General features: G+C 34.2%; 1 protein-coding gene across 1 annotated transcript; it reads left to right on the top strand.

The window, feature by feature from the left end:
* The first annotated feature begins 19,276 nt into the window (after positions 1-19,276).
* LOC136990483 (GTP-binding protein RAD-like) lies at positions 19,277-60,077 on the top strand. The gene is made up of 4 exons (XM_067288869.1): positions 19,277-20,086; positions 46,542-46,645; positions 58,303-58,492; positions 58,706-60,077. Exons 1-4 carry the CDS (start codon positions 19,297-19,299, stop codon positions 58,975-58,977), a joined length of 1,356 nt encoding a protein of 451 aa, XP_067144970.1. The 5' UTR covers positions 19,277-19,296; the 3' UTR covers positions 58,978-60,077.
* The last annotated feature ends 12,012 nt before the right edge of the window (positions 60,078-72,089 follow it).

Below are 72,089 nucleotides of genomic sequence, written 5' to 3'. Positions count from 1 at the left end.
AATTTTCATAATCCCAATCGTAGATGCCAGACCAGAAGTTAACGGCTTACGCTGCTTTTCGTAAGACACAGCTTCGAATCTCAATGTTATGAACTAAAACATTTCGTTAACAAATAACATTCTGTCGTGATTCTAAATAGATTTCTACTTTCACAGTTTCTACTTTCCGTTAAATTAGGTAGAAAAAATTCAAGCATTTTACAGAAATAAATAAGTTACGAATTAGAATAAAACATCTCGATAGGAACAAGATTATAATATTTAAGAAAAAGAGAAATGCTCCTCTCACTAGAAATCACTAAATTATCCAACACCTTCCTGCAGTTCATACTTCATACTTTACCCTTCCGATTATAAATTCCAACAAAGTAACTTAAAAGCTGAAAATATAAATTGTTTAATTACGAGCAATTATAAAAATAATGATACCAATATACAGTAATTTACCTTCTATGAGTATTTGTAAAGTTGATCCGGTAACTGGATGAAATTCCTAACACATCCGTCATCTTTTTTATTGAATATTTATAAATCTTCGGAGTTGTATTGAAATTACACGTTTGGACCGTTCTATTGATTCGCTGAATATTTAACGTTGGCATTAAACCATGACATTTACCCTAGATTACAATGTATTCCATTATCGATAATTACTGTAAACATTTATTTAAAATAACAAATTCACACGTAAAGATTTAATTAAGTTCTGTCTTTGAATCTTTTTGTTTTAAGTAATTTAACTACACCTAACAGACCGTGACTACCAATTTTGATCCGTTAACAAATGGGATTGAATAGTTATAGTCTTAAAGAGAGAATTTTCCACCCCAATTATCAAACTACACAATGATAAGTTACGGATTATTCATTTTCCGATCGTCCCTGCGCCGTATTTTTTTTAATATTAAAAAATGTCGATGACAATACGTTGGAAAAAATCTATCTCACTTCCTTTATAAATGACAGTTCCATTGATAAATTTAAAAAAACCTCATCAATTTGTGTTAATTGGAATCATTTATGCATTTAAATAATTGGAAATAGACGAGTATTTTCTTCTGTGATTTATTAAATTTTTTAAAATCGAATGCACTTCTTTAGTTTAACACTTCATTTAAAGATAACTGAAAAAGTAGGCAAAATTATTTTGTTTTCGTTAATGAGAAAGTAAACATTTACTTTTTACTGTTTTAGTTTCTACAAACAGGTACCACCTTTTTTTCAAATTGCTTTATTTGAAAAGGACCGAGCTTTCAATCTAGATGTATTTGTCTTTCCGTACGAACCAAAAGTCGTCTTTCAATTCGATATTTAAACAGATAAAATCCACTAAAGTATGTTTTGTAGGTCCGAAAAAGTTTCCAAGCTTTAAACTGGTATTAACGACTAAAATGAGGAGAAACGGTTAATTCTATACAAATCCCTCCTGTTTTGGAAATTATTTTCGAATAATTGTCGTTTCTATGGAGATGTTATATAATAAATTCATATCACGAACGTAATTCTGTTCGTTTGATTTTAACAAACAATTATTTAGAATCAAATGAACTCCTTTGTATACGGCTACGTGACCGAAAACGATATAACACTAATACAAATGCGGTTCGAATGTTTGTTCTGGTTTAAATGTTATTAACATTAAAACAATAAAACATAATTGATGTTCAGATGTTATTGCGGAAATGTTATTCGACAAATTTGTCTTTTAATTCCGACGACTCCAAAATTTAATGTAATTTTGCCAAAAATACATCCCGTGAAAAGCGTTAGTTATCGACGGATTATGTTAATTCCTATAATCGCAAAAATAAATAGAAATAGTTATTAAAATTAATCGAAAAGCATTAATTAATGAAGTAAAATATCCTAGTCGCGGACGGCGGTTATTACTACCTCGTTTCTTAAAGAGATCAATTGTCACGCACGTTCGTTAAGTGCAATTTTGGATTATTAATCTTCTATAACATTAGAGTTATTAGACAGAATATTTACGAATCGATGTCCGGTTTTACTCTGATTCTCTTAAATTTCTAAAACGAGTTAGAAGGTTTCCTCTTTTATCTGTTTACTTTCTTGTAAAACAGAACAACTTATTGTTTGTGACATAATTAAGTAATTAAATCAAAACTTTTCCAATCTATTCAATAGTGTTAAATTTAAATATCAATATAAGTTATACGATGGAACAATCACGGTCGCCCTATTGCACGAAATAATACGTTTTCTTTACGCGAAAGCATCGACTTTTCACTGTAAACCAGTGGCTCTCGAACCTTTTTCCTTAAACGTGTAAAATTTCTCTCCAGCACTTCGCATACAAAATAAAAAATATCTTATTGTTTAAGTGAAGGGCCGTAGAAAATATCCAAAACTTGACAAGAAATAGTTCACTTTAAAACATTTTTAAAGAAATTTCTTAAATACCATACAAATTGCAAAATTATTAGAAAGATTTCAAAAATTTTCGGAAGTCATTTCGGGGAAAAAATAGAATCGAGCACGTATTTCGTTAATAGAGGAAATAGTGCGTTATTTACGAAACGGATTTCAAGATTTGCGGTGGTGGCAAATGTTAGAAATTTATGGAAAATTAACGAACTGACGGCAATTTATGGATTACTTATCCGAAGTATAAGACCCGTCAAGACCTCGGCCGCACTTTATCTATAGATTTCACAGTCGTCCGGACACTCACACCTATTTACTGGGCACACGCCAACCTCCCTCCTCGTCAGCACGTGGAGGCTTTAGAACGTTTTGTATATCGTTCGAACCGCTTCGCATAATTGTAAAGCGGTGTACATCGGAGAAAAGGCCAACAGACTAAAGTCTCCATATAAACTGGAATAAAAAAGAAGAAAAACTGACGGCAAAATACAAATCGATGGGTGTTTTTGAGATATTTCGTATATTTTATCTTAAAATGTCATATCGTTCTACAATAGGTATTACCTAAAATACATTTTAGTTAATTCGTAAAGAACATAATCAAGTAATTGGATCGACGTACTGTACAAGTTCGATTAAATTCATTTAGGTCTAAGTAAAATATCAAAAATCTGTTATTACGTGTCTCTGCCTAACTGTGATCTTCAAAAATACAATTATGATAAGAATGCATTTGCGCAATAAAAAATTGTAAACGATAGTAACAAACAACCAGCTTCTAGACGACAATTGTCGGACGGGAAAATGGTAGACGGGCGTAACTTCACCGTTCACCATCTCTCGCGTAACGCTAAAGACCCCGTAGATGAAAACGGAACAGCAATTATTTACCAAATACCCCTCGATCCAGGCCACGAGAATGGTGTGAGCAAAACGACTTTGTTTATTGATTTAACGTGGATATATTTTCTTATACAACTAATGCGTTCATTTATGGTATTTTTTTTGTATTTTTATTTTCTTATTTTTATTTTAATTTATTCTATTTTATTTTATTTTAAACGCTTTCTTCAATAGACGATATGTTTTTGTTCTATGTACAGTACAGTTTCGTGTATTCATTTAAACTGAAATATAGTTGAACCCGTCTATCTCAAAGATGTTTATCTCGCTATTTATTTTTCCTCCTGCATTCTCGGTCTAAATTCAATACACTTTCCATGTTTATCTCAAATAATTTTCTCCCAAAATCTCTAAAAGCACATCTCTGAACTCAAGTGTCAATTAGAAATTCAAAGCTAGGCGACTTCATTTTCATAGCATAAATTGCAGTTGAGAAACATTTCTCGCAATACAGTATATATTGTAGTTGCAACTAACGCTGCTTTTCTCCGATAGACGAGTTTGGCTTGCATCTTATTGTTCGAAGAAAGTCGGGCATCGGAAACTATATGTCAAAAATGTTTTATTTATACCTAATGCAAGTATGTACTGTACTAGCTATTGTATTAATAAAATACCGTACTTCCAATCAAACATATTAGATTTACTGTTTACTATGTAGTTGGTATAGTACTATTCGAGTAGACAGGTTCGACTGTATAAGTACAGTATTTCATTTTATGTTTTATAGAATGTGTCCACAAGATTATTGTTTAATTCTATAGAATGTATCCACAATTATTGATTAATTATGCAAAGTTCTCATAATTCAACAAGTGAAGTTGTCATATTTCTTGCAACAACGGATTACTTTTTTTGATGCTTCCGGTAATAGCGCGATCCTTCCGAAAATTTTTGAAATTTGTCAAATAATTTTGCAATTTGCCTGATATCTTTTAAAGAATTTTTTTTTTTAAATTTTGAAAAGTGTGAACCATTTCTTGCAAACTTTTTACAAAGTACTGTAATATATATTAAATTAGGCCTACGTGCACAATAATAACTGTTATCTCGGTCTCAACTCTAGCCGTTAATTGATCGGGGATGTAGTAAATTATTATATAAATGGGTTTCTTCTCAAGTTTAATATGTGCTTTTATCGTATTCGTGGCACGCCTAACATTTCTTGCGGCGTACTAAGAGAATCACTGCTCAAAACATTACAGCACATCAATTTAAAAACGAAAGCAATTCCACTCTAAAAAATAAGCATGTTTGCTTCACGTAATCGTTATTTTGATTAATACAAAAAAATAGAGGAAAAATGAAATTAAGCAACATGATCTTACTTTCATTTTCTCTTGTGTTTTTGTATTAATCTCTCTTGAAATAAGATATATTAATTTTCTTGATATAGAAATGAAGCAACACGATCTTAAATTTGCGCTTCGTATACGTGTCAGTTTAGTATTTTAAACAAAAAAATATGTTTTAAATATCCCAATTACTTTTTATTTTATAATTTATTTACTCCGTTGGAGCCTTTGGCCAAAAGACTTCACGAAAGAAAATCTGAATTTCAAAAATGAGAAGACCTTTGCAATTATTCCACAAAGATGTCATCATAAAAGATCACGAATTCCCCAACAACGCGCAATAATAGGAGAAAAGTGTTGGCGATTTAATGAAAACCTTTGACAAAACACGTGATATTCCGAAGAATAGAGGCGACGAATTTCACGAATTAAAGAAAACTTTTGGTTAATGTTACCTATGGTTCCAAAATGGCGGCTCGTCTCTGATTCCAGCAAATGGAAAAAAGGAAACAGTGGAGACGCACGTTCTAACCTAACCTAACCTATTCTAATAAATTACCATAATTATTACCAACAAAATTATCAGAGAACATTAACCAAAATTTTCAATAAATCTAAGACAAGGTATTATCGCGGTTTGAACAATATTATTTCTAATTTTAACTCGATTATTTCGTTTCCCGTGACATCGCAAATTTCCTTTGATCGGATAAATGAGGATTAGATGGTGGAAAAAGTTCTGGAAGTCGTGATTATAAAAATAAATTTTATTTAAAAAATAAGAAAACACCAGTTTGTTAGATTTTTTAAACAAAATTTATTTTTTATTTAAAAACACAGTAAACAGTAAAATAATAATGATTTCCAAAAAACAGATTCGAAAAACCGAAACATAATTTCCTACTAATTCACCATCTCATCCTCAGAGGTGGTGGGTTATTTGATTAAAAGTACAGGGTGTTTTTTTAAACTGACGGTATTCAGAGACATTTGTAGAGCAATCTAACGGCCAGACTGTCGCCAAATTTGGGAGAGTGACTAAGGACGACATGGGAAAGAGATTTCGCGAAGAAAAAAATGTAGTACCCAAATTCGCCGGTAGAGGTGGATTTGGCGCTGTTGTAGCGAAACAGCTAAGAATTTGTTGAAGGTTCACAGACTGCACTTGTTGAAGGTTCACAAGGGACCGTTGCTGGTAGTAGCAGCGCCTGGAGAGTAGCACGGCAATTGGAAATGACGCTTTCGACGGTATGACAAGTTCTGCGAAAAGTTCTCAAGTTCTATCCATACAAGATAAGCCACCTGCAAGAATTAAAACCAAACGACCACACTACACGATTGACATTTGCTCTGACATTTTACCTAATTTCAGGTAAAAATGGCTCTCATCTTCCCAGAGAATTATCCACGGCCAAGCATCGTCCACCTCTATCCCGGCAAGAAATGTCAGAGCAAATGTCAACCGTGTAGCATGGTCGTTTGGTTTTAATTCTTGCAGGTGGCTTATCTTTTATGGATGGAACTTGAGAACTTTTCGCAGAACTTGCCATACCGTCGAAGGCATCATTTCCAATTGTCGTGCCACTCTCCAGGCGCTGCTACTACCAGCAACGGTCCCCTGTGAACCTTCAACAAGTGGAGTCTGTGAACCGTCAACAAATTCTTAGCTGTTTCGCTACAACAGCGCCAAATCCACCCTACCGGCGAATTTGGGTACTAAATTTTTTTCTTCGCGGAATCTCTTTCCCATGTCGTCCTTAGTCACTCTCCCAAATTTGGCGATAGTCCGGCTGTTAGATTGCTCTACAGGTGTCTCTGAGTACTGTCAGTTAAAAAAAAACACCCTGTATATTGATGAGCTCTCTACCAGAGGCTACTCTGTTATTCTTGACCGATTACAAGTTAGATTCATTATACGAGCTTCTATAGTATTATTACAAGAAAAGTTATCTGCTAATCTTAAGATTTTTCAGGCTATGGTAAAAATAAGCGTGGGTAAAACGTTCTGCAAGTCAGAAACAGAAACATTTGATTTTTTTCACTTATTTTTAGCTTTCGATTAACATGATGTATTAATACGAGGCTCTATTTTTTAGTTTATACAGTAATTACAACGCGTTCACTATTTAACCAGCATTTACCCTATACATTTTAACACTACGATGTATAAAATATACAATACGAATGCTAAAGTAATATACCGTAATAAACGATATTGCATGTACTGTACGGTTTCACGCAGTACAGAAAACGTTTCGTCTCTTTAATTAAAAAAAAAAAATTCTTCTGTGATGTTATCCAGACTAGTTTCACTGTCTTCGAATTTGCATACGTATTTAAACAGTGCTCTCGCTAACTCCTATTTTGGGAAGAGATATCCTTGAGAGAATTTTTATTTTGATACATTACAAAGAGAATTAATTTCGTCAAATGTTATTACTTTTCGTCTGTATGTAGCGGTTTCCGCATAATCTTCAGGCAATGTACACAGAACACACTAAGATTATGCAACGTCAAACAAAATATGAAACGAAAACGAGACAACGGAACTAAATTTACAAATGATATTGAAACCGCGATAATACTTTGTCTTAAATTTATTGAAAATTTTTTCAATCCGTGACATCAGTTTCCTCTATTATTCAAAATGCCGCGTGTTTCGCGAAAGGTTTCGACTAAATCGCCAACACTTTTGTTCTATTGCACTCGTTGGCGAATTCGTGAACTTTCAAAATCGTCGATGGTGAAATCTTTGCGACAATAATTGCGAAGATTTTATTTCTGAAATGCCAATTTTCTTTCGTGAAATCTTTTAGCCAAAGGCAGCAACGGAGAGTAATATCGTTTCTTTTTTATATTTTGACAACCATATAAGCCCGCGTTGCTCGGGCAAAAAATATCAGCAAATATTAAGATTATTACATTATTTCGTACTTCTAATCCTTCTATTACATTACATTATAGTATTTGATTAATATAACTACAAAGGTTATCATTTGTAAGAGTTTATCACACCGAGTGTGCAATCTAACACATTTAAAACATTTTTTAAATTGTATACAATAGAAGAATGAATAATTTTAAAAATGGTTAGATTGGGCACTCGGTGTGATAAACCCTAACCTTTGTTGTTATATAAATCAAATACTATAATATAATAAATATTAAAACGAAAACCATATAGTTTGGTTTTTTAGCTTACCGTTGTCACGTTTAGCACGATACTCGAACGGTGCGAAATGGTACAATTTCATTGGTTAAGTAAAAACGTGGTATCTTAAATTTTTTAAGATATAATTTTTTCTAATGTTACCTCTAAGAAACTGTGCCATTCACAGCCGAATATCAAACGGTAATCTGCCAACCAATGAAATTTCGCAAAAATCAGACCAAATATTTAAACTCGGCAGTCTGGAAAACCGCTTAAATCATATTTTGTGGTCACCGGCAACCTCGTATTACGTAATTTTCCTATTCGAATGTCACCATCCGCCAGTCAGATAGAAAGAACCGTTGCGGAAGGGAATCGAAGTACAGTAGAGCGTCGATAAGTGGAACCAATTGGGGACTGGGGTCCTTCCAATTAATGATTTGTTCCAGTTTCCGACTTTGTACGAAAAAATACATTAACCTGTCCGTTGTTCAAATTTTTCTCCGTTGCGTATCGCTTCCTGTTGAATTTTTCTCCGTTGCGTGTCGCTTCGTGTTGAATTTTCGTCGATTTTAAGCCTAACGAAAATTTTTATAATAATCATCGAGGCTATCGTATCGTTAAAAATTATTTTTGCATTTTGTACAAACAAAATAAATATATTAAAGAATATAAAAAACATAAAAATTATACTTTAGAAGTAAATTTAGTATCAAAAACATTCGATTCAGCACGACAGAGTCCGACTGAAAATCGTTCCACTTTCCGGCCATTCCATTTATCGACGCTCTACTGTAATTCGACCAAAAATAGTAGTTGATCTCCTCCTGCAAGATCACTACTAATTGATTCTGGTCTACTATTAACATTTGAAAAGTGATCCGTGTTAAATAGGTGATCAAAGTTAACCTTAACGTCCGAAAGATTTCATATAAAACTTGTTTAAATAAAAAATCTTGTAAAAATGCTAGAACAATAGCTTTTATGTAGTAATAAAGTGTTTATATTTTTGCAACAGATTCTCGTAAATATCGCGTTTATAGAAAAATTGTTCGGTTCCAATTTGAAATAAACTGTAGACCTATAAATTTACACTGTTCTCCCTCTTATTGTCTGTCCTTCCTTAATCACGAGAAATGAGTTAGATAGATGAAAATCGAAACCAAATATGGAAGAGTTAGGATAGGAAGTCCAGATTAACTATACAGTGGTGCCTCATATAACGTACTTAATCCGTTCCAGGTGCACGTCCGTTAAGTGAAACGTCCGTTATACGAAACGCATTTTCCCTGTAGAAATACATGTTAAAACATCTAATTCGTTCCGCAGCATAAAAAAATGAACATGGGGTGCGTTCTTTTATTCCTCCGCGTAACTCTGCGCGAGCGACATCCGTTTAAAAATTCCTGCCGAACGCGTTCCTAAATTCCGGTGGGAGTGCGCGCCGTCGAACGGCAAAAACGGCCGCTTGTAGCAGTAGTTTACGGTGGAAAGCAACATGGCGTCCTCCATGGCTCTGATAGTTTCGTTTCCGGGCCCATTATGTGGTTTTATGAATGAGAATTTAGAAATTGTGAAAGCGCGAGTTAGCGCACGCGGTGATGTAAGTGTCTTTACGAATTTTTTTTCGAGGCTATTTTGAATGCTCTTTCAACAAATAATCCATCCTATGGTTAAATTTTACAATTGAAACTCTTCTTTTGCCTTTTAAAGCTCATATTTTAGAATTATAGATTCCTCCATCACGATACTATCGATAGTGCGGACGCCGCCATCTTTCTTTCTTTCACCGTCGTTCCTAAATGCCTACAAATAGCAGCGCACTCCCGTAGTAGCGGAGACGCAGAGCGACCGCTATTAAAGAACGCACCCATGGAGCAGTCACCAATTATGCCGGAAAGTCCGTTGTTCGCAGCCAGTCCGTTGCTCGAGTCACGTAACGGCCAAACAGAAAGTCCGTTGTTCGCAGCGTCCGTTATTCGAGGCGTACGTTATACGAGGCACCACTGTATATGAACTTCCGGTTTAGACCGGAAGTCAGGTTACTTCGATTCAAATGTTTCCCCCGAACAGAGTTAGACAGATGACCGACACGACTCTATTGCTAACAGGAAAAGTATGATTTGTTTACTTGTGGTCTTGGCCCTGTACATCATAGTACAGGGACAAGACCACAAGTAAACGAATAGAGAACATCGTGATGAAAGTTGCCGCCCGGCATTGTGACGATGTCACAATAAATGTCGCTGGTTAGAATTAGTTTGGTTTTTGTTACGGCAACGCGACACGTGGGCGATCTATGGCAAGGAATGCATCTCGAGAAGACTTTTGTGGGTAGCTGAACCTATTTAAGTGTTACTAACGTGAAGAAAACCCGGAAACTGCACGTGGCCAGCCCGTTGGCCATGCCGAAATCCGCGACAAACTAACTACTGGTGTTCTGTGGTTTTATCTATTCGGCTACTGGAGGGCACTTATTAAGAAAATATCGTTCAGAAATGAAAAAATCCGAGTGGCAAGTGCTATAAGCTACCTGTCGCAGTAATTAAGTGAATGTAATATATACTTTTAAAAAATTATAACCTTTTTTGTAAGAATTATATTTAGTTTATGATTTTGTTAAATTTTTGCCAATAGATGGCGCTACATGTGAATCAGCAAATCGAATGTAGATAGAAATCAATTGATCTACAGAAATTCGATAGTTATTTTGGTGTGAAATGTGCGAGATTATCTAAGTGAGAAAAATTTGAACGTAACTGCCGAGTTTCGTAGCAATTGGTCGGACGGCCTAGGAGTGTATAGCGAACAAACAAACATCCTCGTTTAATATATATACACATATACACAGTATATAAATATATAAATTTACTTAAATTTATATTCTACACGAAATACGACATCGCTAAAAATCTGACGCGTTAGAAGCTATCCGTTGATGTCTACAATAACAAAATTTATTCTGCAAGAATAAAAATCTTTTTTAAAGTAGGAATTTTTCATTCTAAGAAGTTGTTACTCTCGAATACTCTGTCGAATTGGGAACCGAGGAATAATGTTTATTTGTCTTTCATCCATAAGCGCTTGGTAATAATAATTAATATACTAAATTATAATGCACACGGATTTCTAAGTCTTGTTTGAAACTATTCCCTTTTTGATGTTTTCGAAGGACTTCGAACCGTGCGAAGTATTTTACAATACCGTAATAAACAATTTGTTATACTGTATTTTAAAAAGCGGAAAGTTTTTTAAACTTCGTTAAGACAAAAAAAGCAAAAGTATTGACACCAATCGCAAATTTCTACATTATAAAGTATTCCATTAAAATGCTAATTCTTTATGCGAAATTTTGAATTTTGCTGTAAAGTCTCGCGGTACATTTACATTCCAAGAAAATTACCGTAACTTACTTTAGAAAGTTACTAAGTTTAGAATCGAAGGAAGTAAAATATCAGCCCGTTGATATGGCGGAAATTAAACTAGTTCGTTATTGTAAACTAACGGTGCTCCAGAGACGAACTAAATCTTTATATTTTTGAGCGATCGGACATTTAGTATTCGAACGAAATTGTTTTCGCGATGGGTATTGGCGATAATTAACATATATTATTAGTGGGGACAGGAAATTACGTCCAGTTTTGAATTAAATAACCGAAGAGGATGCCGAGAGATCGGCACCGGCCATTCGACTCCGATAGTCGTAAATGTAAATGGTATTAGAAACCGAACTAATATGTCGAGAATACTCTGTAAACAAACAAAAGATAAGAGGGTTTTATAATAAAACAGTATTAAAATATATTAAATACGCCGTCAAATCTTAAAAATAATAAATAGAGACGGTCGTCTTTCCCCATTCTAAACAAAATAAAAATCTACCATTGCCAATCGGTTTAAATGGTTTATACAAGTATAACCGCATTTAACCATTACACAAATATAATATAATTCATTCGAATCTTTTGAATATATGGGTTTTAATTTCACTCTCTCGACTACATTTAGAATTCCAGTTCGAGTAGTATTTCTTATCCCACGAAATTCCGCGTCGGACGGAGGACAAATCGAATACAGAATAAGTGTACTTAAAGCGAAGAAAGTACCGACATTTTCCAGTTGAAATTTCCTAATTAATTGCAGAAACCAAAAGCCAAGGTGAAGTTCGATTCAGATTGTATGTTAAACCCCTAGTAACAAATACACGAAGTATAAGTGACGAAAGAGAAACAAACAAACACGTAATGGAAGCGTCTCGAGTTGGCTTCGTTGTAAAAATAGCGGAGGAAAGAAGCCAGAGAAGAGTTGCCAAACTTTCCGTTTCGATTTACAGTTACGGTTTTCCAACTCCATTTAACTGTCAATTACGACAGGGGTATAATATTACCCCTCCTTTAAGTTTACTTTCTCTACCACAGAATGGATTTAACATTATCTAAATTACGCTACTTTTAACGTCCACGTTAATATCATCTAATTATCTTACCAGTCTACTTGTAGCGTGGAAAATTTAGCGGTGGGCGGGTCGTGGCGCGGCTCTACACTTAGTTTTTTCTAAACGTAACAAAGAAATGTCCGGTGCCTACTTAAGGGTGTAAATATAGAACGGGCCGAAAGAAGAGAGTTGGTAAACAGCGAAATATTTTATGAAACAGTCGATCCGTGTACGTTTGATCGGACGTCGGGAATACGATAACGACGGGAAATAACCATCGGTCACGAAGTTCCCGTTTAATCTATGTCGATTTGGGTTAGTAAGATAAGTAGACGAAGCGGTAACGTCGCCTGTTCGGCGACAATTAGAACCGGTGTAATTGGTGGAGGATTCGGAATCGATGGCAGCCGAGAAAAAAATAACGAAGAGATAAAGATAGAGAGATTAACGGAAGAAAAAGAATCGTCTCCTAGCTAGAAGATAACGACTTTTATGTAATTGCGTATATCTAGTCGCGTTACGATCGGACGTTTATTTTCCCCAATTCTCCGGTGTCCAGTTTTCTTAAATAATGTACGAGACGGTCGGCACTCGACCCACTTTGGCATATTACGCGGGAGAACAAAATTATTGCATCTAACTTCTTCTTCTCTCGGGGATTGCCCCGGGCCCGGGGTCACTTCAGTAAACGAATTGCCTTCCCGATTAAAAAAAGAAAGAAAGAAAAATCGCATACGTCTTCGATCGCGTGGGGAAACATTTCGGTTGGACAATCTACAGTACGGAAAAATAATGTTTAAACACCGGACAAAAATATTTAAAGATAACCACGCATCATTAAACACCATTTTAGAGCTTCTTTAATAAATAGGAGAAGCTTACGTTTACTTGAAAATCCTTATTTTCCTTTAATAGTTTAATTAAATAATGGCCATTTTCGCGCAGCCAATAAGTTCTTTTTTAAATTATTTATTTTCGCATTAAACAGGAAAATGAAAACGGAAGAAAACAAATATTTTGAAAATACTAAAAGTCAAAAACGTCGAAAGTTATCGCAAACAGGATTTATTAGAGGTAATATTTTTCGACTAAGCTCTGTCACATTGGATATTTTATTGAAATCGTACGTCGCCGTCTTTAAAATAGCTTGTTTTTCGTTCTTTTACGTAAAACAAGATATTTTAAAGACACGATTCGTCTGTTTGATGGTGTCGGAATATAAGTTACACCACAAACAACTTTATGTAGGCAAAGATAAATCCATTAAAGGGATTGAAAACCAATACTTCCGTCGAAATATCGGAGGGCTTCTTTAAATATACATAAATGATGTTAATAAATTACTTTAAAATAATTAAATATATTTAGAAAACAGAAGTAGAGAATTTTTGGAGCCATTTAATTATCCATTTATATTTCATTTAACGGAATCTTAATTTCGTCCGTATTTGTAGAAATGATAGATAAGAAGAAAATGTGAAATGAACTGCCTCTTTATTAAATCAATTGGTAAAGTTTAGGAATTATTTGGATTCTTATCCTTTTCGACGGGGTTCCGGTCGGTCCAAATTAATAACGTGATAAATAACTGCCACTTCTATCTCGAACACGAAACGGAAAGGAAAATCTCCGAACTTTCGAAGAAAACTTTATAAAAACGAATTCTGTTCGTAAATCATTTAGTAAATATCTGGCCGAGTCAATAAAGAAAGTGAAATATCTTTCTCTTCCCTCCGTAGAAAACCCAAGATTTGAAAACAATCCTCTGCAAAAACGATTTTGTTACGTCCTAAGAGTTTATTAGTTCGATTAAAAACTCCAACTGCTTTTTTATTTAAATTTTATAAAAATTCATTTTTTTTTCTTTCTCCCTCCTAAATCGTCATTTTGCCTATCTCTGACATTTAATCCCGGGAAACGATAGGCGGTTAACGTCTATAATTCTGCCAGATTTAATCTGTTCCCACGATTTTCGTTAGCAAATTCCGCCAAATTTTATGAATGTAACCTACGAATAGACGTGGCCGATTTAAATATCAGCTATTTAATGCGGATTCCAACCAAAGAGGCCCGAGTTAAATAGCCAAATTCTGAGAATTTCAACAAGAGGAAAAACTTTGTAAAAGTATCTACTAATTAAAATAACGTGCCTGGTTTTTACAATTAAATCCAACTTAAATTTTTTAGGCTCTGGCCAAAAACAAAAAGCTCTGAGCCATCCGAACTTCGTGGTGCTAATTATAATATCCAGCCATCGCGATATGCTTCTTTCTTTAATTATTTTGTTGAAGACTTTTAAAAAATGTCTTCATAATGAAATAAAATTTAAAGAAAAATCATTTTAACAGGAATATGTTATTGTGACAGAGCTTAACAAAGCGTAATTTTTCAATTTAATTAAAGGCAAAATAAAGTAATGCCGTGATAAAAGATGCATTTAACTTGCTGTTGAATTATATATTATTTCTATATTTTCTTTTTAAATCGAATGAAGAACTTCGTTAAAGAAAATTCCTCCGGAAAGTTACGAGTGATATTCTACCGTAAATAAAATAATAGTTCATTCATTTGAAGAGTGTATTTTATACAAATACGGGTTGGAAATTAAGATTATTTAAATAATATAGACCTACTCGAATGTTACTTTTCGGATAGTATTTGCTAGCTAATAATATTATCCAATTAAGAAATCTTTCTTACGGTCGAGGATAAAAAATATGAAAATTGACAGGAAGAAGAATGCTAAATAATCAAAAAGTGTATCATTTCTACTTGTTATCTTCGGAAGGGGAAATAAAAATTCCTTCCTTTCGCCGTTTTAACCTATAAATTATAAAATTTAATGACGATAAAACAAATGAACGAAGACAAAAAAAGTATTAAAGTAAAAATTGACGATATTTTTGATTTTTTTTATTAAAGAATTGCAGCGAAGGGCCCATAAATCGTGTCAATTATTTTAACGGTTTCGGACAGAAAATTTATATCGTTTATCGAATTGTGGTCCTTTTTCTTTATTGTTAAAGAATAATCAACAGGATACGCAGATACAATATAATATAAATTATTCTAAACGGGAGTCCATCGAATAATATTGCTTAAGCTAAATTGCCCACTGCGATCAACAATACACAGATACAGATTGTTAAATACGTCAGAGGATTCATTAGAGCGAGTGAAAGCGAAGAAAAAATTTAGGATTCTATCGTAAAAACCTGTTACGTGTCTTACAAAGTTTTTGGATAGACTGAGTCAATAGATTAAGAATAGCAGATTATTTCGATATTATCCAATGGGATTTTACGTTTAGAAGTCCGAGAGAAAAACTTTTAAAGCGGAATTAAACATAATTAGCCATTATTAAACGTACCGAAGTGTCACATAAATTAAATTAATAGGCAAAATATTTGTCGTGTTATCGTCTTTAAAAGAGTGACTATCGCAATAAATTACAGAATTTGGTCATATTTTTAGCGTGTCAGAAGCTAAATTAGACATTTTCAGAGAACGATTTTGTAGTTTCGTCTCTCTTTTCTGACATTAACGAGATTCTCTAGTATATTTTTCCAATTATTCTCGAAGAGAAGAAATATTCTAGTTGTATATATAATTTACAATTTGTATTTACTTGTATTAAACGAAAATTGAAAATAATTAAAGTCGACAAAAATATAATTTGTTTCTCATCGATAAAAACACCAAAATATCGAAAGTTTATCGATTTCGAGTTACTTTTTATCTAAAAATAAATTCCAATCGGACGTCAACAAATATCTAATCAGTTTAAATTCGAAAAACCGAAAGAAAAAAATCAAATAAAATACAAAAATTTGTTTACATGCATTGAAAACGGAATTATTTTAAAACTGACTTCATTTTGTTTCTCATTTATTATTCAATAATTAACGCGCTGACGCTTTTTTAAACCGTCATTTTTAATTTCCTAATAAATTTCGTCGGCGTAAACGAAACGGTGATTTTTTTTTTGAGATTTTTATCTTTTAAATCAACCAGATATAAACTGAAAAGTTATTAATTTTATTATACCTGACAGAGATAATAGAATAAAGACACTATTAATAATTTTATCATTTCTCGCCAATCTTCTGATTAATTTCCGGAAACGAATCCATTTAATCTCCGGATACTTAATGTTTCCCACTTACTTTATTATCCCGGCAACGGAATGCGAACTTTCGTGATTTTCCACTTAGGAAATAATAAAGGTTTCATTTTAGTAAATAAATATGTTATTGGCGTTTTCAAATTGCCTGGAGCATTTCTCTTTTCGAATCGATGCCAAGTCGTCAGTGAAAAAAAAAATACGTACCAGTGTTTACCGTTTTATCATCTCATAAATATCTACAACGGGTGAACCACGTAATCTATATCGAAATCAAATTACTATCGACTCTACCCTATTCAACATACGCGAGCTTTCTACTTTTTTTCCCCTTTTTCGCATACGACCTTGTGAAAATAGAAAAACTGAAATGTATATTTTCTTTATGGACGAAATAAATAAACGTAGGTATATTCGATTCGAATTTGTTGGAACGAAGCGAACGGATGTATCAAATCAAGTAAGGAAGAGTAATCGAGAATTATCGATTCTCGGAACCTTTCTGAAAATTTCCGGAATGGATTCGACGTACCCGAAACTTTAAGCTTCGGTAACTTTTTATAACAATTATAGACTATATAATCGATACACTTGAAGTGACATTTCGGGCCAAAACTGTGAAAAATGTAACGTGGAAAACTACTATTTCGCGCGATTCAAATCTTACGGTTGGTTGTATCGGAAACGGATATCAAACGTTTCTATCGAGTAATTCGTTCCGGTAGGAAGCGTGGTAAGCTTACTAATTAATTCGACAGCTAACACGACCCGCCTCCCTTTCTGCAACGACGTTTCGCCATACGCCATTAATCCGGGTTATATGATAAGAGCATTTAACAATGGCATTTTCTTTCTTCCGCTACAGATTTGGTATTGTTTCCAGCGCTCGTTACCTTATTTATACCAAAAGAAGCTGTCGAACGTCTGAAGAAAAACGAAGAAACTGCGGGAGTAATCCTCCAGCAAACAAAGTGGAGACCGCCCGATAACCTCGACCGACATAACAACGATTAAAAAAAACTTAGATAGACCGGAAAACGATCGATAGGATTAAGAGTTATTTCCTTTTATCCTTTTAAATCCCGTAATTAACGAAGGAGGGTTAGAAATTAATCGGGTTGGACCTCCCGAGTCATTTCCGGTTTGCGCCCTCCAATCCCCACCGGCAGCCGTCACCTCGGACGAACTTAATTGGAAGAGCGAGACCACCACTTAAACTCGGACAATTTCCAATTTAAACCGCTGTCGAAGTCCGCGATTCTCGAATTAACCGCATTTTCGTAACCAAATTATTCGTTAATTATAGAATTTGCATCCAGTTTCCGTAAACAACGTTTTCTCTCGGGTTTGCTTTACGGAAGCACTTAAAATAGAAGCTGTTTGTCTAGAGAAAGGCAAGATTTTCCATCGATTATAAAAGGAAACCGGAGAAGGAGGGCAAACCGTCGACGTAACGGATACGTCGGTTTTATTTGTCGTAAATTATTGTCACCGTCGTTCGTCCTCGGGTTTCCAATTAACGACAGACGAGGTTAAACGTTTCCCTTTTGTAAAATAAACGCCGTTTAATTATTTTCGAGATAAAATATATTTATAGAGATTTATTTAAAGGAGGTTTTCTATATATATTAAAGACGTGTTGACCGACACGTCGCACCCAAGCCAGCGATGGCTCGGGGCGCGAAATCGCTGGCCACTTCCAACTCGGTGACACTTCATATAAAGTACGGTTCGTCCTTCTCTAAAGATGCCGTAAACTATATATTTTAGTAAACAACAACAGATTTTTAAATCGAATTTCTTCTTCAAATATTAAAGTAACCTCGATTCGGACGTCGTTTCTTGGGCTTCCACTTAAATTCACCAAGAAATTTATATCGAAAACAATTTTTAAATTAAACTTTGGTACAGATGAATCGGGTATATTTAAATATTATACGAGGGCCTACTCTAACGTCGGAAATCATGTCTGAAGTTAGGCCTGCTTATTACACGTGTCTAGCAAAAATATTTCAAATCGACACAACAGAAGATATTGTCGAGCTTACGTGTTTGTCTCGGCGTAGAAACAACCCTCGAATTGAGGAAAGAAGAACATAGGATATTAACCAAGTAAATCGATACGTTGGATAGAAAAGTACTTCCGCATTTAACGAGAGAAGTCGGAGTCTCCCGTCGACGACGAATTGATAACTTGTTTCGTTTCCAAGAGTTTGTCTCGGAGGAGAATCGCACTTCCCACCGGTTGCATTATTAAACGGCAGACTTTATTTATCGTTCACGTAATGCGAGACTTTATTAATAATTTGCACCCAATGCTAACTGTGTCAAAGTTCGTCTCGCCACCACTTTTCCACACGTTCTTTCGTCGTCTTCCCGTGTCGAGACTTCCACGTCTTTCTTCGATTAATTAAAATTAACGTCGCTGTTTCCGCCGCGTGTTCGGTTGCACTTTTATTTATATTTAAGTACGTAATGGCGCTTTGAATACGGTTAATCGCGATTAAACCGAAAGGGGTATCAAAATATACGGATGCTTGCCGAGAAATGCGTGGCGGCGATATAAAAAACAAGCTAAAATTGTTAAATAAAGTATTTTTGTTTACTGAAATTTCCACTAATATAATGAATTGGGAGCCGCATTTTACTAATCTATTTCACTTTTATAATGTTTTCTTATGACGTCCGAATACTCTGCATCTAGTTACACGCTCCTTATTGTTGACTTATATTAAGAATGACATTTTATATAAAGAAGAAAGAAAAAAAAAACAAATTTCCATTAAGTTTGCGAAATAATTTGAATGAGGAATAAAGACGACAAAGACGACGTCATCCGGACTCACCCGGAAGTGAAATGGACTATTTCCCGGCTATAATAGGGGAGCGACCTTCGCTCGGTCGTCTGTCGAATCCGACGGAAGCGCGTTCGATACTCCTCCGCGCGCTCCTTCCACGGCGATGAGAAGAGGAGAGAAGAAGAGGTCCCGCTGACCCCGACATGTCCAAGTCGCCGCAATATAACCACCGACACAGATCGGCCTCCATCCCGGTCACTCTCGAGACCAACTGTAAATCCTTCAACGCTCGATCGCGGCTCCCCAACGGAGGTTACCTGTCTCTACCCAAGACCTACCCACCTTTAGAAACCGTGCCCAGGTGCGCGCCCGAACAGATGCCGACGGAAGCGCACCCCAACCAGTTCAAACCGAGAAACGAAGAGGCCGAAGATCTGTCCAGAAGATTCTCGGAAAACCTGACGGTGGAGGGTTCTAGTAGGAGGAGAAGGGGCCTGGCGGGTAGCCCTCGTCACTGCCGATCTCTGTCCTTCAGAGCCATGAAGCGCCCCACTCAGCAACAGGTTCAAGACGACTTCCGGCCACGAGTATCCACCATGCCTTCCGACACCACTTCTTATCTCAGGCGCCGCAGAAGAGCCTTCGACTGCGCGCGGGAGTGCCAAACCAGACCCGCGGGCCTGTCCTTAGATTTGGAGTTCGACGAACCGGTAGAAGACGAGTATTACCTTCTGCGAAGCTTCAGCATCACTTCCAAAGGCATAGTCAATCGAGGCGATCTGGTCAGACAGAGAAGCAGAAGTAATAACAGCGTGGCCTCCACCGCCTCCAGTTTGACCGGAGGAGCGTCTAGCGCCACTTCTTGCTCTTCCGGGCGCCAAAGTAATCATAACTGTAAAGTACTAATACTGGGCAAATGCGAAGTGGGAAAGACGTCGTTGATGACTCAGTTTATGACCTCCGAGTACATGAACGCTTACGACGCGCCGCAAGGTGAGTTCCCTCCCGTCTTTTTCTTTCGTTTTACCGTTCCGCGAGAATTATCCCGCCAAACGATAACCTCATTCGTCACTTCTACCTCACCGGAGGAATTTATCGCCGTTTCGCCTTTTAAAAATGAAGATTTCGACTAAATAAATAGAAAATAATTTTCATTCCGCCGACCGGTCGAAGACGTAAACACGGCTAATGACGTCGAATACGTTTAATAATTCCGAGAAATCACCCGGGGCGGCAAAAAACGAAGGCGACGGGGAAACGTTTTAAAATGGTTAAAGTGACGAAATTTCGTTTGTTTTTATCTTTCCTTTAACAAAGTAATTCGATTTAACGGCGGCATTAACTATACAAACTTTAATTTAATTAACGCTTCGGGTTCTTCTCCCGGTCGTTCTTCCGGCCTATTTCTGTCGTCGTCCGAATTAAGAGTTTGAAGAGTCCTTCTGCTCGGCAAACGACGTCAATGTATAGCCTACTTGTACTGTGCATCTCGATAAATACGCCTTTCTAATCTGGAGGGAGGGCCAAGCGATAGTTTAAGTTTAATCGACCGCCGTCGACGGATATTAAACGTTTCAATTAACATTCCACTTGTAAGCCTTCTCGGACTTCTCTTTCTGGAAGATGCGTTGCTATGGGAACCCGGTCGGAGGTAACGAACGGGGGACGTCACGTCGGAGAACGTTTCTATTCGATATTATCCGTCTTTAAACTTTACCATTAGCCGTAAGAGTTAAGTTTGCTTCCATTCTACTTATATTATCGTTTTTCGATTTTTCCATCGTTCCGTCCACATTTACGTCAGGAAAACTTTAATAAATTTACCGTATTAGTCCGCGCCGAATAATTTACGTATGTAAGTAAATTAGAACTTTAACGTTCTACCAGCGTCGAACCGAAATATCTACTTGCAAGAGTTTACTAAAGAAGTCCTACAAGTGTTAAAATTTCCCCTTGGAATGGTGGCGGTAAGTGACAAAGAAAAATGTCTGAATAGGATTTCTCGCCGACGACCGGAAGAAAATATAAAAACGAAGATGTTATTTAGTGTATGGAATTATAAAAAAATGAATCGTAGAGAAGTGTCAATATGTAGAGTTTTAATATTCTTACCGCGTACGTTTTGCACACCCGATTTAAAGAATTGGTGTATAATTAATAAGTAATTTGATTTTTTAAACGCACACATAAAAGACCGTCGTCGTTTTATTTTCCGACGCCGTTTTTATAGGCTTACAACCTTCCTATAAAGCAACTAATAATAAGAAGTAACAAAAATTAGGAAGCGTACGAAGACTCGTGGGTGTTTTCGTTGGAAGAAAAGGACAGAGAATCGTGGTTTGGAATACACAATAATCGTTCAAATCTAACCGAAATTCTTTGGCGAAGAATACAAACGAAATCAAAGACGTTGTAGCTGAAAATCATTAACTCGATTCCGAGTGTTCTCTAACTGTGGAAAGATGGGCAAAGACGGAATATAAATAAGAAACGAATGTGATGCAGAATTGGCAAGTACAAAAAGGAGAGTGACTGCGATCAAATTTGCGGTTTTGCAAATTTCCACTCTTTCCGGAAAAGGTTTTTCTTTTTGGAAAATTCCGTCATCATTCTCTCGTTTTCTATTCTCGTCGACAAAGTTAAAAAATAATTTTTCGAAGTTAATCCCGGAAATGCTCTTCCTTCCATCTACCGTCCGAGGGAATAAGAAGCGCTTTATCGAGAGGAAGAACGTTTTTTGCGGGGCAAACAACGTTTCCGGATTAATTTCTATTCGGTAAATATTTACCGAGAAGCGGTAAGAGGAGGAGATTTTTTTCATTCCTCCTTCGTTGGCTCGCATCGCTCCAAAACCGTCGACGCGGAGCTCGTCGACCCTAACTCCTTCCCATCGATCATTTATAAAGGGTGATAAAAAGTGGATAGCTTCTGTCATCTTTTATTTTAAAAATGGCGATTTTACCTCTTTAGTAAACTAGAGCTAAGTGTTCTTTTTTTAATGGAACCACAATTAAAGCCTTGGAAATGTTCTTCCGAAGAGTGGCTTTTTTTTCGTGGCGCGTGTTCTTTGTCCATCTCCGATAACGAAAGGCGGAAATCCTGGCTCCACGCGCCCCCCGGTTCCGGTTAAGTGGGATCTTCGAACGTGTTCCGTTAAGAGCGTGGAAACTTTCTTCTTCCGCTTTCCTTCTCGGTTTCGCCTTTCTTTTCTCGTTGTCCATTTATCCCGGCTTAATCCTCGCACGTCGTAACTACGAGCGGAAGAGCCACCGCGTCTTTCTCCCATTTTTTAAACAGAGTTTAACTGGTAAGAACATTTATAACAAAACGTCGCGGTCCTATTTTTAGAATAACACACTCTAATTTACCCGGCCGCTACTTGTAAAAACAAAAAATTCGCATTGTTTTTCTTTTCTAATTGTTAGAAAGTAAAAGTCGACGGCCTGTTATCTCCGGCTTCACCCCGAAGTAACGTCGTTGTAAATCGTTCTATCCGTAACGAGATAAGAACCGTGTGTCTTATCTTTCTATCGATAATATTCGGTAATCGAGAAAGATGCCAGATTGCGAGATCCCCGAAAAATATAGGAGGAGAAAGGCGATAATATTTTAAATAGAAGACAAGGCGAAACAATTAGGTACGGATTTGGTATACGGCGTTACTCCACCGCCCGTTTCGTATCGCCCGCCCATCTCTGTTAAAATGTGTTAGGATGTTATCTCTGGCGGAGGATCGAGTGTCTTCTTAAAGGCCTTTGTATTTAGTCTGCGCCATCCGAGCGCGAAAAGATAGACTCGGCCCGGCTCAGTGTTGCCTGGCACTTAACGAGTCAGATAATGGACGATTAACTCTTCTCGTTAATTCCGAGAAGATAACGATATAACCGATATTTATTATTTTCTCGTCGACCTTGCACTCTCTCGTAAAACGTAATTCGTAATCGCGGTGCGTAAACCATTCATTTTGGATAATAGAAAAATGTAAATAGAAAGCCAACCGATTCGATTGTTTCTTGGGGTGTTTATATACGATGTAGTAATATCTCTGATCTCTTTAAATTTGGAAAACACATCTGGTAAAAGTTTACTCAACTGAAATCGAAGAATCATACTTTTCTATTTATAATTTCTCGAACTTTTTCATTATCGCAACTTACTTTTGTGGACGAGACGGTTCGTCTTTAACTGCTCAATAGATTTTCCTAACATGTATAAATTTCGCTTCTTAAATAACAAAGGAATATTGTATCTCGATAATTCAATCACGACGAAAAGGTCAGCGAATTCCTTTTACCCAAACTTCTTCATAGATTAAAGCCCCTCTTCTTTCGTCTCGCACGTAACGCTATGTTCTGCGCTTACTTAAAGTTAATGGAAAATTAACTTTAGCTCGAAGGCAAAGTTAATGGAAAATTTTTTCGGAGGGGAATCGTCGCCTCCGAAGTATTCTCTGAATTGGCTAAAGAAAAATGGACGCGACTTTCCAAATTGCCAAGAAAAAATTCATTACGTGGCTCCCGTAACGTATGCTTTTCCTCTCGACGTCTCTGGTCGAAGGAGAAGCCGAGGAGCACGAACTTTCCCAAATTGCGAAGCTTAGGAACAGCGACGGAAACAAAATACTCGCGCGCTCATACCGTACTTAAACGAATTTGAATAACGTAGGGAAGAGTGGGACAAACAAACAAAAATAAGAATTATACGGTTATTACAAATTATTTAATTTGATGACCTTTTTAAACTCTGGTATAGAACTTGGACTAATTCCACTCTTTCCTATTCTTTAGATATTTTAAGAGCGCAGGACGATATAAAACTTTAAATAATTTTATTAATAACACGCGGCATAAGTAAAACACAATCAATAATATTCATCCCGGTTCGAGTAAACAGTATCGTTTGACTAAAATAAATAAAAATTTCCATTGATATTATATTGAAAGGAAAAGAATTATTTAATTTTTTTTATCAAAACGATATTATACAAGTAAAATATTTCGACGTAAATAAAATTATTTCAATGGAAACTCGTACGGGGAATGGTGGAAGTAAATTCACTTTCACACGAATTGCGCCGGAATATCGATTTCCGAAATTAATAATGCAGGCGAAATTTTAAATCGTGAAAACGAAGACGTAAAGATAAGAATCGATTTAAAATAATGTAATTAAAAACTGGAAATTGGCAATTGTCGAGTTCTCCCGCGCAACCGGCAACAGAAGACAAACGGAAAAGAAAGAACTGGAACAAGGTAAATGCTTGGAAAAATCTATTCATACTTTTTGTTTTTTATCTAGCGAATTCCGGCTTTAGGAATAAAAAGTGGGTCGAAATCGTTATCCGTCGGCCGAGCACTTATCTTTCGTCTTTGACAGATTTATCTTGTTTTATTGCCGGTGTTAGTTTCTCCGGTTGCCGTAATTTTTTAAATTACTGCTCTTTGCCGCATTTTATACTTTGTACGTACTGTACGTCAGCGATTCTGAGTACCCGCGAGGATCTCTTCACCGTACTCCAACTTTTATAGTTTCTGCGCATCTCTAATCTTTTCCCGTCCAAACATTTGTATCGTTTCTCGAATATAAGAAGCACCCGGCCTAAATAAATATATATATATATATGTTCGATTTTGCATTTAATTCAAAGTTCATTCTTTGTTTTTCCCATAAAAAATTCCAAACGGAGAAAGAATGTTGGCGGGATTTAAGGTACCGCGTTATTCTCCGTCTGGGTGCCATCGAAATTCAATTTAAAATTTTTTCGTCACCGCGACGATGACGTAAAGACTTTTCCTTTTCGTTACCATCGAAAAATTTGATATCTTACTCCGCTGGTTAAAATAAAAACAATACGAATCTTCCTTCTACTCGAGAATGAATCTACGCCTCGACCAGGAAAAAAAAATCGCTTTGATTTTAACCATTACTCATGTCAACGGACGTCCTGTAAATGGTACACGGGCTTCCAATTACCAAGCTGTAGCGAAGAAGTCTTTAATAGAATAAGTTTAAGAAAAATAAAATTTTAAGAGAAGACCTTAGTAAACAACCCTCATCACCGCTCAAAGTAAGAAACCGAAACCCGGAGAAGAAAAAATAGGCCTATATTTAAGAAAATAGTCGAGATGTGGGCGAAAGAAGTGGATGTTAAATTCACCGTAACCGGAATATATATTTTCTGGTTTAGATTTCGCCCGTACTCGTCAATTAGGCGAGAATTTTAACGCATTTTCGTTATCTTAAAACGAACGGATAATCGAAACAAATATTCCCTCCACAAAAAATCCAGTCGGCTTTTGACCCAATTCTCGACGGTCCAAGAAAAGAAGAAGTTAAAAAACCTATCGTATACGCGTTAAGCATATTTTATTACACGACGGAAATCGAAATTTAAACTTCGGTCGTACTCGACATTTTTATCGTTATTCGATTACTGTGACGTCGTCCTTTTTACTTTCCCGGTTCTGTTATATACTGTATGACAGAGGGGAAATATGGCCATCGGTCGAAAAATAACCCCCTCCCAGATTTTTCCATTTTCGGACTCGGGGAACCTCTAAACGTCGAGAAATGCGAAAAAATTCGGTGATTTTTCTGTACACTCTCTTGTTCACTCTCTTTGAAGCTTAATAACTGCCGTGCTTTTTGTCGAAAAATTCGGAAATTTTACACGGAGGTTTCCGTATTAGAGGGATCGATACTATTAAAATTTCCTGGTCAAAGGTCGACGGGGTGGGGAGATAAAGGAGGTCGGGTGTCGAGTAGGGTCGAACTTGACGATTTAACTGGTTATTAGTATTTACCATTTTTTGTAAAACACGTCCCTATCCCGAAAATTAAGCTTTTTGACATTTTATAACAGTTAAAAATATAAAAAGTTTTTTTTAACAAAATATCGTACGGGCCACCAAAATTTTAAACGTTGCCGGGAAAGTTAAACAACTCGTTGCTGAATTTTTTAACAATAAAAACGAGTAAAGAATAACCAAAGTATAGTTTATAATAAAACCGGGAATCATTTTATTTCTTCCGAGGATGAGAAGAAATTTTTATTTCTTCGTCATGGCTGAATTTAACAAACAGTCAATGGAGATATAAAACTTAATTAAGGATAAAGAGCGGAGTTTACGAGGTGTAAAGATCACGGATTCCGACACGCGACTGTAATTTCCATTTAGGTTTTCAATTATAAGAATTGCTAATTAGAAGAGGACGGAAATAATTCCACAACAGAAGTTTTTTTTTTATTTTTGTTTACCTTTCTTCCTCCGTCCGGGCTCGGATCTCAGAAAGTCGTTTTCTCTTTCCGTTACCGTTACCCATTATTTTACCATTAATGTTAAACGTTAAACGTAACGTTAATATATTAAACGCCGAATAGTTTACCACACTCGTAATACCGAGAAATAAGTAACCGCGAAACGCCTGCAATTGATTCCAAATACGTGTGTCCCCACTTCCGGTAGCGTAACCGGAAGTCGGGCGCGCGTGCTTGGTCTGGACAATTCCGTGATCAAAAATCCAGAAGAGTTTTTCCCACTTCGTCCTCGATAAAAGTTCTTACTACTTTAGTTGGCCTCCTTTTTGCTACGAGTTGAACGTACTCCCCCCGTTACTCTCTGTTACTGACACCGCGTAACCGGTAGGGAGAAAATTAACTACTTTTTAGATAAAAACAATTACAAATTATTATTGTTCGATTGTTGATCGTCGTGTTTTTTCTGGTGTTAGTTCTATATCTATTTCCGAATGAATTCGTGGGTTTCCTTTTATGACGAACGAAGGAGAAATATTTGGCCATACCACTTAAAATTATTATATATTAGAGATCACAGTACTTTCCGCACTACTTTCAACAGCTTTTCGACGGCTGAGAGTGCTCAAATGATTAAACATTAATTTAATGTTTATTATTTTAACATAGACGGAAGCATACAGTCTACATTATAGCTTGTGCGTAGGTACAGTACAATACATTACGTATTTATAACTATGTATGCAATAGATAATTTATTATCCTAAGAGGACGAAGAGTGGAATGGAATCCTTCGAGAACAAATCACTTTCCGATATTGGCCGTGTCGAATGTTCGAATAAACGGAATAAAAATAAACGGTGTTAATCTCTTCCGAGTTAAAACCATTAATCTATTGTGTCCAATAACGTTTACCGCGGAGAAATATTCACGATATTTTACAAAGAACGACGACGGGATTCTTCATTTATCTACGTCCGTATTATCAAAAGAACTTCATAATTTAAGAATTTCTATTTGTCTCTTCCATTCAAATAATCTTTAATTAAGTTTCCGATTATTTTAAATACATTTAAAAGATTTACAGATAAAAACAAGCCAATCTCTTCTTTCATCCGAGAAAAAACTAATTGGAATAGGAAGCTTTCGCGGGTTCGAAGATGGGGAAATATTAAAATCCAAATCCAAATCGGAAAAAATTACTAAAGTAAACTGGGGAAATTAAAATTCGTTTTTGACTCCGTCGGAAAAACGAGAAAATTTAATTACCTGAATAGAACAAATAAGGTAATTTGGTTAGAGAATTTCCAAAGTAGTTTTCATTCTAACGATGTAAACCTTTTATTAATTCCTGATTGACTTTTGTTTAAAGCTAGAAAACGAAAGAAAAAAGTGAAAACGGGCCTTTGTATTCCTTATATTGATTTACGCTGGCTTCTCTGACCAGCGAAAGGAATGTCGCAGATTTTGCTGCGATAAGGAAAACGAGAAAAAATAAATGCGTGTCGTTAATGAGCTTTTTTATGTTCCAAATGGCTTAGACGAAAAAAAAGAAGAAACAAGCTCGCAACGTGCAAAACTCCACCATAAAATTTCTTATTTAAATCTGACAAATTGGGCATTTATGTACTATTACGATCCCATCCGAGACTGATATATTTGTTGATAAACGTTAGGAATTGTGCCGCGTATAACACAGTCTTGCCGATAAACCTTATATTAAGATTCTAATATTTCAACTAAATTTGCACAAGTTATATCCGTTTCCATATTTAATAATTTTTGATGAAAATAATAAAATATTCGACGGTTGGCAAAGGAAAGTAAACTTCACAATGAACACTTCTTCGGAGAGTCAGACTAACGATAAATATAAAAGTAGACTATGTCCTCCCCATACGAGAACAATATGTTTCAACACTCCTCGCGTAAAATAGTGAAAATTATTAAATATTTCCTATACTAACGAGCCTATCACACATTTCGAAAATATAAATAAGGCAAATAAACACTGTTACGTTCTTTGTCTCTAATCAAGCGGCGGCTTGCAGAAAATAATAACAATTATTAAGAACTAGCGTAAACTTTTGAAATTCAGAGAAGGAGTTTAGTAAAATGAGGCAAAAATTTCCAAACTAGGAGAGGGCGTGCAGCCACGTAGAGAAAGAATTACAAAAAGTAAAACCGACGATGCGAAAAGACGAGACAGATTTCGTTATTAACGTAGACCTTTTCTGTCAATGCAGCTAGCGATTTCGAGATTAGGAGTCGTGGTGAAATAAATTGAAAAGAAAAAAACTTTTCAAAACTCAGGAAATTTAAAATCTGGCAAATTACACCGGATCAATTTTTCCTTTGAAATCGAAGCCAAAATATGTCGTGCTAGGCATCGTCGTGGCATTACATATTTTTAAATACGTTGTTAACAAACTCCATACATAAAATTATCAGTCAAAAGCTCCGTACAAGTTGTTTCTTTAATTTGGTTATTACCTGTATGTATCGTATCGTATGTCGCATAAACAAATAGCAAACCCTTTATACTAGTGTTTCTTTACCGTAGTGTAAGTATGTACTGTACACCCATGGGGAGAGAGTGGTTACGATAAGTTTTTAACTTTTATTGTAATTACGTTTCACAAGAAATTCATCATTACGTACTGTACTTTGTATTGCGGGTCTGTTAATTGTCGAATTGTTCACGCTTTACAGTAGAGACGCTGTACGCTGCTTGCAAATGTAGCGTACTCTCGTAAGACGGAGCATAACTCAATTCGTTATTCGTAGTTCTAATTATCGGTTCTTCACGCGAGATTATAGCGTCGCTGTTATTGGAGCGTGATCGAAAGTTATAGTATCTGTTTTTAGACACAGAAAACACTTGTTTTAAAGAATTTAGCAGAGGCGAATACTGAGGCAGATATTTCGACCGTATCTGTTCTTCTCTAAGGTAATTAGTCACCACGGTACCGCAATGAAAAGAACGTTATCGACAAACCACCATCGCCTTCATTCACAACACGTTGCTCGAACGATTGTTTCGACATTCGTTTCAAACGACTCCTTTTTATATCTTTACGTTTTAGCATTTTGTATATTGACGATACACTCTACACGTGGCCACGCTCACGTAACTCCTGTCGAATTCAACGCGGATTTAAACTATTAGCTCCCCGTACAGTTTTGTCCAGTAATGTACTGTATGTACTGTAAATATCGTTTCCAAATTTTGCATTTTTCGTCCTCTTCTCCCGATTTAGTTCTTTAGTGCGTCATTTACTGGGACACCTCGTTTTTCTTACGCCCGAAAGTATCCATACGCGACGGATTTACGTAAGTCGAAAGTAGTTTACTTTGACAACTGCTTGCCGGCATCTACGTACTCTACATACTGTACTGTATGTAGAGTACGTAGATGCCGGCAAGCTGTACATCTTCTATTTAACTGCTAATAAGAACGTAAAAACGCCGACGATCATTTCCTTAAATGCTAGAAACGTCGTTCTTCATTTGGGAAAGCTTTTAACACGCAAACGCGTTTCCCACTTGTGGCAAACGGTCGTCTGCTTACGCAAATATTTGTCTCATGACAAACTAAGTTCTGTTTACTTTTCCAATAATTTCCACTTTTTGGAAACCCGTCTAGCAAGATCCGAACTTTTGTCTTATCTCATTAAATTTGTCCTCTTTCATTTTAAACGTTTGCATTATTTCGTAAATTGTTACTCTGCAAGGATAAAGAGTTCGGCAATAAACAGAACTATACCGTAAAATCATCGTACGAAATTTTCGTAGACTTTCTTTTCCCTCCAAATCTAAAATTTTAATATTTTTCTCTGAAAGTAGACACTCTCCGGCTTTTCTTTGGCTTATTAAAGTTACTCGCATCGCCGTCTTGGCGTGTTGAAGCCGTGTCTGTAATTAGCATAAATGAAACTACAAGGAAGAACCGGTCTTCGATTCCGAACGCGCCCTAAGAGAACCACGAACAAGCGAGAATCCGCACGCAAACCGATGCGAGTCCCAGCATTCAGTGCAACACAAAGAATCGCTGATGATTCGATCTCCGTGACTCAGTTTGGATCCGGAGGGAAAGGAAGTGCATTTCGACGGCGGAAGGCTGCACATCCTTAGAATTTCGACCGTTTCTCCAATTTCTCACGAGGGGATTTGAACAATAAAAAAGAGATTTTGGGCCGGGTTAAACCCGGTCCTCACACTAGTAACGCTTTCCCAGATGCTGCCAGACCTGACGCACCTTAAAAATGGTGTGGATTTACAGCACGGTTAAGAATTTTTATGTTACGTATTTTCCATTCTTTTTCGGATTGTCAATAGAGTAAAACTAAACCGCGTATCTCGGGATCATAGTGTATAAAATAGTGAGTTAAACGGTCGTCCAATAGAAGAGAATTTTCAACTAATCAACAATTGGTGTTTTTCGAACGAGTATCGATTCGAACCAACAAATCGAAATAAAAACCATTACGGTCATCGGCCAAATCGATTTACAAAACGAGAAAAAATATTCTTATCTTTCAATAAGAAATTGTGGCTAAAATCCCAAAACACAAATTCCTCGAGTAATCAACGAAATTACGAAATCTTAGTTTGTCGATAGGCTAGTTCTAAATTTTCACTTTCCCGGCTGTTATAGCAGAGGAAAGGTATGGCGATCGGGCAAAAATGACTCCTCCCTAGATTTTTATATTTCTGAACTTAGGACACCTCGAAACGTCGAGAAATGCATGAAAATTCGGGGTTAATTTCTGTATGTATTAATGTTCGTGTGTGTATCTGTATGTGTTGTGTGTGTGTGTGTGTGTGTGTGGCACGATTATGTTCACTCTGTTTGAAGCTAAACAACTCCCGTACTATTTGTTAAAAATTTCTGAAATGTTGCTGGGAGGTTTGTGTTAGAAAGATCGATGCTATTAAATTTTGGTGTTTATAGGTCGAGGGTGTGAGGAGAAAATGGAGGTCGTGTGTATCTAGGATCGGACTTAATGATCATTTTACTCATTATTAGCATTTACATTTTTTTTTTTTTTTTTTTTTTTTTATGAAACTCATCCCTACCCTCAAAATTAAGCTTTTTGCCGTTTTATAATAGTGAAAAATATAAAAAGATTTTTAAATATGATAACAGATGACGCCACGAAAGTTTTAAATGTTTCCGGGAAAGTTGAACAACTCGTTGCTGGTTTATTAATTGATAGATTTTCCTAGAAAACTCGGTCGACGGTATAATTAAGAGCTATTATTTGACATGCACTCGAAAAACAGAGCGTTATCGAGTTTTTGTAAGTCAAAACCGATATCTCTCCTTATCGAGATTTCGAAAGGAGCACTCGATTATTTGCCTTTAAACTTCTCGCATTCGAAACCTCTCGAGATTAGTCTCTGGCGAAATGAAAATTCTTTTTATTTAGGTTTTTTCATTAAAATCGAATTAACAATAAAAATATTATAATTTGAATAAGGAATAAATTATAAGAAACGTTCCGAGACAGACAGATTATTTCGTCGGAAGGTCTAAAACAGAAGCGGTAAAGGCCAGATAACGGGTGCTGCTCTTAAGATTAGGATCTAGACTAAAATGGTGGCCTTCCCCAAACTGTAAACAAGTAACGCTTTCTGTTTTTGTCGTTCTCGAAGACACTATTATAAATAATTGGTATATAATAGTTGTATTCTTCGTAATAAATGTCAGATCGATAACAGATAACAAATTCTGTTCTGGAAACTCGATTCTTTTACATTTTGATTACCAATGGGATTTCTATTGTTAAGTGGAAGAAAAAGTTTCCAAAATGTTAAGTAATGTGTTTGTCTGTAAATATTAAAATTAATATAGATGACCGGCGTTCCAATGTTTGAAATAGGACCTTTTATTCCCAGATTTAAATATAAGTTTGCGCGAAACAAAAATCAAGCTTTGTTTTTCGTTCCGTATCTTCACTGCTTAAGTCTGTACAGTACTGTACCTTACACGAGAGAGGAAGAAGGATGACGACCAGGGATTTCTATTTACTTATTTTTCTTCCGTATGAAATACATTCACTGAAAACTGGCTTTTATTTCGACGAAACTTTAACCTAGAATACGCGTATTATTTAGTCGATTCAACTACTTGGTTTATTGAAGCGGTAAACAAATTTTTAAAAATATTTGGAGTCTTATTATAAGACGTATATCCTATATAAAGCAATAATGGAATCTTACGGGGTTAATGCACTCCGGTATGTCGCGAATAAACTTCAGATCGCGCAAAATAACTTTTTACCTTCGTATTCGAATGCAGACAGGTTTGCATCCGTCTCGACTTACTTTTATCGGAAGAAACTTGCTTGTCAGTACAATACAATTGAACAGAAATCTTATATATTTCCAGATACCGGCTTCGGGAAAGTACTAATAATAATATTAATTTTAATTTATGTCGTGCAACGAAAAGAACGGATGAAATTCCAAGTCGGTGAAAACAGACTTTATTTTATCGAAGAATAAATTGACGATCGGGCAACGTTCGTTTGTCTATTCGTCCGCTAAAGTATCGAATCGCAATTTTTTTTTATACTTTGTAATATTGTAGTAAATGTATTTTATTTAAATTCATTTTTTTGTTTTTGTTTTGAGCGCCCGAAAGAGGCCTTTCGCGATCTAATAAAGATTTGAATGGAGAATTCTTTGCTTTCGAAGGCTTAAGGCGAAACGAATAAATTAAATAGAAAAAGAATGTTTAAAATATATTTGTAAATTTTAAAGGTTATTTGGATCGATGCGAAAAGAATATATCACTTTCCAGATATATTATTTCGTATTATTGCGCCGTAATCAAATTTTATCGTTTCTTTTTACAATGTGGAATTTCCCGGAATATAAATGGTTAATTTACGTTACAATTGAAATTTTTTTTTTTACGAGATTATTACGTGGTTTGGCTACGGAGTCTGTCGGACGAGGGAGCGTTTCGTGTTGTAGAAAAGAATATCCAGGTGTAAGGTAATTAGTTATAAATTAGAGTGTCAAATTTTACATTTGTTAGAAACAATAGAACGAACTGTCACATAAAAAAAGTTATTTGAATATTTAATATAGACTTACATCACATTCGTAGTAAGACGTCGCCATTAAAATTTCAAACGATACACCAAAGAAGGAACCTTTTCGTTAAATGTTTCAAAATATTTAATGAATGGATAGTTTGTCGAAATGTTTTGTCGGACATTTAAAAAAAAACGAGCAGTTTATTAGGTCTGTGCAAACATTAGCAGAAAATAAATGGCTACTACCGAAATGTGCTAAAGACAAATGTAATCCAATTTTTATAGAGTCGAGTTCACTTAATAGGGCATTGGATAAGAGAGTATTAAGGAAGATTTATAGAGGTCCATCTTTAATCTTACGGTACTGTACTGTACATCGCCGCCCGGACTCTCTACACTGTATGTTATGTGGAGATTTGATGAAACTTTCCATCGGACAGTTTTCTAATACGCAAACAGTCGAAAGACATCTTACGGAATCGTGATGACTGGGTTGTATTAAACATGCATACGAGAAATTAAAATGCATATATTAAAAAGATATCGTAAAAAAATCCAGCAACGAGTTGGTTAACTTTCCTGGAAACATTTAAAATTTTGGTGGCGCCATTCGTTACGATATTTTATTTTAAAAAACTTCTTATATTTTTAATTATTATAAAATGGCAAAAAAGCATAATTTTGAGGGTAGAGACGGGTTTTGTAAGAAATTGTAAATGCCAATAACGTGTAAAGTCGTCATTAAGTCCGACCCCACTCCAGATACGACACACGACCCCCTTTTACCTCCTCCGTCGACCTTTAACCATCAAAGTTTAATAGCATCAATCCCCTAAACACAAACTTCCCTGCAAATTTATGAAACTTTTGACAAAAAGCACGGGAGTTATTAAGTTTCAAACAGGGTGAACGAAATCGTGCCCCACGCACTATCATCCATACAATAAAAAAAAACGCCCAATTCTTTTGCATTTCTCGACGTTTCGAAGTCTCCGAGTCTAAAAACGTAAAAATCTTGTGGGGACGGTCATATTTTAACCGCTCGCCATACTCTTCTTCTATTAAATATAACAGAGTCGGGTAAATAATATAACTTATATAAAGAAACAGCGCACATTATGTGCTCGTCTGGAGGAAACGAGGCAAGAAGTGATTAGCGACAAGATTACGGACTCACTTTAAGGTGATACTGCGTTGTTTTTATACTGCGAATTAGAGCGCATTCAGAAGTTTTGGAACAGGGATGTTCACGTGTTTTCGATAGACCGTCTATTGAATTTCTGGGAATGTAATGCGACTAGTAAATACTGTATACTGTATTTACTGCCATAAAACATTAAAACAGTAAAAATTGTTAAAACACACGTTATTACATACAACTATAAAACTGATACATACAGCGACGTAAAAACAAAATCATTACGGCATACTTTCATATCATATAAATGCAGGAAAACCTACAAATGTTCCAATTAAGACTACCAAACAGTAAACCCGAGGGTTTACTGTTTGGTAGTCTTTGGTAATTGCAAAAGTTTTAATTGGAACTCTTGTAGGTTTTCCTGCATTTATATAATAAAATTAATGATGTACAGTGCAGTACAGGGACTGATCCAAGGGGACTAAAGGAAATTAAGCTCTGTCCATCGAAACAAAAGCGTTTTAAATTTATGGTTTATCGAATCATCGGCAATACGTAACCGTCGTATTCGCGTTAATAAAAAGTCTTTATTAATTATTCAAATATTTTTCATTTTTGAGTTATAGTCCCCGTTTGGGTTCTTCCGTACCCGTTACCACGATATAAGAATAGAAACTCATATGTAAGTACAGTAAAATTAACATCTTCCAGTGCGTTGTAAATTACAAGGAGCTCTTAAGACACGAAAAAGTGAAAAGAATCGAATTACCATTAATAACCTCCTTGAACGGTGATGTCGTTACTTCGGATAAGGGAGCACGACGCTTCGATCCCGAAGATGCTGTCTTAAAAGCGGTAAACTGCGTAAATATTTAAAGTGAAAATTTGAAATCTTTAGCGTAAAAAATAATAATAATAATTTTCAGAACCAACAAAACAGAAATTGAAGAATTCGGCATGGAGTTACGTCTTTTCTCCATTGTATAGAGCGGTGTTAACTTCTAATTATAAATTTCCTTCCATTGACTGGCATTACGCATCGTCTGCCAATTCTTCTGTCTCGTTTTAATGGTTCTTATTAGAAATTACCGAAGAAATTATTATTTAATTAATTAATTTATTCATTCATTATGTAGTTGTTCAAATTTAAATAAATAGGGCAACGAAAGAAGCCCGAAATGATTCGTTTCCAACGAATTTTCGGTAAAGCAGTTTTCGCCAGTAAAAGCGTATTTCTTCGACGATATCGGAGTACGGTCGACCCGTTACCGTGACAACGTCACCCTCCGAGAGACGATAACTGTAACTACTCGAAAACGATTTTTAAAATCTTGCGTATCGCTTCTAAAACTTTTAATTAATTAAAAATAATTTTCGTGCCGCAATCACGCGCGCGAACTTTTGCGTTAATTAAAATTCCTCGATAAGTTTTTATATTTCTTTCTATAATTTCTTCCATTATACATCGTTGATTATTATTATTATTATTAATTACAAATCATAAGTGATGATTTTTGAATATGTCTTTTTCGTGTAGGTTAGTAAACGAACAGATATTGGTGAGATAATTCCGAATTATTTAAAAAATATTTATTAGCAACGATTGATTATTGATAGTCTGATAGTTTAATTAACGATTTTTTTAAAAAAAACAATAACAAGTGTAGGCTATATCGTAAATCCCTGACGAAGTCAAGAATTTAAGCAATCGTGCCGTGTCGTATATTATTGTTGTTAATTAATTAATTACATTTATTATTAAGTAAACAACAGAAATTAGTTTCCCTTGGACACAAAGGAAATCTCCATTGTGGCCACGAAAAATAAGAATTCTCTAATATTGTCGTATTGTCAATGATTTTAGTAGAAAAACGAAGTGCTTTTTCTCGAATGGAAAAAAAACAAACATCGTTTCTATCTAAGAAAGTAAAATATTCTTCTACTATATTTACAGTGGCCGAAGTTAACTTAATTATTGATAAGTCAATTAAGAAAATGCGAACGGTTATCCGAGTATGTTTACGACATCTACCAGCTGTAGTGACACTGTTCACAGAAAGGTGAAACACAGCATAAATGTTAAAAGTTCTTCTTCGCGGCAGTAGTTAAAAAAAACCACGACAAAAATACTGTGGAAATATGCTAGCTACGATACGACATATTTAAAAGGATCTTCATAATTACAATAATTTTATACTATATACAGCTTGGGTATAAAGAGAGAAAGTAAAAATATGACTATTTATAATAGCTACGAAACAATATCACTAAACATAATTATATGTTCAACATTTTTGCAATTTTTTACTCGCTTCTATACTGTAGCTTTAGCCACAAATACGACAATTAAGTAGGTAACAAGCAACAGAGTTACGAAACAAAAATAAAAATAAAGAAAGAAAACAATATCATTGCGGTTGGGTATTTTTATACTCATCAATAATTCTATCTCGTATCATCAAAATAAATCTATCATTTTCACGAATAAAAGTGGTAGATTTATTTTGCACGTCATCACGCAATACATTAACTTGACAACAAAGCAACCCTTTTTTAAAAAAAAGAAAGGGGAAAAAAACTACACTCGCAACACACTCCAAGAAAAATTGCTGCAAAACGGGCATCTCACTGTCAACAGTTTATATAACTTACTAATAAAAACGTTTACGAATAACGACGACACGTCTCGAGAACTTCAAAAGAATAATTATATAAAGTAATGTAGACGATAACGACTAGAAGTGATTTGTTCAACAGACTAAGAGCAATAAAGCGAGATGACAATTCTCCGATCCTCCCAGGCATTCGCCCGAATTTACAGACGTAAGTCTCGTCTCGACAGATCTTTAATAAATCGTTATCCGTAAAAATTGGCTTTAAAAAAGGTTGTAAGGACCCCGGAATTATCGACGCAAAAATGTTCGTCCTTTGGTCCAGATTTCATTACAACGACATTATTAAATAAATAAAAAATCTGAGACATTTTCATTTATATACAAATTATAGACGAACTCTTCAAGAAACGGAAAGAGAAATAACACGCTGTCAAACACAGACCAGCTGTTATTTCAAACAGCGCATTAAATTAAAAACCAATCACTTAAATACTGTATATAACGCAACTTTACTTAAATGCTTACGAGAAGATTCTTATTAACCCAACTTTTCTTATTACATAATGTACTAGGTGTATACATATTAATATATTGCTTTAAATACGCTTTTTGCGGACACTAAGAGGGCTTTTTCCCGGCCCGATCCACAAAGGGGTAGTCGGGTGGCCAAGGAAGATGACGGTGAGGTAAGAAGATAAGGTGTCTTCTAGTATAGCTTAACACAGCTAGGGTCGAAGCGTGATGATCTCAGGGATCGATACACCGGAAACGTTGGTCCGTTTACACTTCGGTCTCGATATATTTGGATAAATAAAACGCATTCTCGATACTAAATACTTAATTAAATGAATTTTCGAAAATATTTCTATTTTTGTTGAATTCGCTAGATGATTGGACCAGCTTAATAATCGATTTAAGTCCATTTAATCGTAGTTTTATAATGTCTTTTAATATTTTTACTTAGGGCCTATAGCCTACGGAAGATTTAATTACAATTATTTAACTTTTCAATTTAAACCGTAATTTATTATAAAATATCGAAATTAAGGGATAAAGTTTATTTTAACGATTATTTTCAATTAGAGAACGACAAAGTATAGAATACAATATTCTCGGTCGATTCATTTCCCCGACGTATGTTAAGTGTAGTATTACGTTATTAGGTACGTAAAGAGACGTTTTATATACCTTATTTTAATGACTTCAAACGATACCCTTTATTTTTAATGTATTCACTTTAAAACGACAAAATATTCTCGGTGGTAAAATGGAATACAATCAACGAAACCATCTAAAGGTAACCTTCAGGAAATCTTTGGTTGACTTTCTTTTTTTGTTTGATACCGGATAAAATACAAAATTATTTCGGAATAAAGTTTGCAGTATTTAAACTAGTTTATTAAATATTATACATACATTCATTTTTTATAACTAGGCTAATTTTGCATAATTTTAGACTTGATGTATCGCATCTCTGTTTGGCTTACGGCAATATAATCTCGGAAAAAAGAAGCAATATTCCTTACTTTATAAGAATCTATACGTTTAATATTTATAATCATACAAACTATAATAGATTTTTTGCTCTTTATTCTCGGTATTTCAATATATTGTGTATATTAAAATTACATATTTTATTTTTCCATGTAATAACAGTTCATAAAAATGAGACTATAAAGCGTTTCATTTTAGTGGAGAAAACATTTGATAAAACCTAATAAATAGACTTTAGCGTCACACGGTGTTCCTACTTACGTGACGGGTTCGACATATCTGGGACAGATCATTTCCGAGATTCCCGATCCCAGTAGCCCAGTAGTCTCGAATTACCCCAGTAGCCACACCTTCGTGTGGCTACTGGGGTAATTCGAGACTACTGGGCTACTGGATCACAGCCTTTCAACCCAATAATTTGATTAACAGTTACAAACCAAGTTGTAGATCAAATTCTTATCTTTGTATATTATACTTACAAATCTGTTATCTCATAAATTGCTATATTATTTCGACAAGTTTTGTATTCGTATGTTAAAAGTACACAACATTATTCCTTTCGTGCAGTGACTTTAAATGGGATTTTTATCAAAATCGTATTCTTTCTTTTTCATTAAAACTTACATAACTTAGGCTAAATGAGAACTTAAATAACGGGAACATAACTCAGCCGTTCTTTGTAAAGTATCCACCATTTCGTAGTCTCTTTTTGACAGTTTACTTCAGTCATCGTAAAAACACACTTTAGAAAGAAATTAAATAAGAAGCTCTTTACTTTCCCGGCGGATCTTTTAATATTCGACGGATACTTTACGACTTTTCGTACAGAGTCTTTAATATAAGAGATATTCTTCATTCTTTCAGGCGGTTTATAGATTGAAAAATGAAGTTATAAGAAGATTCTAACTTTTAAACGTTAGTTTACGAATATATTTTCACGAAAACATTGAAAGAAACGTTTAACATATTTTCCTCGGTTTAATTCCAACATTATTTATCGGCACATGTACGAAAGACACGTGACTTATTCAAAAATATGCGACCAAAAAAAAAATAATTTTATCCTCCCACGGTGACGTTACGTTACCATTTAATTTGTCGACAAAAAATTAAGCGCACAATTAATTCCGTTTGTTGAATTCGCTAAATAATTTTTGTTTTTTTTTTCTTTTTACTTTTCAGGCTGTTATATAATAGACAGAAAGCATGGCCATCGGGCAAAAAATGACCCTCCAGATTTTTACATCTGTTGACTTAGGACACTTCGAAATGTCGAGCAATATAAAAAAATTCGGCGGTAATTTCTGTATGTATGGATGTTAGTGTGTGTGTATGTATGGCACGATTTTGTTCACCCTGTTTGAAGTTTACTAACTCCCATGTTTTTTGTCGAAAATTTCTGAAATTTGGCGGGGAGGTTTGTGTATAAGGGAGATTGATGATATTAAATTTTGGTGGTTAAAGGTCGCGAAGTGGAGAGATAATGGGAGTCGTGTGTATCTCTAGTAGGATCGGACTTAATGACTTTACTGGTTATTAGCATTTATAATTTTTTAAAATAAAAATCGTCCCTACCCTCAAAAATTAAGCTTTTTGCCATTTTACAGTAGTTAAAAATATAAAAAGGTTTAATTAGAAAATTCTTGGGAATTCCGTAATCTTGCATCTGTAGGTGTATAGAAACACCACCGATGATTCAACGATCCCCAAAAATACGAATTAATTATGTTTATTTTGGTTCATTACATACATAACTATACGCACTTCGAGCCTGATCAGTAACTAAAATTAAGACTAGGTATGAGAATGAATTAACTAAACATAAAAATGATAATAAAACTGAATATAATAGTATCTACTTTGTATTGAATCAACCGTCTTCTTATAAACGAAAAGACGCAAACATGACGTAAAACATATTTCTCCGATACATACAGTAAATGATACGGACGGATACAGCACATTAGATTATAGCGAGGTTGAGGCCGAAGGTTTAAACGCATAAACGTGTACGTCGGACGTTCAGCGCCGCTTTCCTGTAAGCCTAGAAGTTTGACAATAGTGTTTGGAAAGTCAGTGGAATCATGCTCGTCATTCCAAACGCCAGTGTCAAACTTCTAGGCTTACAGGAAAGCGGCGCTGAACGTCCGACGTACACGTTTACGCGTTTAAAACTTCGGCCTCAACCTCGCTTATATATGTTTTCTGCTATTGTAATTTTTTCTGCTCTTTTATCCACCGCCCTCTCCGCGGAAGGTAGAGAAAAGCAGCGAAGCGCGTCCTAGTTGATCTGACAGGTGTTGGCCCGGTGGGAGTCGAATCGTCGCGATATATTTGTTCCGGGTGGTCTATATTGGAGAGTGGGCAAAGTAAATAATAATCTTCAAAGAAAAAAATAATTAGAATAGGAAAGAGATAAAAGAAGTTGAACTTATCCCGGGAGCAACGACTAAGGTGACGTAAAAATATGCCGTTTTTACCATAAGACTTATTCCGAATCTGCGCTAATTTACGTAATAGGCGAAAAAGACGAAGAATGGTCATTTCTCGTTCGATAGAGCTATAAACCTTATATGTTTATTCCCGAAAATGGTCTTATCGACCTCGGTAGTACGAGTTTCGGAATCGTTTCCGAACGGAGGACAGGAAATGGGCGGTTCGTCCAAATATCCGCCATTTGTCTAAAGTCTTCGTCCCGTTTCGCTTCCGTTTTAGTCAAATATTAAAATATCGATTTCCTTCTTGTTTTAGTTAATAAATGCAGACAATCATTTTTAATATCGACTATTTGTCGCAAGAATTCAAAAAAAGTTAATCGTTATTAAGTGTTTTCCAACGGCAAATAATCGTTCATTTCAGAATTTCGCTCAATCCAAAAGAAATTCGGAACTACATTAGACGGTCGCATTCGTGCGGCGAAGGAAAAAGGTCAAGGAGGTGTTCGGAATGACATAAATAATAAATCTACCAGACTTTTGAATACAATAACCAAGAAATTACGTCAAAACAGATTATCTTGCTAATGTCTTTCGAAAAGTCCAGTCGCTCGAAACTACGATAGAGCGACGACAGCGTCGTTTCCTCCCTCTTTTTCTTTTATAAAAAGCACCATTCTACTTTAAATTACTTTGAAATTTAAATTTCACAAATCTTTTATAACAGAATCTTAAGTTATTATTGAGCTTAATTTGTTTTCCAGAAGTTTATTCCGAGATCGGCATAAACTAGTGCTATTTTTTCAATTTTATGCATATATAAGTCATTTTTTTAAATCAAATTCTGATATAATGGACGACTTCGGAAATTAATTCTAACTTCTGTAAGTTTCAGAAAACGTATCCTTTATTTTTCTTCCAGTTTTGATGTTTACGAGTGGCTCGTATCACTTACAGGATACGAATATTTTAATTTTAATTCCCCTTTACGTGATTAAGAAATGAGAAGGAGTGCTTTAAAAAATATAAGAGCGCAAATGTAAATAAACCAGCAACTCGAGCGTCTCGCTCGATGTTTTAATAAAAAACTATTTTATTAAAAAACTTCTTATATTTTTAACTATTATAAAATGGCAAAATGCTTAATTTTGGGGGTAGTAATGGGTTTTATGAAAAACTGTAATTCATAATAACCAATAAAATCGTCGTTAAGTCTTACCGTACTGGAGATACACACGACTCCCATTATCTCCCCACCCCTTCGACCTTTAACCACCAAAATTTAATATCATTAATCTACCTAATACAGAAACCTCCCTGAAAAATTTCAGATATTTTCGACAAAAAACATGGGAGTTATTAAACTTCAAACAGGGTGAACAAAATCGTGCCACACATACACACACACTACCATCCATACATACAGAAATTATCCCCCGCATTTTTGACGATAGTTCTGATAAAGGTCAAGAAAAAGGCTCAGAGCGTGACGATAAAAAACGCCTTCATTTAACTAAAATTAAGATTAACGCGTAATACAGTACTTTAATTGTGATCGTTAGTTAATTATTGATGGATTTAATAAACAGTTTTCTCTTTCGAGTTAGTAACGAAAAATAGTAGTGTATTTTTGTTAACTTCTAGAACCTAACCCCATGTTTTGCATAGCACGGATTCGCGGATATTTCACATTAACACAGCACTTTTTCGGAACGTAACTATCGTGTTATACGAGTGATAGCTGTATTTTAAAAGCCGATGTTACGCGTGTCACTACTTAACGATTTCGTAGAGTATTGTTGAAAAACTGAAATTCAGTAAACGAGATGAAACCGAACCGACTGACTACAATAGTCGAGTCTCGTAGATAATGGCTACAAAATAGATTCTATCATTATCAAAATAAGTCAGGTTTATTCTAAAATCATACTTGATCCTTTTATCATGGTGAAGAAATAGAACTGGAAACACAATTTTTATTGTATTTAATAACGGTCAGACCGATATTCAATTATATTCTAAATAAAGAATTACTTCGCCTTGGAATTTATTTTTCGAAGAGTTGATCGGAAATCGTATATCCGAAGTTACGTGCTCGGGGGAGGGGTCGCGCTGCATAGTGCCAAAATCGCCACTTGGAGATATTTTTATTAAAGTGGCGATTAAAATATGATACTGGAAATAGCAAGTGGCGATGCCGAAACAATGTCGAAACAAGCGAAATCCTAGTCCGCTTGTTTCGACATTCGGCGTGAAATTGAATGACAAATCACACTTCGGGAAAAACAGCAAAATGTCGAGCTTCCGTACAGTGGGAGTCCCATGACTATACACATCTAGCGATTTCACGACGTCACTGGCAAGCTCCGGGTAAAAAGTAGGAAGTGACGTCGAGAACCGAAAGCAGTTTTGTGCAATGCTGCTCAGTGTTTCCAGATTGGGATTTTTTATCGATCGACAGAAATTTTGGGGAATTTTTTGGGATGACTTTTTTCACTTTGATCTTTGAAAGTAGATTAAAACAAAAACTTTGACGTGACAGAGCTTATGAAATACTGTTTAAATATTGTGATCAAATGTGTTATTCGGAATTATTTATTAAAAAATTATTCCTATTCTAATCTATTCTTCTAACCGGATCCATATGGAGACTCTAGCCTTGTTGGCTCTTTCTCCGAAATGCGCCGCCTGGTGCTTCAATTATTCCTCTAACAAGGGGATGGCCAGATTCGAACGAAACTTGGTGTGCTCTCAGCCCTAAACATAAACAGCTCGTCGTCCAAATAATAGGATCCACTTCTCAAGCGTTTCCAAAAATTGGACCTCTGATAATTTAATCTTTAGCTTATAAATGTTTGGGAATTTTTAGTTCCAGAATGGCGATAGCGGAGTGAATAAGATGCTAAGTAATGGAGCTACATGATGTAAGTTTGAACCTTCTGAGCTTTGGTTTGATTTAGTTTAGTTAATTTTATGTGTAAATTTATTATTTTACCGCATTATTATTATCATCATTCCTCACGTTTAAACTTTATAAAACAAGAGGTTAAAAATTGTGACGTCATTTCCTGTTTAGCAAAAACAAGCCTCTGTAGATTTAACTCTCACGTCGTTAAATAAAACTTTAATTTCTTGACATTTATTTTCACATATTTTACATACTATATCCTCACAAGCGAATAAGCTTCAGACATTACTGCATATGAACGATAAAGACAAGTGATATGAAAATAAAGTAGCGTAGTAGCAGCGTTTTATTTTTTTAATTGTTATTATTATGGACAATTTCCTGATGCGCTCATGTTTGTTACACTTCAAATGTCACAATACCAGCAAATCTAAAAATAAATATGAAAGAAATTTTATTTAATAAAGTAAGAGTTAAAGCTACAGAGACTCGTTTTCTGTAAAAAGGAATGACGTCACAATTTTTTATCTCTTGTTTTATAAGCTTGAACTGTGAGGAATAATAAAAGTAATAATAACGCGGTAAAATAATAACGTTACACATAAAAAAAATAAAGTAAAATTTCGAAGGTGCGAACCTACATCAGTTACCTCTATATGCTTAGATTCTTATTCGCTCGGCTATCGCCACTCTTGAACATGAAATTTCCAAAGACTTACGAGCTAAACACTAAATTTTCAGAGATCCATTTTTTAGAAACGTTCGAAAAATGGGTCCTAATGTTTGGACCAAGAGCTGTTTGTGCTGGCTACGTACTGGCCAAGTTTCGTTCGAATCGGAGACCCGAACGTCTATCCCTCTCCATGTAGATGACAGTTTAACATATTGCTTTTGCTTTCCAGACAAGGCTATCAGGACCTGCATTAATTAGTCAGTAAAACTGGTGGTCATAAATAATTTAAAGTGGCGAAAAAAATTAAAAACTGGCGAAATTGTAGCGATATTTTTAAATTTTCCAGAGCGACCCCTGCGTGCTGGATACCCGCATTAAGTCCTAAAAATTAACGTCAAAATCCTTAAAATCTGGTTCAAAGCATCGACTCTCGTACTAAATCGGAGCTTCAGTTCGATAATCGAAGTTCCTTTACACCGCAAGATTCGATAGGAGGAAGCCAAAAGAGTAAAAAAAAAAAAACTAGAAATGGTATTAAAAACTGATATAAATCCCGTCGTATTCCTTACGGTAAAATTACAGTAAAACTTAAAAATATGACGTTATATAGGAGAGGTCGTTATCAAATTTTAGTAGATAACGTATAATTAGTCGTCCCGGCCGAAGGACAGAGCTCATTATTTATAAATTTTTCATTTTCTTCAGAAGATTATTGTGGCGAAAGGAATAAGAAGCATCTAAATGCATTTGACATTTTAATTCGGACAGCCTACAAAACTGCATTTCGAAAAGAGTAAAAATGGAATAAAAATAAAGACGATGTCCGTAATTTCTATTTGTCAAATGAATAAAAAGTACGTCGATATTATATTCCATTTATTTTGAAAAAAAAGCAAGTCGTCTTCGGAGAAGCTTTTCGTCGTGGTTGGCAAATATAAACACGAGAATGACGGCCGTTTGATTGCAATTAAGAAACAATGTAAGTAAAGCGTAATCGAGAGGAATTAAATATTAATTAAATTCTCTAACAAACGAAAGTGAAATTGTCGCAAACTCAATTCCTTGTGAAAATTTCGACACCGTAATTACGACAATTCTTCCATTTTCGGAACTAAACGCGAGACGATAATGTCGATTAGTCGGAGGGAGAACATTTCATAATACTGTATTAACTTAATTACTCAATTTTCTCTTCAAACTTTATTCTACATTTGATTTATTTAAAATAACAAATAATTAGAAATATTCATTTATATGTTACGTCTACTTATTTAAGGCAAATAGTTTTTTTATACCAGTGCAATTTTAGTAAAAATCAATTTTCTTTCGTAATTATCACGATAAGCCTATCGTTCGAGAGACAAGTGTCGCTTCGAGAAATTACCAGGCGAAAAAGCCGCTCTCGTCTTTACGTTTTTTTTTTTTTTTTGCCGAAAATCGTCGAATAAACTGGCCAATCATAAACGTTTCGTACCGTAATCAACGACGTGACGTTATGGCAGAATCGAGCTGCTGCACTCTTTATGAAATTAAAGCGGTAATAGTTATTTTTAAGACTCTTGAGCGGTTATACGCCGTTACACGCCGTTACAGTGTTAATACTAACTTACTAACGTCGCGATCGCATAATCGAAGAAGCTATATTCTAGGTTAGAACAGATATTCCGGAAGCGATTCTTCGTTATTATAGGATAATATAGAGACTGTGGGCCGAAAATCGATTCCAAGGTTAAAAATTTTTTTATCAGAAACCCAAAGGGCAATTTATGAAATAATGACGTAGTGGAAAACAAATATGCGCTACTTCGCATTCTTATAATTACGTTTACTTATCTGGATTTTCATTTGTGGTAATAACGAATTATTTATTGTTTACAGAAGATGCTGAAACCACAGAGAAGTGCGTTTCGGTCTTGCTAGACGGAGAAGAATACGAACTGACCATCGTCGACATGGACGTCTTCGACGATATTTCCCTCCAGGTTAGTTCCGTTCTACTTTACAATCGACTTGTAATAGTAGCGTAAGTCTATTTATTGACGGATTACGATATTAATATCCGGGTAGAAGATGAAAATCATCTTTTACTCGTATCTCGGTCACAGAAACAAAAAATCGACTTTTATCATTCGGCTTTACTAATATACTCTTCTAGCTTTTTATGCTTAGACTACAATTTTTTATGGTAGAATATAATTCCGGATATTAATTCCATCCGCGAAGACAAGGAGACGTCGTTTCGTTTCCAACGTCAACTTTTGTCGGTTCGGCATTAAAAAAGAGACTTAAATTACGTCGATGGTCTAAATTTACCATAAACCGGAAACTTTTCGTATGTAATTACCTGCGTTATACAAATATAAATGTTTATAAAGTTTTATAAACTTAAAAAAACTCTACGAATTGTTGATAAATTTCATCATTGTTTGCGTAGTCGATAGTCTTAATATATATTTTTTTTTTTTGTGTACAAAGATACTATGGCCATAGGCCTTTTCCAAGTATCTAAAAGACAGTTACTAAAAACAAGTTAACAAAACAGTTGAAAACAATAACAAGATAAAGAATCTATTTATAAATAAGTTGTCGAAAAGAAAAGATCGTCAAATATTACCGCACGCCCCACGACAAACCCGTATCTGTCTAGAATAAACTGTAGACACTCCGTTCGAATGCCAGTATAGCATTTTAAGCCAATCTCCCAATGCCGCGAATATGGTCTTTTTTTTCAAATTTTAGAAATATTACAAATTAAAACCGAACGTTTTTCAAAAATAATAGAAACCGTCGACGTGCCCATCGACGGTTACTTTAAACGGGAAGTGACGTGTCCGTTATTTAAACGAGCACGAAACGTCACTACTTTCATTCCCATTCGTAATTTTCTTTTTTTTTTTTTTTTAAGTTAGCGAACTGTTAGAAAATCTGTACGGCAAGAAAAATATTTAATCTCTTTTATAATTTAATACGCGGACTTTAGTTTTTAATTAATCTCCTCGCTTACCCCATTTAGATTAATGCCAATCGATGCGATTTTCGACCGTGGTAATTTCAAAAATTCACCTTGTTACGGTCGAAATTTATATTTACGATCTCTTCGTTTAGATAAAGAGATCGTAAATAAGGAAGTTGTTCCCCCGGAAAAACGAATTCCGGTCGAGACGGGATTAGCCAATCTAAACGAAAAGTAATGAATAGTTCCGTGAAATCTGAAGAGTTGACAGAAAAGTTTACTCAATGAAGTCAGCATCTACCGTCCATTGTCAACCACAATTTACGTCTTTAAGAAAAAACTGGCAACAAAGAGTCGATAAAACGTTTGGAATCAAGAAATCAGATTAAAGTTAGCCGAGCGTTTTCATCGTTCCTTAAAAAAAAAATAAAGTGAAAACGTGGTAAAGTCGAAAAAATTGTTTACAGTCCAGATTAAATACTATCGAATGGTAATTACCTCCAAAGAATAAAGCATGTTTAGCGGCGGAAGATAAAGGAAACGGATATAATCCGTACGTAATAATCCCTCTGGAAATATTATTATGGAATTGTAAAAGCCAGGTAATCCTCCGAGAAATGTTGTTATTATGTTTTTGGTCAAACCTCTACAGAGATTAACTTTTCCTCCGGGTAAGAGCATTTCGTTTTTAATACTATTTTATAGCTAAAGATACGTTTACTTTTTCCTATTTGTTCCCGTCCCACTCTTTACGTTTCTCTTTCGTCCTCCATTTATTAATTAGCGCAATTAAAATTTATCCTCCGGAAGGAGCTTTCCTTCCGCGCTTCTTCATTAATGATTATTAATATCGTCCGGAAATTTCCTCCGCAATTTTCGGCTTTCCGGCCGAATCGATGTCGACGAAACATCAATTATATTCCAAAGAATAAAAACTCTTTTGATTAAACGAATACAATTTATTATTAGATAATCGACGATCTTCACATTTTTTACCTTCCGTATTTTTAGATTGTCAATTTTAAGTGTTTCGATTCTCTTTCCCCTTCGGAAATAATTCTATCGTTATAATCCGCTCGTAGTTTATTTATTTGTCCTTTCGTGGAGGGACGTAACCTTGCTTAACGTACTCAAAAGTTACTAAATAATTCCAGAGTGGCGTGTATTCCGCCGTGTTTTCGTCGGAATGACATTTTTATAGTTCCCCGTTAATTAGCGCCTATTTTTCGAACTTAATTAGCAATTTTTAATTAGCAATAAATTCCCGACCTTGTAAACGACGCTTCTCCGTAAATTATCATCTTTTTCCTCTAATAAAAATGAAATTGTTACGCTAATTTAATTACGCTTTTTATTAAAAGTTATAGATATTGACTCTATCCTCTCCGACTCGGATCGTCTCCGGGATAAATCTTGTCGAATAATTCTTATCTACCAATTAACTAAGTAAATTCTCCGACGCAACTAAGTTAAATACGTCGTTTGGAATTTACGGATTCGTTTGTAAGAAACGTCGACGACAAGAATTTACTTTCGTTAGAACGTAATAAAAACGTGGAAGCAGAATTCAAATTCACTAAAAATAGAAAGAAATTATCGATAATTTGTTTACGCAACGTCGATGAGCCGAGTAAACGAAATTTAAAGATAAAGCGCACTTGCAAAGAAAGTCGTCTCCAATTCAGAAAATGTAAATAATAAATGAACGGACAACAGATTCGTGTATGAAAGCGAAAGTTTAAGTAGAAAATATCTTAAGAAAAGAACAATTACAAAAGATGTCCAATTGAAGTCGAATAAACATCGCTTAAGAAGATAAATGCGTTTTCGGAAAAATCGAAATAAATATTTTGCTTCCAATCGTTATATTTTTTATTTAACTATTACAGTTAATGGACATTATATTTTCTTTATGTATCTCTGCCTTGGCTGAAAGGAACGGGATGATATTTTCTAAAATCGATCCACTTCTTCCCTATTCAACTGGTGTTTGATTCTTATTTTTTAATATAGACCAATACGTTTATTTTTAACGAAGTTATATGAAAAAATTACATGAACTTCGTATACGATGGTTTTGCAGAGTAATTCATAGATATTTAATACGATATTTACGGAAAGGATACGTTTACACCATTCACCTGGCATTTTATGAGGGTGGCAGCATTAGGGAGCGTCGAATAGACGTTTTATCGCGATTATCCTTCCGAAAATCATTATTCTAGGTATGGCATAATCGCTATTACTATACGTTTGACATTACCCGACAACAAAAAAAATCGTCGTTACATAAATTATTAATCACAAAGAATGTAGAAGTAGCGAAGTGGCTTCCCAACAGCTTTTAGTACAGCAAACGGAATTATACAGATTTTATTTGTCGAAAGGATAAGGGGGAAAAACATATTTCTTACTAAACTCGAAACGAACAGCAAATTCAAAACACGAATCGTAAAATCAATAATTTCAAAATGCTTTTAATTATAAGATAATGGCTGATGTTTAAGCCATATTAATTAAACATCTCGGGTAATATTTATATTTTTCTCTTATTAAAGCGAATTCAGTCACGAAGTTTTATTTACTCTAATGAATAAACATTTACTTACTTTAATGAGTTCCGATTACAAGATTTTCAAAACTCAAAATATGAAATTCTTTCGTCTATTCCTTCGATGGGAGGTCGAACGAGATTTCTGTGCGTTTTTTCTATCTTCGAACAATTTAGATTTACTAAAATAAAACCAAGAGAGATAAGAATATTAGTTGCTATCGCCTGATATTTAATTAGCTATTGTCGATTGTTTATAAAACTGCATAAACTTTATGAAAGTTTTCCAGATAACGTACGAAAAATTAAAGAATATCTCACTTTGTCAAGAATGTAGATAAGACATATGCGAACGAATTGGATATAAACCGATGGAATGTTCGTACGATCGAGATAAGAATACAATGAAAAATTTCCAAAATTGCTCTTTTCGAATTTAAATTCTTCTAAATATATTCGGGTATTAATTGGCAGAATGAAAGGAAAGACATATTTACGTCGTTATACTTATTACGCCAATAATTCTACAGCAAGGGTGGCCAACCTTGCCACTATAGGAGCCAAGCATCCGCTATCGGAAATACGCGAAAGTCGCATCCTCTATTAAAACGTCATTTTATATTATATATAGCTAAAATACTAGTTATCGCTGTTTCGTAGTAAATTTCACCGTTTCTTTACTTTACTGGTATTTTACGACCGGTAGGTAAACAAACATTCGTTTAACTTCTTTGATTCTCGTTTTCTCGTTCGAGGTTAAACTGCCGGTTATTCTCACAGTCCGCGTGTATTTCACACTACGTAATTGTCCGCAAACTTACAGAAATGCTAGGCACGTGTTAAAAGTATACTCCGAATTTACAAAAAGAAATTGTATAAATACGAAGGGTCTAGAATCACCGTAGTTTAACCGCCGTGGTTCTACGATTTTCTAATAAAAATAAATCATCGCAGCGCCCACGACAATAGAAAATAAGGTTAATGTTACCTATGGTTCCAAGATGGTGGCTCGTCTCTGATTCCAGCAAATAGAAGAAGGGAAACAGTGGGGACGCACGTTCTAACCTAACCTATTCTGATAAATTAACATAATTATTACCAACAAAATTATTAGAATAGGTTAGGTTAGATTAGGTTAGGTTAGAACGTGCGTCCCCACTGTTTCCTCGCTGGAATCAGACGAGCCGCCATCTTGGAACCATAGGTAACATTAAATGAAAAGAATAATATATTTCGCAATAAGTGTTTGAATTCCGGTGAACGTCCGCGCGGCCATGCCATCCACCCGTTAGATATTTTTAATGTTAAACATGGCGACACGACATTAAAATCCAAACGACGGTATTTACGTTCGAAATAAAAATACGAAGCTACAGATAGAAACAATTGTTTCGAGCGGAAAGGCATTCAAATAAAAAGAAGAATAGGCAGAAACGTTGCAAATTAACAGAATAAAGCGTGAATTGCATTCTCGAATACACGCTCATTACGCTACTCGCAGTTTAATTTCAGTCGAGGAGGATATTTATTTACTTATAAATTATTTTGTCGGGTTTATTCTTATCATTATTATCAAACTTTTTAAAGTTTCACAAAATACTTTCTCCGAATTTCTACAATCGGCACGCGTAACCAGGCGACATTAAAATATTTCTACCGTTTTTCTTTAGTAATTCCGAGTGTGAAATTTTCAATGATTAGAATTTATTATAAATTTAGTTTTATTTTAAGGACGGAATAAATTAAAATTATAATGTTAAATTTTTATTTATTTAATAACTAAAACTGCGTAACGTCTCCAATTCAAATAATTTCGCATGAGAATCGAATGAGAAAAATTGGCAGAAATCGTAGGTTATTGGCATCGCAATTAAAATAATTCAAAAATATGACGGCCATTATTAAATCAGTTGTCAGAATGCCAAATCTAATTATCTAATTAAAACCGTCATCGAGTCTTTTTTACGTGCTTATTCCGAATATAAATGTCGATACGAAGATAGAAAATCTAGAACACGAAAGCATTACTTAAGATGCCGTGTTAAATTTCATTTCCTACTGCTGTAGTTATTAAAATCGCCTAATAAAAGAAAACATCAGACGAGACCGGCATTCTTTAAACGAAATCTAAGAACTCGATTAATATAGATCCTTGGGAAATATATTTCCATTGAATCGTTTTTACGGCCACGTACTGTACAGTACAGTACAGATTTCGAATAACGAATGCTTCGTAAATATATTTCGGACAATAATAATAAACAGTCAAAGAACAAGAAGAATTAAAATTTAAAAGTAAAAGTAAACATTTACCGTCAAAATAATAAACAAACACCGGATGTTTTAGGATAATACTAAAGAAGATAATCGAATAAAAGCCGACATTTTGATTAAAATTGACTAACGAGTAAGTAATTCATGCACGGTACACCAGATGGCGACGTCAGACTGAAGTGGTAATCATTTTACCGTCCCCTAAAAAAATAAAATGAGAAATGGACCCTTTATAAGGCAGTATTCTTGTCATTAATATTTTGCGAGTAAAGTAGATAAGCGTGACCAAAGAGCATTAAAAAAAAAACATATTTTTGTGAAAAAAATAAAATCTTTTAGCGAGGTTGAGGCCGAAGTTTTAAACGCGAAAACGTGTACGTCGGACTTTCAGCGCCGCTTTCCTGTAAGCCTAGAAGTTTCACAATGGCGTTTGGAAAGTCAGTGGAATCATGCTCAACATTCCAAACGCCATTGTCAAACTTCTAGGCTTACAGGAAAGCGGCGCTGAAAGTCCGACGTACACGTTTTCGCGTTTAAAACTTCGACCTCAACCTCGCTATTATCAATCGTGGAATATTCGCATCGACGTTTTAACTTACAAATTAGTTTCAAAACTATACGTGTTCCTAACACTTCCGATTTACTTTCTGTTTTTTTACTTTCCAACATAGATTTTAAATTCCGATACGTATGCATAAATAAGATCAGCATTTGCTCATACTTTATAGCTCCGTTTTTATGGGGCTTAAGTGCATATATTGTTTTACTGATGTTCCTTTAAAAATTATCACGCATTCCTCTATTGATTGAGTTGAAGAAATTTTACTATTATACTCTAGAAATTATACTCTCAAAGAATCAGTTAGATACCTGATTTTACGAAATGTGTTTTATCTTGGTTCGTTTCGTTTTACTGCAAAGATATCATTCATTACAATGAAATGCTTCGAGTAACAGTTTGAATTGCTTGTCTGTGAAATGCATTCAACGTGTTTATTAGGATTTGAAGACCAATAACTGTCTATTGCTAGTAATTTATGCACTGCCTAAAGTGAAAGTAAGCCTATACCGAAAAAAAGCTCTGACTTCTACAGGTTATTATGCCTATTATTAAGCCGGTTCTGCCTATCATATTTATTTGTTTGATCAACAGGGAAAGAGAATGTTTCGTTATCGAAAAATATTCCAAAACTTCTACAGGTTTAGTCTGTGGATCAAATGTATGGACAAGGAAGATCATAATCGGTTTCTTCATCAACACTTTCTGAACAGTTTTGATCGCCAGCATTGTTTTGGCTTGAGGTGGATGCTCTCGTGGTTATATCCAATCCAATTTCCGTTTCACTCGTACGTTTTCTGGAATTATTTTCCAACTTTCTTTTTCGAGTATACCACGTATAGTTTATTATTTAAACGGTTATTTTTGTTTAAATGTGAAGATGATGATAAATTTAATTATCTTTTTTCATTTACCTTGCTCGTAGAAACATAAAAATTCTTTTTTTTTTCATTTTCTCACTTTCACACTCTGAATTTACTATCTTAGAATAAAAATTAATTAATCTGGTCACCATTCAATTATTGCAGCCCCGGTAGTAAATACGAATATTTTAATAGCCATTCAAGTATTTCCATATTTTATTCTTATTTTACGTGTATTGAGTTAATAATTGCGTAAATAAATGATAAAAGACTTTGCTAATCAAAATTTATTGGAAAAAACTATGTTATTATTAATCTGCGTGCAAACATATACAATCTGCCTGCCGTACCGTAAACTTTACGTTTACGGTACGGCAGGCAGATTGTATATGTTATTGCAAATAAAGCAACTGATAATCAGAAAGTGGCGTTTTAGGCATTTTACATTCTACAATGAAGTTTGTTACATATATACGGATGTTTTACTGAGTTTTAGTTACGTTTTGAATCCACATTATAATTCATTGTAGTTTTTTTTTCATTTAAAATAATGAGAAATAGGCTCCGGTTAATTATTTCCAGCAGAAAGTCTGATTTCCAGGAATAGAATAGTGACGTGAAGTGGGGTATGTCTATATACTACAGTCTCTCAATTAATATTCTTACGTTTAATATCTGTTAACTGCAGTTCTGAAGACTAATATTACATTAAACTTTCTAATATTAGCTTTACAAATAACACTAGAAACTAAAACATATATTCCCTGATTTGATGATAATATTTTACTATCTAATCCAATGGTGTTCAAACTTTTCGATTGGAGGGCCAAATTACGCATAAGTCATAGATAGAAGTGCCACAATTACTACGTATTTTGTGTTTCATAGACCTATATCAAAAGTAGACCTATTTCTATCATTAATAACTAAAGTGTCAAATAAGTTGGAGGGCGTTATTTGTCCCGGAGGACCACCACCGATCTAAACTATTCCGGATTTTTTTTTTTTTTTTTCCCCTAAAAGCCGAACAAAAATCGGCATTAAGAAAAAGTAAAAATACGCAATATTTTGATCATGCGGATTAAATAGGTACCCGCTATTGTATTTTAATTGGGGTTAATGTTACCTATGGTTCCAAAATGGCGGATCGTCTCTGATTCAAGGAAACAGAAGAAAGAAAACAGTGGGGACGCAGGTTCTAACCTAACCTAACCTATTCTAATAATTTGGTTGGTAATAATTATGGTAATTTATTAGAATAGGTTAAGTTAGGTTAGAACGTGCGTCCCCACTGTTTTCTTGAATCAGAAACGAGCCGCCATTTTGGAACCATAGGTAACATTAACCTTAATTGGAATTAAAATTCGAAAACAATTAATAAATAATCTTTTCGTATCTAAGAAATGGGATATGCGAAACATAAAATTTACGACTAACACTAAAAATGATTGATAATATTATTTTTCTTTTTAATATAACAATTTATTTTAAAAAACATGAATTGCTTCAGTATAAAATGCAATTGATGATTTCGCTCTCCGTACGACAAAATTCCGAAGAAACGAAAAATTTATATAAAATGGGAATATGTCTCCTAAGTAAACAAATACTTAAAGTCAACATCGGTAATGGCAAGTAAAATTGAACCCATATAAAGTTGCTGTAATTCCAAATGGAATAAATATAATAAAAATACAAATATAGTAAAAGCATAAAAAAATAAAAAATAAATAGCATCAATATAGACTTGATCTACTACGCAGATGATGACGTGTTCGTAGCAAAAGACGAAGATAATTCGCAGAAACTCGTATATTTTCGACCAAATATGCCAAGCATTCGATACGAAAATGTCAAAAGAAATAACGAGCGCCATAACAATAACTAAAAACAAATATTAGATGCAAATTAGAACTAAATAAGGAAATTATAGAATGGGTTGAGGAATTCAAATAACTCGGGATAAGCAGTAGGCCTAAATGATCGACAGAAACAAGAGCGGCAGAAGTTAAGATAAAACAGCCAAGTTTCGACAACATTGAGAATAAAAATAACAGTATATAGAAAGTAGACTGTAGAAAACAGATAATAAAAGAATAGTCAAAGTATTGGAGAAATGGAATAGGGACCAACAGTAGTATCATTGCCATTTAAGCCATATTTGGCCATGCTTCGTAAATTATTACAAGTTGTTTAATTCGATAGATAATTTAACAGCTTACATTTAGTATTAACTAAAGGCTTTATTTAATTTTACGCAGCTTTAAACCATTTCGTACTTCAGAAAGTAAGCAGAAAAGAGCAAAATATTTTTAAAATGTGCAATAAAAAATGTTCTTAAAATGAGTATAGACAAAGAAACTATACAGAGTATTAGTGACAAGTACGGCAATGTTATAAGTCCGACCGTTACGACAATAAGCAGATATTTTCTAATGTCCACATTAGTAATGTAAATAAACGAAAGCCGAGAGATAAAATTACAGATATTTGGAATGTAATTTCCTTAATTATGTTTTTTATTAGGTTCAAATATTCGTAATCCATTATCAAATTATAAGTACAATTTCCGTTATAATAATTACTTTTAAAAATTCTAACAAATCTTTACAATAAATTTATACAAAATTATGAAATTATGTTATTAATTAGGCCCTATATACAGTAGGTGAATATTATATATTAAGTCTAGATCATTATATTTGACATAGGATCGGATACCTTAAAAGCTAGGTTTCCGGTGATGATTATTGGCGCTGGGGCATGCCAATAAGTACAATAAGCGCCACGAAGTACTGTACACTCGTGCGTACTTTTACTGGCGCAATGATTATTGTACAGGTCAAATGGTTCATTTAAAATTTGGGTTTTCACACACAAATTAACTGACGTCGGTCGATCGGCGCCAATAATAATTGCGCGTGGAAAACAAGCTTTAGTTTTTCATATGGAAAACAATTGTAATTTTGATCGGCATTACGCGTCTTGCCGTTGTATACGAAATTTGTGCGAAAACGTCATCACACGTCAGGCGCTCGTTGGCTGTTATCGATGACATTATTGTGACATCACGATTCGTTTCTTGAAATTTTTGACGTCCGAGATGTAGGCCTAGGCCTATGAAAAATGTACGAAGCACAAGTAAAAGTTTTAATGTAGAAAACGTCATCTAAATTCGAAAATAATAGTAAAGTCGACATAGCGTGTAAATAATTTAAGTAATAAATAAAGTTATTTATACGGTATATCGATTAACATTAACTAGATTTATGTACGATTGATTTCCTCTCTTCCTACATCAGACATTTTTTCCAAATATAGACGTGTAAAGTGACATTAGTTTTGTCTCAAAATATTATTATCTATCCATATCATGGATGACGATCAATAATAAATATGATTTAGGAGTATGCGTTTTCATTGTAATAATTAAGAATTAAGAAGAAGAAATAAAAAATTTCAGCTATAAACGCTTTCAATTCTTTTTTAATATCATTTGCTAACTAATTTTTTTCTTAAAATATCGACAAAAGTGTTTAAATAGGCTACGTTATAAACAAAACTTTATATTTATACACAATAAAATTGGATCGTCTTTGATTTTTATATTTTCCCTTCCTTCTTCCTTCCTCCTCTCGGACATTACTATTGAGGCTGGGAGTTCGATCTTCCTTCGAAGTGTCGTTTTAGATCGTTCAGTAAGATTTCAGACGATACCAATCCTCTCTAAGAATCAGAAATAACATCAACCAGAAACTAATAGGATATCGACTCGGATAGGAAAATAGGAATGGCTGCACCGAATGTTAGATCCATTGATAGGAAAGAAGAGAAAACTTTTTATATTTTGTGTAAAGAATAATAGTAAGATAATATATTTATTCAAATCTAGGTAACGATAAATGCCTCTTTTCTTTAAAACTGATGAATTATTTTTAAATTTAAACAGGGAATCAAAAAGTGTACTACTCGAAAGGTGATAAGAATACGAACGAGAAAGACAAATTTCTGCAGTCGAAAAAGTACAGATATATACATTCAATACGCGTCGAACTTCGTCAGCTTGAAATGGGATTTTCGTCGTGTCCTCGAATTCCTAGTATGGCTTGGGTTAAATTTATTACGGGATGCGATAAGCAAAACAGTTAGCCAATAGGGATGAAGCTAAGCGGGCTCAAGTAACGAAAATCGAGAAGACTGAAGTTCGTATTCCTCGTGGCAAAAGGGCAATTTCGCATTATACATCATTCGATCATTCTAATTTTTATTATAGCTAAGTAAATACTGATAATTAAAGTAACTACAAACTCAGGAGTCCGTAAATTTTTTAAAATCCGTAAAGATTTTTAAAAATATATTTGAAATATGATTACCTATAACGAATCCAATATTAGTGTCAATAATTAAAATACATTTATTTCAAAAGTTTCCTTTTACAGATGCCGGAAATTACGTCGACGGAAGTGGACGGATACGTCGTAGTATATTCCGTGACAGACAGATCCAGCTTCGAAAAGGCGGTGGATGTTCTCTTCGCGTTGAGAGAGTTGGGCTACACAATTAGTAAGGCTGTCATTTTGGTAGGAAACAAATGCGATCTGGCTCGATCCAGAATCATCACAACAGAAGGTTAGCTTTTTTTCCGATTCATCTTCTCTATCTGTCGCAGATGCGGAGCAGCTAACGTAATTATGTACCGTCGACCGATACGTTTTTAAAATAGCATTTATCAATTAGTTTATAAGAATTTTTTCGTCGTACTTCTTGAAATTTATCGTAATAAATCGCTAATGGAGGCGAAAGTAAGACCTAGTTTTCACATAATTTCTTATTTTATTTCAGAAGGGAAAGCGGTGGCATGTTCGTACGAATGCAAGTTCATCGAGACTTCGGCGGGGATCGATCACAACGTGGACGAATTATTGGTGGGATTGGTCTCGCAGATTCGCCTGAAAGCGCTACAGAAGCAAGAGATGTTGGATTTTCCTTCGTTCCGTAAGCGCAGAAGCAAGGGCTCCTTCGGATCCGGAAATCGAGCCAGAGGCCTCATCAGCAGATTATTGGGAAAAGAAAACTATAAGTCGAAATCGTGCGACAACTTACACGTTTTATAAAAACAACAATTACCACAAAAGTTCCATGGTATTAGTTCTTTTCGGAATTTTCCTAAATGAAATCGAGTCGTAAAGTATACAGTCATCTTAGACGAAACTAAATTTTAAATCATTTCTAGTTCCCATTGCCTCCGGTAAAATAATCGATAAATTAGAGAATTTAGAAACCACCCCGTAGCAGTTTTCCAAAATAAACTCTTTCTTCCTCTGCGTAAAGTTACAAAACTTTACGTAGAATCAGCATTTTTCAATTATATAAATGGAAAGCCGTCGAAATTTTTATCGCCACCCAAGAGAAGAAAGATTTCGATGACGCGATTATCTCGAAAACGATCGATTTTCAAATGTTTACCATTGGCAACGGTAAGAATCATTCCACAAATCAGTTATCACGAAGCATTCATCTTTCATGCGCCTTCGGTATTGCTTTTGCAAATGTCGAAATTGTTTTTATCGTCCGTTAATTGAGCCGTAATCAGCTTAGTGCGACAGAAAAACTTGTTTACGATATTTTATAGAGCGGCAAAACACGTGAAGGACGATCGAGTCGAATCGGCCTAATATTTGCGCAGAAAAATTTTCCAAGGTAAACTGATTAAATCTGGTTCGATGAGTAATTAATTATTTAATGTACTTTTCAAATTAATGAATTCAGAACGACTTTAGTTTGACTCGTTTCTTCCTCCTCTGCTCCTTACAGCCACCGAATACATAATTAATCGTTTGCATCCATTTGACATATATATAAGGAGAGTTTTTCTCTCCGTGTTTTATTGGAGATAAAATCTCCAGATGCTTTTTTGCTTAAAAATTTCAAAAAGAAAAAAAAACTTACATTTAACAACAAAATTTACTATTGCAGTAAACTTTAAATTTACAAAAGCACCGTATCGCAGACACCCCGTTGCTACGAAAACATCTCTTAAGTCAAAGTAAAAAAAAAGGGTTGTAAATCTATCATCAATGCCACGATAAACCGATTTTGTTCGAAATTCATACGCAAGATAATTTACAATGTTAATAAACTGCTTTTATACGCACCAATAAGGAAGATCGAAATACAACGGGAAGAAACGTCCTCTTGGCAAAAATGTTTCTAAGTGCACCGTCGAAGACACCGTTCGAGTGAATAGTAAAAAATTACGACTAAATAATTACTAATTAAAATTAAAACATAAAATGTTTTACTTGCTTAGGGGTAAACTAATTTGGCATAATTAATCTATCGAAAAAGTCTTATTGTGTAAAAGTACGAGTACGTTATTGCAATAAAAATGATTAATAATACATAAGCTTAAAAAATATTGAAGCAAAAAATGAAATGTTTTCCTTATAAAATGCTAATAATAAATATCAGAATTTTTAACGGAAACGTTTGTTTACGTGCATTAAAAATTGAAAAATATTTTTGCCAAAACGACGTTACAAGGCAACCAGTCAGCATTTTCGAATTATCCGTTTTCTATCAATCGCGGAATAAGAATTGTTTTTCGTCGATTGTTCCTAAAAGCCTTAGATTGCTCGAGTGAAGTTTTCGATTGAAACAATTCCTTTAAATTAGATACACCTAGGTTATAAAAACTCATACACAGACGTATATATTAGCCTAGCTATCGCATCCAAATATATAGCTTAATGTGAATTAATACAGGCGTAGTTCATTGTTTCCAGAACGATAAACAAATAATGCTTTTAAAATTCAGAAAGATTAAGTAACGATATTACAATCGTATTGTAAAAGTTTTCCAGATACGGAAATTTGCAGCAGAAAATTCAACGTTAATTATACTTGCACGTTACGCTACTCGGCTCGTATTGTTCGATGTTAAATTCTTACATTTAAATTTAGACATCTAGAGAATCAAGGTGCTATCTCTTTCTCATATATCCAAGACCGAGACTAAAAGTCATTTGTATCGATTTCGTAAAATACGAACTGTAGTTCTAGTCTTCAAGATATTAATAGTATGGGCGTTATGGTTTCGAAAGTATTTTCCTCTTCAATTTCGACTTTAGAATTTCCTAGTAGTTTCTATGCAAAAACTCCAATCTATTATTGGAAGTTTAGACGACCGCTTATCTGAAGAACAATTTGAAAATTAATAATACAGTACATTTCGCATAATAGTTGCGTACGATGGCAAATTATATTTTCGATTCCCAATTTTGTGTTATTTTCCTTAAAGGAGAAGAATACTAATAGGAAACAAGATTCAATAAAAAATGAGATTTTTAGTAGAGTGAAAGAATTCATAAGCGGATGATTCTCCAACTCCGCTTAGAAATAACATTTGCAACACACAATGCGACACCAATACACGGAATATGCTATAAAATGGGGATTTAATCTACTTTTTGAATTTTCACGCCTACTCTCGATAAAATTTCGAGAAAATCGAAAATTTAGCTTCTTTCCGATCCAGAATGTACACAAGACGTAATCGATACTTACGAAAACATTTCAGGATTTTCTTCCATTCGTTTCGTCACCAAAATAATTTCCAACATTTACAAATATTTCAAATAAAAACGTTATACTTTTCGATAGGAACGTAACGACTTTAAAAAAACAACAAAAAGAAAAAAAAAAATACAGATTAGAACTCTCTCGATATAATCGAGTAAAATCTTTATTTTAATAATGGAATAAATTGTTATATTTACAATTTCCGCAGAACAGTGGCAATTACAAAGTTTTATTTGTAAATTTTCCAGTTAATATCTTCTTATTCTATAAAAACAGTTTGTAAGAATGAACATCTGTATCCGAAACATTGGAAGAAGATCTCAAATTCGATATCTAGACCCATATACGACGTTTTATATTTCATTAATAATTTTCCGAGCCAAGTTTGATTGGATTGAGAACTCTGTTTCTTCCAGTGTCCGTTCGAGTAATATAAGATTATAACTCAATGATTTCTGTATCGAGTATAACAAAATTAGATTTACAACTTTTTCATTGGGTGAAATTAAACACTGCATTAAAGTTTGCGTGAATACAGATATAGAAAAAGATTTATAATTTCAGTCCCTAAATTTCTCAATTAGAAATCTTAAGTCAGAATACCTATTGTATTTCTTTTTCCGCAGAGCACGACGGAGGTTCCGAATTCCGATTTTTATAATTTCCAACCGGACGTCTCTTCATCACCCAGTTAAGTACGATCGGCATTATCACGACTCACTCCCACTATTCATTTACATAACTCATTACATTAAATACAGCTTTACCACTGCGACATTTAATTAATCTTCGGACTCGATATTTAAATCGGTGTTTTCCCTCGCGACTAACGGACCCAAATGTACGAAATGGAGAAAAGAAATCGGTTGATGCCGGTCGATATATTATACATATTATATGTTAACATATATTAATAAATGTATATTTTTCTTATCCCAAATCTTCTCATCCGAAAAATGTTAATAATTTGAGATTTATTATAATTTTCTTAACGCTTTCGACTTTATTGGACTACTTGAATTAAAAAAAAAAAAAAAACAAATACGATGCTAAAAGAAGGTGCTATCGAGTTAGTATAACTTAAACTCGTATATATTTAACTTATACAAAATCTATTTTTCCAGCTTGGGTATTAAAAATTCTGTTACCATTTTAAACGTGATATTTTCATGAATTGTGTACTGTAATTTTTGAAAATAAATGTTATCGAAATATATGTATTGTACTTTTAATAGAAAATAAAAGAAAAAAAACAATACTTAAGGTGCCTTCCAAATCTGGAAGTTATTGATTAGTGTATTATTAACAATAGATCGTGTTTAGGCACATACAGTAAAATTATATAGGCCTACTCAAAATTACATAATATTACGTTCCTTTCCATTTGAAATGTTCGAGTCATCGAAATTCCAGATACACAATTTACGGATGCCGTAATTCATATATACAGTATAAGGAAATCTGTCTATAAAAATAAATCGTCCAGCAAAAGTTTCGAAAGTCTGCTTAAACGAAACCATTATTTAAAAGAATAATTATAAATAACAAATTCATAACGAGTAAATATTACTAATTTTTAATACAGTGGAACCTCGCTTAACGAGCACCTCGCACGACGAGTATTTTGCATAACGATCAAACAAATTGTAAAATTTTGCCTCGCTTAACGAGCTATATTTCGCATAACGAGTGATGAGGAGAGGGGAAGTCCCGAATTGTGCGCATGCGGCATGCTCCATCAGTCTGTGTTTAGCACTCGTTCCACTGGCATCTCAGTGTCGCTTGCAATCGCATATTTTTCCAAACTTGTGTTCACACGTATTACTTATAAACATCAACAGCCATAGCCCGTTATATCATAAACACGCCAAACGATACGCCAAATTCTTGAGTCATTAAATTCGATGACCGATTCCAAATTAAATTTTAGAAATGTCCGAATTAAAAATTAACTATTTATAAATATTAAATTTAATACGAGATGAAAATATAACTGCCTACTTCTAGTCTAATTAATTAATTTCTAATATTTAATTATGCCTTTACATAACCCAATAATTTGGCATATCATTTGGAGTGTTTATCAAACATTAGCTGTAATTTTTTTTTTTTTTTTTTTTTTGTTTCTGGAAATTGAATTCTCATTCCAGGATGGTTCATTCCGCGCTAGAAGAAAAGATGATGATGATTCACGCTCCTTAACAGTTTATATTATACAATTTTTTTGAATAAACGTTATACATAAAACATTTGAGCAATTTTTCGGCGTGGAACGCATTATCGTACTTTACATTAATTTCTATGGGAAAAATTGTTCGCTTAACGAGTATTTCGCATTACGCGTAAGACTCTGAAACGAATTATGCTCGTTAAGCGAGGTTTCATTGTATTTTAAAGTGAATTACAATTGAGAATAGTTATTTTATTAATTACATTTAAAACTATATCAAAAATAACAATCTAAAATCTTAAATCAATAGTCAAATTGAGCGTAAAAATATTTTTTTCATTACATATTAACATTATGTAAAACTGTTATTCGTATTTACTTTTTATGATACATTTAAAATTAATAAATATTTTAAAAATTTACGAACATTTTAAGTCATATATATATATATATATATATATATATATATATATATATAACGAAAGATTATAATTCTCTATCCACGAAACAACAAACGAAACATTGAACGTTCACAGATTTCTAAGTAGGTCTATTGTATGTATAATAAACATGCGTAGACAAAATAGAAAATCAACAATCTGTTGAGAAATATTTTAAAAAATTATAAATTCGAAGCGGATTCCAAAAAATTATTGTAAAAATAACGAGTGAAAAACTGCGAACTTTGAAAGATATCGCGACTAATGGAGTAATAAATTCGATAGATTCGAACCATTATCTTCCCTCAACGAATTTTCTAATCTCGTAAAGTTATTTGCGGATTTAAACAAAAGCTACATTAAAAATAAAAAAGGCCATTAAATTTCTGCCAGTCGAATGAAAAAAAGTTTCAAAGAATTAACCACAGAAAATATTCTCTTTCTATTTTTATATGATATTATTACTTGTTTAATCGATCGTCGTTAGCAGTTGGTGGCAAGAGTTGTCATTTTGTTATGAAATACTAATTTCTGACTGAGAATATTTACATTTAGCAGAAATCGGTGCGTATAGAAAATGTATTTTTATTACTCTTAATGCTCAGAAATTACTTATAATTTAAGATCACGATTTGAAGCAAAAAAAGGGACATTCGTAACGGGATAAAAAAAGCTGACCTAATTTTCCATATAATAATTAATCCAAACCACTTACAAATGCTCGAAATGCAACAAACAGCCGATATAAAAATCGCCGGAAAGAAAAACTATACCACAATTTATCTTAATTTTTCTCACTTACGGTCGAAAAGTTAAAAAAAAAAAAAAAATTCCAGCATCAATTTTTTAAATATTACAATTTTAAGTCATTTGCACAAATAAATATTTTCTTTAAATACTTTTATTTTTCTCCTTAAAGAATTTTACTTCTGCACTCAAAAATAGAATGCACTACTTCGTACCTTAAAAGCTAAAGCTCTTATAATTATTCCACTATTAAATATTTTATGTTTGACGAGTCAAAATTTCGACAGGTAATTTGATCCGGTCAGAACTTGGAATAAATATTTTCTTAATGCCAAAATCGAAAATAACGTCAAAACTCGAAATAAAATTTATTTTTTAGATTTTTTTAAAAATTCGCTTAAATATGAAATATTTACTAATAATGTTTTAGTGTGAAAATCAATAATTGATGAAAGTAGCGCGTTATCAAGATCCATGTGAAAAAGTAATATACGTAGCTTATTTTCCCATATTTTCAATTACGCGATTAACAATTATGCTTTAGGAGCTACGTAAAAGTTTCTTTGGACAGTTTCTTACTGATGTCATCAACAATGCCTAATAATAGAGGAAACTATCTTGTACCCGTGACGAAATAAATTTAAATTACCGTTTTTTCGAAATAAATTCGATAGATTAGACATACATTAGACAACAAAGAACGTGCAAAATGAAATCGTTACCGATTAATTCGATTGGCTATTCTTTATCATCACATAAATTAAACGTAACTTAAGAAACGTTAATACAGCGTATAACGTAGTAACAAACTTATAATTTAACCGCGAATTTCATTATTTATGTAAATTTGAACCGTTTTTTAAATGTACGAATGCGCTTGAAATTAAATTTTGGTTCAATTGCATTAATTAAAAAGTTAGATACTTCGTTTCAATGGCAATTCTATGATTTATATTTTTAATCTTTAATGTTTAAACTCGTTTTTTAAAAGTCTGTACGGGCCTACTTATTTTTTATATTAATTTGAAAATCGATAAAACTAAATTATTAGATAACATTATATGGAATAAAATAAGCATTTACACCCATTTATTAACGTCGCCGATAAAACAATGTCGAATAAAAATCGTCCCGGCATTATTCAACCTTGCATTATGTATAAACATTGAGTAGAAATGAATAATGCAAACATTTTTCATATTTTTCGATCTCACCTATTCAATTTTATTGCCTTCTTATATGTGCAGGACAATAAATACAGGCTAAATAAAACAAATGACTGCGATCTTGACTCGGCCGATTCAAACGAACTTTAACTGAATAAACATAAATAATTACGAAAGATAAAACTTACTTATCAAAGCTCTCATAAAGATATCTTACTAAAATAACTTTTGCAGCTTTCTATTTTCGCTTCTTAATATGTAAATCCAATTTCAATTCCAATGAAATACAATTTTCGGTGGTTTCAAAATCGAAAAGCCAATCGTCTTACCAACCAAAATTAAGAATTTTTAATTAATCCATTCTTTGTTAATTAAAATAAAGTAATAAAATAAGCATTCGACCTTTCTCCATTGACGAACGTTAGTTACGATGTTCGTTAGCGGAAGACGGTCCAAGCAGAATAGTCTGAGCGTTAAGCAAAAACTCCTTAATTTCTGAAACCCCATTGCATTGAAGCAAAAACAAAAACAGAACAAAAGTAGTCAAGTAGTAGTGAGGCGAAAGATAAACTTCTCTTTGCAAACTCTACAGACATATTTTCTTCTTGAGGACAAACTTCTTTTAGTGCATTGCAAAACACGATTCAATTAACTACATCTATGAGGCAAAATACAAGTCGACAACTGTCCAGAAATATGTTAGATAGTGTTGCAATCGGTAAGCCGAAGCAGCAAGAATGGGAGATATTAATGACAAGAAGGAAGGCAATGTTATCAGTATCTATATTTTATATCTATCTATTGTAACCAATAGATAGATATAAAGAGTAATTGAAATATCTGTAATTGAAATTACATCTCTAACACAGCATGCACTTCTGCCACACTTTGGAATCAGAGAACTTTAAAACGTCAAGATATGCAAAAATTCCGGCGAAATTCGACCAATTACGACCAATGCTTTTACTTTCCGTTGGTTATTTTACGAGCCGGGAAAGTAAAAACAGCTACTCGATGCAGACACTAATTGTAAATACAGTCGAGTTCACATAAGTCGACACCCGGATAACTCGACCCTATCGGTTAAGTAGTCAGTTTTCTGTGGTCCCGGCCGACTTACATAGGCATTAATGTTAAAAAACTCCGGTTAACTCGTCACCACTGGATAAGTCGACATACTTTTGCTGTGCCACACTCCGATAAGTTGTCACCCCTCCTGAAAAAATGAATTCACTCCGCACGTGTGATGCGAACTTATTTTTTTCAGGAGGGGTCTCGATTTATTAATATATAATTAATATATTTAATAATATAATAATATATTAATAATATTAATATACATATATATATATATACACATTATAATAAAAATGCCTTAACATGTTATTTTTATGTATAAAATAATAACAGATAAACAAAAAGAAAATATACAATCTACATCAACGTCACACCAGAATTCAATTTTGCATTTTCTCACGCTAGAAGCATTAAGAATCCTTAGACGTTACTTGGCAACGATGGACAATTGCGAAGATGATGTTTTCGAGGCGTTCGTGATCGTTGAAAAAGAAAGTCGAGACAGTTAAGTGCTCAAAACAAACAACACTAAACGAATTTTTCAGTTTTTCATCTACAGAGTAATTGTAAATGGAGGACACAATGTATTGTCAGCCTATACTACTGTATAACGCACTACTGTATTTTATTAATTGTAGTTTTGTGGTTTATTTTTCAACTTCGCTTTAGTCGTCACCAGAGTCGTAACTAGTCTTTTATGCGCCCGGTGCGAGCTACTGTAACTACGCCCCAAAACTATGATATAAAACTTGGTCCAGGTCGTTTATACGCCCCCCAGGAACTGCGCCCTGTGCCTGGGCACTGCTGGCACCGCCCTAGTTACGGCACTGGTCGTCACATCGGATAACTCCACACATTTCCACTTCCTCTTGGGGTGTCGACTTATGCGGAGTCGACTGTATTCAGTAAAGTGGTGATTATAAGCCACGTGTTCGGCCTGAAAAACACGTTGACAGAATTATATCGGCACAGTTCGTTTCAGAAACGTTTCAGTTTGTAGTGACGTAACGTAAAAGTCTTTTAAACATCGGTGTTTGTTCGTAATTGCTTTGTTACTTGTTTGTAAATACATTTACATCAATTACTGTACTTAACTTTTTTCGGGACTGGTAAAATTCCTAGTCTAATTTTCTGCAGAATATATAATGACATAGTAGAATCCGAGTGTTTAGACTCGATCATCCTTGTAGTGAAACGAATATGTTAAGAAAAACGGCGGTACGAGTGTTTTCAGCTGAACAAATTCGTAGCGCGAAGCTCTCTCGATATATTCGCGTGTTTACGCGAATAACTCGTGTCTAAGCACTGCATATTTAATTTTATATTAATTAAATGACTGTCACCATTACTATTTTAATTAATTTATTTTAATTTATAGAAACGACAAATATGTGAATTATATGAATAAACTTTTTCGTCATTGGCGTCAAAATTTTTTGTTTCCTTACGGCTTTGTTTTACTTAAGCTGCAATTAATCGATGGAAAGTATTTAATTGAAAAATTAAATTTCAGAAAATCAACCCACTGTATGAGTTATTACCAATATTTAACTATTCTATTTAAAAAATTAGAGATTTAATTGCTTTTATTTTGAAATTAGTAATATTTTATACTCCTAATTTTCCGTTGGTCACACTATTTCAAAATAACAGCTATCGTTAAATAGGGCAATAAAAACTGAAAAATGATCTACAGTAGAGCGTCGAAAATTGGAACGTCGGTAATTGAAATGGCCGGAAACTGGAACGATTTTCAGTCGGTCTGTGTCGTGCTGAATCGAACGTTTTTGATACTAAATTTACTTCTAAAGTATAATTTTCATGTTTTTTACATTCTTCAATATATTTATTTTGTTTGTACAAAATAAAGAAATAATTTTTAACGATACGATAGCCTCGATTATTATTATAAAAATTTTCGTTAGGCTTAAAATCGACGAAAATTCAACACGAAGCGACACACAACGGAAAAAAATTCAACACGAAGCGATACGCAACGGAGAAAAATTTGAACATCGGACAGGTTAATATATTTTTTCGTACATAATCGGAAATTGGAAAAAATCACTACTTGGAACGACCCCAGTCCCCAATTGGTTCCAATTTTCGACGCTCTACTGTATTTCCTTCGGCATCGCCGTAAGGGTACGCGATCCCTTTAGGCAAATGCTACTTTTTCTACACCCCCCAATAAAAATTAAATAATGATTTAGAGACAACTTTACACATTTTAAAAAACATATTTTAATTCGATATAATAATCTTATTAAAAACGTAAGTCTATATACCTTCGTATATAGACTTACGTATTGGGTAACGCGACGTACCAAAGATGTTCGGGTCATCGCGTCACCCAATTTGTTATTAGAACGGTGCAGGTCTGCTTTTCAATTCTTTATAAGTACAAAATATTTCCATTCGTTGTTCACAGATTCTCTCTTTTTTCTTTTAATACAAATAAAACAACAAAATGTAAATTTGAATATGTCAAATACAATAGACATTTCCAACTTTACATTAACTAAATTGTTGGCGCGCGCTTATCACCTAGCAGTCCGAAAAGTACTTTAATAATATATATATATAGATTGTGTAGCCACGAATAAAATATCAAAATCTGTTCCGCTATAAAACATGGTTAATACGAGATATTATTTCATTATTTTGGATTTTATTTTTAAATATTAATCTTCACACAACTACTACTAATATACGTTTATTTCATGCAAAAGTGTTAAATATTTCTGATTTAAGACTAGCTTTTCTGAGATTCAAAACTTTTATTTATATAGATCAATAGTTCTAGTCAGAACTCTCACCAGTGATTCAATGAATAAAGCCAGTGAACTCTGGCAGTTGGCGGCGGGTTCGCACTCTATAACAAGTTTCCCAATCAGACTTCTACGTTAGTAACACGGAAATAGAAGCCAGTTTCCTATAGAAAGTCCTCTCTAAAGATATTCTCGTTGCGTTGCGTTGCGTATCTCATCAAACCAAACCTAGTCAGGACAGACATGAATATTATTTTACTTAATTAAAAATTCAGCAACGAGTTGTCTAACTTTTCCGGCGACATTTGGTGTCGCCATCTGTTATCATATTTTATTCTAAATTTTTAAAATATTTTTAACAATTATAAAATGGCAAATAGCTTAATTCTGAGGGAAGGAATGGGTTTTATAAAAAAAATTGTAAATGCTAATAACCAGTAGAATCGTCAATAAATCCACCCTACTGGAGATACACGCAACCTTCTTTATCTCCCTGAAGAATTTCGGAAATTTTCGACAAAAAGCAGAGTAGTTATTAAGCTTCAAACAGAGTGAACAAACTCGTGCCCCACACACACTTACGTCCATACATACAGAAAAAAATATCGAAATTTTTTGCGTTTCTCAACGTTACAAGATTCTCTAAGTCCAAAAATGTAAAAATCTTGGGGGAGGGTCACATTTTGACCGATGGCTATACTTTCCATCTGTCATAAATAACAGCCGGGAAAGTAATAGGAAAATATAGTTTTGTGTTTTGTTTGCCTGTATCGCCAGGAAGAAAGGCGATTTGTAGGAAATTTTGTTAGCATTATTAGGCTAAACGGGATTTAATAAGACCACTTCGACACGATAATGCATTTCTTGTATACGAAGGATGTAAATTTAAAGAGTACAACATCTAAATTAAATTATAATATGACTGGGTACGAAATAATTGAACGAATAAACAATAGAAACAATTTGTATTATAGAACAGTAATATCTGGCCAATTGTTGGAATTACAAGTCGAAAAATGGCAGAAGAATTTGACAATTTTCATGTGAGATGTGCAATTTGTTTGGAGATAAACAACGGCACGGTGTCCCTGCCTTGCGGCCATCTCTACTGCAAGACGTGTATCGAGGGGGTCAGAAACATCATGAATGTCTGCCCAATGTGTCGCTCACCGATGGGCAGAATTAATAAAAGTGACAATTGAATAAAGGAAATAAGGACGTTCATGGTCACACATTACGCCATCTGCCATTCGTGTGAGAAAACAAAACAAGTTTCGAAACTGCATAAACACATGAGACCATGCGAGGAGGCCGCCAAAAATTCCAACATAAAAACCTCCTATAAGTATTAGATATTAATGATGCGGTTTCTTTATATTGTTTAAATATCAATTTCTTTAAAAAAAACTTTTTTTTCTTAAAAATTAATTGATTTAACTTCACAGTTAGTTTAACCGTTTAAGATGCGTTAAAATGCGGTACAGACAAGATAACAACGGTTAAACTAACTGTGAAGTTAAATCAATTAATTTTTAAGAAAAAAAAAGTTTTTTTTAAAGAAATTGATATTTAAACAATAAAAACCTCCGCTGGTTCGATGTGCAATGTGCCGAGAAAAGATAGCACCGAACAGTTAAAGCGCATGAAAAAAAAGAAAAAGAACTTTCGTTTATCTGTCTTCGTGGACCTTCGTTTATCTGTCTGAAGTGCGCTTTCAAAAAATCTCCAAACAAATTGCACATCTCACATGAAAATTGTCAAATTCTTCTGCCATTTTTCGACTTGTAATTCCAACAATTGGCCAGATATTACCGTTCTATAATACAAATTGTTTCTATTGTTTATTCGTTCAATTATTTCGTACCCAGTCATATTATAATTTAATTTAGATGTTGTAGTCTTTAAATTTACATCCTTCGTATACAAAAAAATGCATTATCGTGTCAAAGTAATCTTATTAAATCCCATTTAGCCTAATAATGCTAACAAAATTTCCGACAAATTGCCTTTCTCCCTGGCGATAGACAAACAAAACACAAAACTATATTTTCCTATTACTTTCCCGGCTGTTATATATGACAGATGAAAAGTATAGCCATCGGTCAAAAAGTGACCCCCCAAGATTTTTACATTTTTGAACTCAGAGAATCTTGTAACGTCGCGAAACGCAAAATACTTCGATATTTTTTTCTGTATGTATGGACGTAGTGTGTTGGGGCACGAGTTTGTTCACTCTGTTTGAAGCTTAATAACTACTCTGCTTTTTGTCGAAAA

This window comes from Centruroides vittatus, unplaced genomic scaffold, assembly GCF_030686945.1.
Source record: "Centruroides vittatus isolate TY-2023 unplaced genomic scaffold, ASM3068694v2 scaffold_944, whole genome shotgun sequence".
In the NCBI taxonomy this organism is placed as follows: Eukaryota; Metazoa; Arthropoda; class Arachnida; order Scorpiones; family Buthidae; genus Centruroides; species Centruroides vittatus.
This window is presented reverse-complemented; position numbering and strand designations above follow the sequence as displayed.

Excerpts from the sequence above, each read along its gene's own strand:
- LOC136990483 (XM_067288869.1), top strand. The coding sequence starts at position 19,297 with ATGTCCAAGTCGCCGCAATATAACCACCGACACAGATCGGCCTCCATC. Across the intron at positions 20,087-46,541 it reads CGCTTACGACGCGCCGCAAG|AAGATGCTGAAACCACAGAG; the intron begins GTGAGTTCCCTC and ends TATTGTTTACAG. Across the intron at positions 58,493-58,705 it reads CAGAATCATCACAACAGAAG|AAGGGAAAGCGGTGGCATGT; the intron begins GTTAGCTTTTTT and ends ATTTTATTTCAG.